The 72,089-nt window shown below is 41.6% G+C and overlaps 1 protein-coding gene across 1 annotated transcript; it reads left to right on the top strand.

Moving 5' to 3' along the window:
• The first annotated feature begins 14,072 nt into the window (after positions 1–14,072).
• CPPED1 (calcineurin like phosphoesterase domain containing 1) lies at positions 14,073–66,412 on the top strand. Its single transcript, XM_069985413.1, has 4 exons — positions 14,073–14,296; positions 22,725–22,943; positions 42,465–42,887; positions 64,318–66,412. The coding sequence occupies exons 1-4, from the start codon at positions 14,233–14,235 to the stop codon at positions 64,545–64,547; spliced, it is 936 nt and encodes a 311-aa protein (XP_069841514.1). The 5' UTR covers positions 14,073–14,232; the 3' UTR covers positions 64,548–66,412.
• Positions 66,413–72,089: the final 5,677 nt, after the last annotated feature.

Raw genomic sequence — 72,089 nt, 5'->3', positions numbered from 1 at the left:
CCTGCAGACTATTATGTTCTTTTGCTATGAAGTGCAACAGTGTTGCTCAGTTTGTAATAAAAATCTACTACTGGCCCATCCAATCTACAGAAGCAAGTAATGCCATGTACATTGGTGTTAAAGGGGTTATCCAGTGCTACAAAAACATGGCCACTTTCTTCCAGAGACAGCCCCACTCTTGTCTCCAGTTCAGGTGTGGTGTGCAATTAAACTCTATTCACTTAAATGGATCTGAGTTACAAAAACCTACACTCGAACTGAAGACAAGAGTGGGGCTGTCTCTGGAAGAAAGTGGCCATGTTTTTGTAGCACTGGATACCCTTTTTTTATGATTTTACTATCAGTTTAAGTCTGTGCATTGGTGTACAGTAGGATTTACCAAGCTAATGGAGTCTGTATCACATGTTTCCATTGACCATTGTAGCAACCATTAGACAGCTAAACAGATTTTTGAGGTTTCTGGTTATTCCTACTTAACCTAACGATTCATTAGCCTCTTGGAACGCACCAGTGGAACGCAGGGCGAGTTCCGGTCAGCCCGTCACTTCCGGTTGTAGGAGCGAGACTCATCGGAACACCATGTGCTGTAAGTGCTGTCTGTTATATAAAGATCATTATTACTAGTATATTGTTGGCTTGAGAAAGGTGGGAGAGTGCCCACCGAAACCCATTGCTGTATTATTCGACTGCATTGTCAATAAACTCTTGGTGGAAGAATTTAACATTTTGAGACTAGACCTGTATCGTTCCCAGCTTTCTATCCATGAAGCGACCAGGAGGAGGAAAGATTTGTTTATACAGCCCCCCCCCAGTGCAGCAAATTCACTTTATTGTAAAGCACCCCTATGTCCCATGTGTTACAGTCTCTGAGCGCTGATATTTTTTCCATTTGCATTTTTATATATCTTCCGGTGTGGGTTGCATGTTTAGATCACCCAGCAGCACTCCGTGAGGATGTTCTTAATAGACGGAGACCCACATAAATTTATTGTTGCGTATGTGGACCACAGGTGGAGTGGATAAGGGCCATGAGCTCTTTGATCCACATACGCCATTAAACTTATTATTATACTCCTTAGAACAGAGATATACACTGTAGAATGAATCAGTTCACAGCCAGACTCTATGAAAGGGATAGTGTCAGGCTGGGGAGACACGGACAAGACAGTGAGCCCTTAACTTGCCCCAACCAATGTCCCTGTCTTCTTGCCACGGACGACCCTAAACGGTCGCGGACAACCACGGAGTCGGTCCCTACACTGAGTAGGTGAACACACAAACGAAGACAGACAAACAAAACACAATGGAGGATAGTCAGCTAACAGAGTCAAAAACCAAACGGACAACGCAGTACAAAATCAGAAAGAGAGCGGATAGTCAGATGTCAAGCAAGAGGTCAGAACACGGGCAGAGCAATAGCAAGGGTATTGGGACAGGGAACGCTGGGAAAGGAGCAGGGGAGCTGAAACTAGTAACAACTAATAGCCAGCAGGGAACTGAGCAACTGGCTTCTTTTTAACCAGGATCAGAGCTTAGGTCCAGCAGCTGATTGGATCAGCCCTGATCCCAGCACCAAGTTCAGCTGGACAGGCCTAGCAGTGCAGTAACCCCTGCACTGCCAAAGTCTGACAAGCACGGCGGGTGTGGCTGGAAAGTAAGACACAATTCCTCGATCGCGCAGCACAGACCAAGGAACGCGAAGTCACATTCCTGACAGATAGCTTCCTTTTTTATGGGCTGAGAGTCAACTCAAAAACATACCATGTTAGTAACCCGAATTCTATTCTTTTAAGTGGTTTTCCAAGAAAATGTAAAAATTTTGTATTAAAGCCGGCATACTTACCTTCCCTCCCACTGCGTTCCTGATATTCCCGTTTTCAATGACATTCCAATCTCCACTGCGCCTTGTGATTGGCTGCGAAAGGGAGCAGGACATCAGCAGAAGGAGACAGAACAGGACTGCAGTGGGGAATAGAAGACCTGACAACGGCAGGGGAGCAGGAGAAATAAGTACTGTATGCTTGATTTTATTGTGTTATTGCACCTGGAGGCATATACTAAACTTTTATATTTCCCTGGAAAACAACTCTAAGCAAGTAAAGCTAGTGGGACCTATTTTTAAAGTGTTACCGTCATTTAAAAAAAAATATTTTGATCTATGATGCAGACAGATCAAAAATGTTGTGTCCCCACCAATCTCTAGATATAGGCAAGAGAAGAAAGCAGCTTGCTTCACTCACTGTCTCTGTGCTTGATCTGATTTATTGCAGGAGTCAGGCTCCATTATAAGGCTATGTTCACACAACGTATACTTCCGTAAAATCACAGCCGTTGTACAACGGACGTAATTATTAAGAAAATATACGTTATTGCTCTCTGTCTATGGGATCCCTAGCGGCGCCGCAAACAACTGACATGTCAGTCTTCTGCGGCCGCTATTCAGTAAATAGCGGCCGTAGAAAACCATTTCAGTGCACACTATGGAGCGAGCGGCTGCGGCCGCTCGCTCCATAGTGAGCTGTGGGGAGTTCTGATGCAAGTGCGCACGGATGCACCCGCTTCAGAACTCTGTTGCCGTAAAGATCACCTAGCCAGTACTTCTGGCTACAACAGGAGATCAGTGGGGTCTCAGCAGTGAGACCTTGGCCAATCAAACCTTTTGACATGTCTGACTGTAACGCCTGGAGTAGTGGATCCACTGGACCGTCACCAGCGATAGCACTGACCTTACCAGGGAGCGGAGTCTAAGGGGCCGCTGGTTCTCACCAGAGCCCGCCGCAAGGCGGGATGGACTTTCTGCGGCAGGCGACCCCCAGGTCGCTACCCCTGGCTTGGTTGCTAGTGACGGCAGGCGAGGCGTGACAGGAGCAGTAGGCAGGAGATAGTACAGGCGGAGGATAGTATATGCGCTAGCAGGTGGCGGACAGGACTCAGGAACAATGGGAAGGCAGCGGGCAAGGACTAGAGACTAGGACTGAGGACAGGAACAAGGGACAAGGACTAAGGTCAGGAACAACAGGGAGCTGGGCCAAACGCTATGGGAAGCATATAGAGGCTCCAACACAAGGGACAGGGCATGCTGGGATTTATAGGGAGTGATTGGGTGCAACTACCAATTAGGGACGGACTGGCCCTTTAAATCTGAGACAGCCGGCGCGCGCGCGCCCTAGGAGGCGGGGACGCGCGCGCCGGCCGGCACAGACGGAGACCGTAGCGGGACGAGGTGAGGCGCCCCCCGGGGCCGAACAGACCGCAGCACCGGGTCCCTGCACAGGGACCCCGGCAGTTGCGTGGGATAGAGGGCGGTCGCGGCGGCGGCCCGGAGCACGGGACGCCGCCGCGGCCATGACACTGACATGATACTTGACATGTCAACCGTAATACATTAAATGAGTGTCCAAGTGCACAGCTCATCCCTAGATATTTCCCTGATTCCTCTATTTACTTTTAGCCTATTGTATACAATCACACGGTTGGGGCACTGGTGTCATAATGGTCTTGGTTATACATTTATACTATACATATATACTATTGTAATGATTCCTGCAGTTTCACATTGCTGGCTTGTTTATTCCTGAAAGAGATTCTAAACTGATCTATACAATGGTATAGACATACAATACACAAACAGGTCAATGGGAATTATAAACCTTATAAGCCTGAGATGTGCACAATGAATGTTTCCCTGCTGGTTGCCATGGTGGCTATGCCAATATATATATATATATATATATATATATATATATATATATATATATACACATATAAAAAAAAAATAATAATATATATATATATATATATATATTTATATTATACAAGAGAACTTATTTATATAGACATATTTATTACCTTTTATCAAAGTTTTATCATAAAATAATACAATATACATAAAGAAAAGTCGTGTCTGAAGCAGCGTTCAGCACATATACTAGCAGTATGTTCTGGAAATAAAACAGAGAAATGGTAATCCATTGTCATTATTTGTTCAATTGTTCAGGATGAAGTAAATCCCAGAGTAATAAAACATAAAGCGTGTGTATTGTAGACTCGGAATTAGAGAGCACAGAAGTGTGTTGTCATACCAGAGGTCACAATTGGCGGGTGATCCAATATGTGTCCCATAATAAGGCCCAAGTCAAATTGATACATTTTATCATGTATTAGGACACTTCTTTGATTGTAGCGATTTTTTTTACATACATTGTCTTCATGAACTGTCCAGAGCAGGGGAGGTTTTCTATAGGGATTCCCATAGAAAGCCTCTCCTTCTCTAGACAGTTCCTGTCTCGGCCAGAGATGGCAGCAGAGAGCTCTATGTCAGACTGAAAAGAAGAAAAAAAATTCCTGTAGGACATACAGCAGCTCATAAATATGGGAAGATTTCAGATTTTTTAATAGAAGTAAATTACAAATCTAGAAAACTTTCTGACATCGCTGGACAACCCCTTTAACCAAAGGCAACACGTCATTAAAGAAAGCAGCACATGGGAAATTAGTGAGTCTATAGCTTTCAAACAATGCATTTTAAGATATGCTTGTACATTGTAAAAATGTTTTATTCAACATAATGCATGACCCTAGACTAGTTTTCTTTGAGACAAAAACCCTTCATAGAGGGTGTCCAGGCAAAATTAGCTTGTTCCCCTATCCACAGGATTTGGGACAAGCAAGATATTGCGGGGGTTTCCTCTGCCTTTCCACCTGCTGGAGCTTTCTTGGTAGATTGGCAGGGTGCTGATTTCTGGATCTTATTTCTATAGGTGACTAGGCTTATAATAATTTCCAATCAATCAATAATGGCTGCAAATAAAAAGGTAAAGTAAAAAAAGAACTCCGATCTTCTGCATGGATCGGGTCCTCCCGAATATCATTTCCTGTTACTGAGTAAAAATGCAAAGTCTGCTATAAATGTCTTTTGCTGAAAACAAATTATCTTGTCATTCTGCAAATTACCCATACTTAAATAATGCAGCGCTTATATACCAAACAATTTACTGGGAAATGTATTTAATAACATATTTACAAGGCTTTACATATTTTTTGTGTCGCTGTAATAATCAGCATACAGTGGGCAACAACATAGCAATTTCACTTATCTAAAGAATACATTAAGTTTCCAGCAATTGGCTTCAGCCTACTCCCAATGAATCATGTGGAAACACTGTACACGCGAATGTGAACTCACTACTCTAGCATTAGAAAAACATGGCCACTTTCTTTCAGAGACAGCACCACCTTTGTCTCCAGTTCAGGTGTGGTTTGCAATTAAGCTCCATTCATTTCAATGGAACAAAAAAAAAGGAGCAAGAGTGGTGCTGTCTCTGGATGAAAGTGGCTATTTTTTTCTAATGCTGGATAACCCCTTTAAATCATTAATCTTTACATAACAGCTGATGATTAATGCGCATTTTTGTATCAGTTTGTACTATAAAACATGTTTATCTCCATCCATTAACATATCTTACAGCTAATTACATTTGGTGAATCATGCGCCTTGTTAGGGTCCATCTCTTCCTATAGTTAAGAATAGCGCCTACATAGCAAGAATTTTTACAACTAACATGACTGTTTGTTTTAGAGAATCCACATAACAATACCTTTATATGTACCCTGTATTCAAAGAGGTGAGCCCCTCATTATTCACCATCATCCAGGGTGGCAGTAACCCTGGGGCACACTAAGGGTGGTATTACATGGGATGATTTTTCGGTGATTAACGATAAGCAATCCCAAACGACTGCTATGACAAACAATCTTAAATCGTTCACCCTACTACATAGGACGATGATCGTTACTCGCAGTCGTTCTATCCTGGCTGACCAGGGAACAACATTGAACGATGTTGGAACGTTTTGGGAACGATCAACGATGAAAATAAGTCAAGATTCTATCAAACGGTCAACGATTTCTCATTGGTTGTTTAGGGCCATATTCCACCGGACGATTATCAGTCAGATTATCGTTAAATCATTTAAATCTAAACGATAATCGTTCGGTTGAAATGCAGTTAACTATTAAAAACACCGAGCGAGAAATCGTTGATCGCTTTATAAGAACTGGACCTATTTTTATCGTTGCTCGTTCGCAAAACGTTCACACTGAATAAGACGTCGTTCGGTCGTTTGCAGTAGATCCGTACGCAATAGCGAAGAAAAAACTATTGCAAATGCGATCATAAGTAACGATTATCGTTCCATGGAAATGAGTGAACGTTTTCAGGTCTTTCGCAATAGCGGTCGTTTGAGATTGTTAATCGTTAACGAATATGCGAACGATAATCATCCGGTAGAATTGGGGCCTTACTCGTTGCCTGCTATTACACAAAACAATTATCGTTTTAATCTGAATGATCTAACAATTTTTCTAACAATAATCATCCCGTGTAATACGGTCTAAGCATCTGGTAAGGATATCCTGGAAGACCACCTCTCATGTGAGCCTCTGCACCACAGGGGCATTTATAAGCCCCGCCTTAATAAATGTCCCCCCAATATGTCAGGAATGGATTTGAGAAGAGGAGAAATCTCAGTCTTTCCTTTATGACCTGTTCTGTAGGGGAGATTTATCAAACATGGTGTAAAGTGAAACTGGCTCAGATTCCACCTTTCATTTTCCAAAGCGTCTGTGAGGAATGAAAGGTGGAATCTGATTGGTTGCTAGGGGCAACTGAGCCAGTTTCACTTTCCACCATGTTTGATAAATCTCCCCCTCCGTTTATAGTCTGTTCCTTGTTTTGGCTTCAAAAGCCTGTCAGACAAATTGGTCAGATATCTGTGTGGGTAAAAGGATCCTTAGCTGAGCACTTCTGGCTGTTCATTCTAGATAGGGATGATCCGAACCCTCCGAGGTTCAGGTTCGTATGAACCCAAACGCTCGGCAGCAGATTCCCGCTGTCTGTCCGCTCCGTGGAGCGGGTGGATACAGCGGGAGGACTGCCTGGAAAACTGGGAAACAGCCTATGGCTATGGCTGTATCCCAGTTTTCCAGGCGGTCCTCCCGCTGGATCCGCCCGCTGCACAGAGCGGGCAGACAGCGGGAATCATTACCGTGAGTTCGGGTTCGCACGAACCCAAACCAAACTCGGTTCGGACCATCCCTAATGCTAGACCAATCTAAACGTTTAAAATGTTTCTATGATATGTCAAGTTTTTAAATGACAAGATCAGTATAAGACTAGAGATGAGCGAACCTCGAGCATGCTCGAGTCGATCCGAACCCGAACTTTCAGCATTTGATTAGCGGTGGCTGCTGAACTTGGATAAAGCCCTAAGGCTATGTGGAAAATATGGATATAGTCATTGGCTGTATCCATGTTTTCCAGACAACCTTAGAGCTTTATCCAAGTTCAGCAGCCCCAGCTAATCAAATACCGAACGTTCGGGTTCGGATCGACTCGAACCCGAACCCAGTTCGCTCATCTCTATATAAGACCAGTTCTTGTAAGCATAATACCGGCCCATCTATGTGTATTATGGCTCCAAGTCCTGTCCAGTCTGCAGGTCTAATGATTCACACTAAAAGCATCATAGAGATCTATTATATATCATTTTTAAATAAAATAAAAAAATAAACTTTTGCACAAATAGCATACAGAAATTGCTGGGTTATTTACTGCTGCAGTGAACTTCTCGAAGGCAGGAACAAGAGAGGAGAAACTTCTGAGCCTCTATAATGAAAACGGGTAGGGTAGCGTAATCACAGATCATCCTAGACCGTTCTAAGGCCAAACATACAAACATGTAATCGGCAAGGAGGTAATACGGGTAATGTTTATAGCGTGTCATAAACTAACTGTTCACCCCATAATAGAATTTTTAAAAGCCTGAAAAAAGTGACGAGGCTCCATCTTACTAAAGATGGGAGAAGAGTGAATGAGTGAGTAATACATTCTCAGGCGTCTGTGTGGTAGAGAAGGTAAACCAAAGAAATGGTGTCCACCACAGGGGTATAGAAAGTGGTGGGCAATGCGAGGGGCATGTGGTGTATTCTTTCCAGTCTGACACAGTGCTCTCTTCTGCCACCTCTGTCCGAGACAGGAATTGTCCAGAGCAGCAGCAAATCCCCATAGAAAACCTCTCCTGCAATTTGCTTTTGTTTACAAAATTCTATTGAAAAAAATTCAATAAAATATATTGAAACAGAAAACCTCTCCTGCTCTGGACAGTTCCTGTCTCGGACAGAGATGTCAGCAGAGAGCACTGAGTCAGACTGAAAAGAATACACCACCTTCTGCAGGACATGCAGCAGCTGATAAGTATTGGGAAACTGAAGATTTTTAAATAGAAGTAAATTACAAATCTATATAACTTTCTGTAACCAATTGATTTGAAGGAAAAAGATTTTGCCGAAATACCCCTTTAAGTAGATGGATTTTCTACTATATTCACTGTTCTGGGATGGGCTATCTACTATATAATATTTCTGTGTATCCTCTTATTATTGCTAGCAGAAAAGATGGTTATAAAAGTGAACAAACATGAAACTATCATTTGTAGGACATTTCATTTTAAATCCTACCGCAAATGACTTTTTTCACTAGCAATACAATTTTCATCCGTTTGGCCAGAGCAATTATTTCCCATAGACCCAGCAATAGTGCCAGAAGCAATAAGATCTAATTCAGGTTATAAGTGCGATGTTTTTAGCATGAAGCGGCTCCCAGATATAGCAGACACCTCATTTTAATCAGCAATAAGAGCTATACAATCTACTTATTTTCAGGAAACATGTATTGTTAACCCTTTAAGTTTCTTGTTAAAGGGATTATTCCAGGAATTGAAAGGCTGATAATGCTAGTTTTAGGCAATTTGCTTTTTTTAAAAAAAAAAAAAAATGATTTTTTTAAATTTATTTCCATGTGCTCCCCTTGCTGCTCCCACTACTCTGCTATTAGCGGAATTACCCCCCCCCCCCCCGTCTGTTAGATGACAATATACAGTGGTCGCTGTATACATCTGCAGATGGATATTATTACACCCTTCCTTTAAAGCCAGGGAAATCTATTTCTTTTGGCTCCTTAGCCGTAGAAAGAGGAATGACTACACTAAAAGTTGGCAGCAGGGAAAGTGACTGGGCTGGGTGAGTCCACCAGCACTCGGCTAATAGGTGGTCGTGCACATTATACTGTATATATGATGTATTATCACCATACATACAATTGTACTGCTACTAACCAAATTCAGTATACTGTGACCGGTATTACCAGTTTATCATAGGCAAATATTACCGTCACACTAAGACCACTACAATTACCACCATACTGTTACTGACCTTATCCAGTGTGCCAAGACCAATGGTACCATGACATTCAGAGTGGGGAAGGAGGGCATTAAAGGGACATATTAGCTCTGGTACAAGCAGTATCACTATAGTATATGGAGACACAAATGGGGGCAACTGTAACCATTTACTAACTCTGTAATTGTGGGGCAGTTTTATTTGGAATAATGTTTACGAATGCATTGAAGGCAGCAGAGGACAGAGGATGGTAGTGTTGAAAGGGGAATAGAATTGAGTTTTGTATAATGCGTGTTGAATAAGTTAGGAGGGTACTAGTGGTTGTGGCTGGAGGTGGTCTTCCTCGCAATGTGGGATGGATAGAGAAGAAATAGAAAAGAGAGCGAATCCAATCAGAAAAGACATCATCTGTGGGTCAATGGATGTAACCGTGGATTCAGGTATATAGTCTGCAGAGCCTGGGTGGAACTAGTATTTACCACTATATGGTCCTTTTACAAGGGCTGAGAGAGACTGTAGGGAGCATGAAGGAATGAGCAGGACAGATGTGGGCACAGTATAGCAGCACTCTATGGAGAAAAAGGGGTTACAGCTATGAAGAGATTACCTCCACAGTCCTGTCCCCTGATGCAAGACCCAGCCTGAAGTGGATCTGCTATGATTTGGAAGGTGAAGAAGACTTTCTTGGTTAGAGTACAGTGCTGTAGACCCCGCTATGCAGACCATGCCCCTCCCCCACTCGCCCTCCCACCCAGTACAGGGAGCTCTTAAACCAAAGCAATGCTTTTAAACAAAAGCAAAACGCTCTGAATCCAAGTTACTCTTAAACCAAAGTACCACTGTATATGGTTAAGAAATTTAATAAAAAAAATGTTAAAAACAGTGTTCAAGTGCACAAAAAGGTTGTTATCAGTTATTGCCACTGATTTGTGTCTATAGTAGGTCTGGAGCTCTAGGAGTAGCAATTTAAAAGAAAAAACATAGCCCCTTCAACATGTTTCACTGCGTAACACAGCGTCTTCAGGAAGCATAGCTACCTACTGTTCTGTGTTTTATGTGTTGTGTTATTTAGTACAGTAACATGATGATGGTATTATCCAGTCACTGTATGGTAGGAAACATTGCTCCACCACACCTTAAAGGGGTACTCCAGCAGGGGGGGCACTTTTTCGCTGGGACCGGGGAGGAGGTGGCTGAGGGAAAAGACGTCCACTCACCTCCCCGGTTCCAGCTGCGGGTCCCGCATCGCGGCGCTCCGCTGCCTGGCCGCTTCCTGGAGTTTGACGCGGGCCCGAGACGCTGACACTCAGTGACAGAGGCGGGATCTGTTCAAGTCTGCTCAGATCCCGCCTCTGTCACTGACTGGCTGAGCGGACCTGAGACGTATCGTCTCGGGCCCGCGTAAGACACCAGGAAGTGGCCGGGAAGCGGGCATCGGAGCGTCGCGATGCGGGACTCGCCGCTGGAACCGGGGAGCTGAGTGGACGTCTTTTCCCTCAGCCACCTCCTCCCCGTTCCCAGCGAAAAAGTGCCCCCCCGCTGGAGTACCCCTTTAAGAAAATTCTGGTTACAAATTAACCAGTCTGATATAGACTGAACACCTGTCTGCTTCCCACGCATTCATGCAGAAAACGGCAAATAGTGCAAAAATCCCTTCTAAATATGCTGAACCTTATGTCAAATACTGTTTTATTGAATGAGTGATCTCTGGGTGACTTTCATCTGAACCTCCCTAGTTGCATTCTGCACTGGTATATATCTGTGCACCGGCTAATGAATCCAGGGGCATCCCCCTTTCACCTTTGGCCTTTCTTCTCTCTCCGCACTTTAGAAGTCTCGGCTGTCCTGTGCTGTGACTAGTACAAAAGGCAGCCAGAGATATATGAAAGGAATTCAAATATTGAACCAAGATTTTCTCACCAAGCGAGTCTTCAGCTTCCAGACCTGTAAATATTGTACAACAACAAATGGCTCTGCATACAGGATGATCCAATAGCCTAATAAAATTACCAGAGCTTTCGGCATGGATCAAAAAAAATTTACATAGCATCATGCCGCTATGTTTTTCATGTTCTCCTTGTGGCCAACTGTTTATAAATGTGGGATGTGGCTTAATCTGTCGTACGTATGGCCAACATTTTCTAGTTCAGACATCTGCGGGCAATTGTGCGCCAGGTCAGAACAGGCAGTCACTGTAGATGTGTCAATTGAATATTTTAAAGGGATAACAGCACATCTGACAACTTGTGTATTGTATGTATGTAATGTCTCACTTATTATGTACGTCTAAAGACCTTTGTTGAGGGTTTGACCTCACACACCAACCGACAGGTATCCACACAGTGAATGGAGCGGCAGCATGTTGTCCAGCCTCTGCTCTCATTTAGCTCAAATTCAAATACACGACTACTCCTGTTCCAGGTAGGGTGTGGTATTGCAATTCAGCCATGGCTAAGGAGTTGGACTCATGGAGTCGAAGCTAGGTTTACAAATTTAAAGATTTACCAACTCTAGCTTTAAAAAATCTTTTAAAAAAAATGTTTTACAAGTGAATTTTCATATGAATTTTATAAATGTTCCTCATTAATATAGTTTATGTTCTATCAATCTAAGGAGTTTATTTATTAAAACCAGAAAAACACTCTCTCACATATATTTAGTTTCCTCCATATATCAGTAATAAAGCACTGGCCCTATTAGATAAGGGTGTTCAGGGAAAAGTTGTCAGTCACTATTTGGCAGTTTGTTTCTGAGCTGGAAGAGTCCATTGTGTGTGTGTGTGTGTGTGGGGGGGGGGGGATGCTGGATGCTCTCCCTGGATGCTGGATGACTGTATATGAGCAGCAGTGTAATATGAAGATATCCTGTGTAATATAGAGGAGGAGGAGAAGACATAAGTAGTGTAGCAGTAACCTCTGTCCTCAGTGTGGTGTTTTCACTCAGTTTTCAGCAGTTTGTATGTGTGTGTGCACTATTGCTACAGCAGGCTGTGTGTGTGTGTGTGTGTGTGTGTCCTATCGCTGCAGCAGGCTGTCTGTGTATGTGCTATGGCTGCAGCGGGCCGTGTGTGTGTGTGTGTGAGAAAAAGGGCAACAGTGAAAAATCCAGGGGGGTTAGAAGGGGGTGGGATTATAATAAAGAAGTCCTATTTACCCATTCTCGTGCCCCTGCAGTGCAACATCACAGCTCATGGCCCCCTGCCAGGCTCCCGTGATGCCAGGCACCTGTGATGCCATGGTCTAACTTAAGGAAACAGTGAGTGAAATGGGACACAGCTGTAGCCACTGACTGGCTGAGCAAGTAGTACCTCTGGTACCGCGATGATTCATGAGTGTGGATGCTGACAGAGAGCTGATAAATCTGGGCCTACGGCTGATCCCTCTCTATCGCTATGGCTGACCTCTATATTACAGGTATCTGGCATGTTAGGCTGGGTTCACACTGCGTTCTCAGCATACATTTAACGCATCTGGTTTTTTTAACGGACAAAAAAAATAGTGTCAGCAACGTTTTTGTGTCCGTCAAAAACCAGATCCGTTTTGATCCGTTTTTTTTTATAATGGAAGTCAATGGAAAAACGGAACAAAACGGATGCACACAAATGCATCTTTTTTGCAATCCGTTTTTCATGAAAAAAACGGATTGCAAAAACGCAGTGTGAACCCAGCCTTAGCAGTGTTTCTTTCTGTATGGTGAATATTAGTTAGAAACATAAAGGACTGTCAGCAGAAAAGACCACCTGCTCCATCTAGTCTAGTAGTTCAGGACATGGAGGCTGGAGACTGTCTGCATCCACTGCACACACAGGAGAAGCTGCTTTATACTATATCTTTGTCTTATTCTCCCAGAAGTCTCCCCCCAGGATCATGTAGGACATTAGGAAGAAGCTGCTGAGTCAGTTCTACTTTACACCGGTGTGATATATAACTCCCCTGGTGTCTGATTGGCCATTTATGAAGGAGCTGGAGTCAGAGTTGGTTGCTGATAAAATTCAGCTGCGGCTTACCGACTCCACAGCCCTGAGTTTAGCTCCATTCACATATTGGCTTTCACAGTTTGACTTTTTTCCACTTGGGAACGTGTATATGCAAATTGATTGCTTTTAAAATTCAATGCAAAGTTATTCAACTGCATTGAGTTGTAAAATCTGCACTCTATTAGTACAGTCTGACTGTGACTACTAATCCACACTCCATGGTTGCATGGCAGGGTTGCCAACTGGACCCCTAAGCCCTCACTGCCATATACTGTACTTGTCTACATGCCATGATCACTATTTACCATGACAGTTAAATTACCAACATCTTTGTCATCCAATGTTGGTCTTTAGCAGTGTTAGCTGCAGATAGCATTAGTTGTCTACGTGATGGCTTCAGGAGTTGAGCCTATGCCGTACTTAAGAACATGAATTTTTAAGCGTGTAATTACGGTAATACAGTATATGTACAGTATGTATACCTTCTGTATGCACTAGGACCTGATGGAAGGGAATTCCAAATAAATTATTAAGTATTAAACCATAATTACATATGGCGTAAACCATAACTGAGGATATTCCCAGTGTCAGAATTAGTTTTTTTGGTCATCCTTAAAAAAAAAGTAACAAAAAGTGATTCAAAAAGGATCATCAAAAAGTTATCATTCTTAGAAGGCAAAGAGGAAAAAAGTAAAAAGAAGACAATAAAATTGGTTGCATTTCTATTGGTTATGACCTTATTACAATGTGCTTGTTGCTGTGTCCATCATATGAGTTCTCTATGGAGGCAGCAGTGAGGGGCTGCATCACACCGGGTAACGTGCAGACAGGACGGCCACATCCGGGATCACATCCCAGAGCTACTGCCAGGCTTATCAATCAATACACGGATGTGAAAGCGTCCTATGTCTCCCAGCGCCGCTCCTGCCAGGCAGTACGAGCCGATCGCCGAGTAGATCAGGAAGTCCCGTGGGGCCAGTGTGGAGCCGGGTCGCTGTGCGGGGCTGTGGTGCCGGACGATGTCGGAGGACCGGGAGGTGTTCCTGAGAGCTCAGGGCAGGACTTTCACTTCATTCCGAGAAGGTAGTGACCTTACCGGCCGGCGGAGGGAGACGCGGTCGGGTGTACAGAGAGGAGCCGCCGGGAGCTCGTGCACGACCAGCTGCTGGGAGACAACGACCCCCAGGGTCCTGCTGGCATTGCATGCTGGGAGTTGTAGTCTCACATGGTGCACTATGACAGCTCTGACAGGCACATTGATCAGCACTGTCATAGGGCTCAGTGGGTATTAGTATCACCTCCCAACTTTTTAGCCGGTCATAGAGGGAAACTTGTGGTTCATTTTACAGACATTTCTACACTTTAATTCCAGAATGCAATCACACATACAGGATCAGCTGCAGATATAATCACACATACAGGATCAGCTGCAGATATAATCACACATACAGGATCTGCTGCAGATATAATCACACATACAGGATCTGCTGCAGATGTAATCACACATCCAGGATCTGCTGCAGATATAATCACACATACAGGATCTGCTGCAGATGTAATCACACATCCAGGATCTGCTGCAGATATAATCACACATACAGGATCTGCTGCAGATGTAATCACACATACAGGATCTGCTGCAGATATAATCACACATACAGGATCTGCTGCAGATGTAATCACACATACAGGATCTGCTGCAGATATAATCACACATACAGGATGTGCTGCAGATATAATCACACATACAGGATCTGCTTCAGATATAATCACACACACAGGATCTGCTTCAGATATAATCACACATCCAGGATCTGCTGCAGATATAATCACACATCCAGGATCTGCTGCAAATATAATCACACACACAGGATCTGCTTCAGATATAATCACACATACAGGATCTGCTGCAGATATAATCACACATACAGGATCTGCTGCAGATATAATCACACATACAGGATCTGCTGCAGATATAATCACACATACAGGATCTGCTGCAGATAGATGCAATCACACATATAGGATCTGCTGCAGATATAATCACACATACAGGATCTGCTGCAGATAGATGCAATCACACATACAGGATCTGCTGCAGATATAATCACACACACAGGATCTGCTTCAGATATAATCACACATACAGGATCTGCTGCAGATATAATCACACATACAGGATCTGCTGCAGATAGATGCAATCACACATACAGGATCTGCTGCAGATATAATCACACATACAGGATCTGCTGCAGATATAATCACACATACAGGATCTGCTGCAGATATAATCACACATACAGGATCTGCTGCAGATATAATCACACATCCAGGATCTGCTGCAGATATAATCACACACACAGGATCTGCTTCAGATATAATCACACATACAGGATCTGCTGCAGATAGATGCAATCACACATACAGGATCTGCTGCAGATATAATCACACATACAGGATCTGCTGCAGATATAATCACACACACAGGATCTGCTTCAGATATAATCACACATACAGGATCTGCTGCAGATAGATGCAATCACACATACAGGATCTGCTGCAGATATAATCACACATACAGGATCTGCTGCAGATAGATGCAATCACACATACAGGATCTGCTGCAGATATAATCACACATCCAGGATCTGCTGCAGATATAATCACACATACAGGATCTGCTGCAGATATAATCACACATACATGATCTGCTGCAGATAGATGCAATCACACATACAGGATCTGCTGCAGATATAATCACACATACAGGATCTGCTGCAGATATAATCACACATACAGGATCTGCTGCAGATATAATCACACATACAGGATCTGCTGCAGATATAATCACACATACAGGATCTGCTGCAGATATAATCACACACACAGGATCTGCTTCAGATATAATCACACATACAGGATCTGCTGCAGATATAATCACACATACAGGATCTGCTGCAGATATAATCACACATACAGGATCTGCTGCAGATATAATCACACATACAGGATCTGCTGCAGATAGATGCAATCACGCATACAGGATCTGCTGCAGATATTATCACACATCCAGGATCGCTGCAGATAGATACCATCACACATACGGTTTCTGCTGCAGATAGATGCAATTACACATACAGGATCTGCTGTAGATATAATCACACATCCAGGATCTGCTGCAGATAGATGCAATCACACATCCAGGATCTGCTGCAGACTGATACAATCACACATACAGGATCTGCTGCAGAAAGATGTGATCACACATACAGGATCTGCTGCAGATAGGGGCATTTAGTTACATTGATATCTGCAAATCTGCAGCAGATCCTGTATGTGTGATGCATCCTTAGGTCCCAGTCACATATCAGTAACCCTGTATAATTACGGCCCTGCAGCTGCGGACAGGATTACAAATATGTTTCAGAAACTCTGCATTTGCAAAGACCCACTGTTATGTGACACGGATGCACAATGGCTTAATTTTTTTTTTTTTTTTTGTCACGGATCATGGTACCAAAAAGGATCGGTAACACCTACAGATGTGTGTATGGGGTCATGTGATCTGCATGTTTGAAATGATGTGTGACAGGGGCCATAATGTCACATGATTCATCTGAATATTACAATTTTTAAGTTCCATTGTGCAACTTAAAAAAATACATATCTAATTCCTAGGTCAAAAAGAGGGACATGTAAGGGGAAAAGAGGGACTTGGCTCAAAAATAGGGACTGTGCCTCCAAAAGAGGGACACTTGGGAGGTATGGTTATTGTGATGCAGATCTGGTGACAACTTCATATTACATTGCTAGAGTTAGAGAATAGGCCTGAGGGCCATCATACACCAGTAATAGGCCTGGGGGCCATCATACACCAGTAATAGGCCTGGTGGCCATCATACACCAGTAATAGGCCTGGGGGCCATCATACACCAGGAATAGGTCTTGGGGCCATCATACACCAGTAATAGGCCTGGGGACCATCATACACCAGTAATAGGCCTGGGGACCATCATACACCAGTAATAGGCCTGGGGGCCATCATACACCAGGAATAGGTCTGGGGGCCCATCATATACCAGTAATAGGCCTGGGGGCCATCATACACCAGTAATAGGCCTGGGGGCCATCATATACCAGTAATAGGCCTGGTGGCCATCATACACCAGTAATAGGCCTGCTGGCCATCATACACCAGTAATAGGCCTGGGGGACCATCATACACCAGTAATAGGCCTGGGGGCCATCATACACCAGAAATAGGCCTGGGGGCCATTATACACCAGGAATAGGTCTTGGGGCCATCATACACCAGTAATAGGCCTGGGGACCATCATACACCAGTAATAGGCCTAAGGGCCATCATATACCAGTAATAGGCCTGGGGGCCATCATACACCAGTAATAGGCCTGGAGGCCATCATACACCAGTAATAGGTCTGGGGCCATCATACACCAGTAATAGGCCTGGGGCGCATCATACACCAGTAATAGGTCTGGGGGCCATCATATACCAGTAATAGGCCTGGGAGCCATCATACACCAGTAATAGGTCTGGGGCGCATCATACACCAGTAATAGGTCTGGGGGCCATCATACACCAGTAATAGGCCTGGGGGCCATCATACACCAGTAATAGGCCTGGGGGCCATCATACACCAGTAATAGGTCTGGGGCGCATCATACACCAGTAATAGGTCTGGGGGCCATCATACACCAGTAATAGGCCTGGGGGCCATCATACACCAGTAATAGGCCTGGGGGCCATCATACACCAGTAATAGGCCTGGGGGCCATCATACACCAGTAATAGGTCTGGGGCACATCATACACCAGTAATAGGTCTGGGGGCCATCATACACCAGTAATAGGCCTGGGGGCCATCATACACCAGTAATAGGCCTGGGGGCCATCATACACCAGTAATAGGCCTTGGGGCCATCATACACCAGTAATAGGCCTGGGGGCCATCATACACCAGTAATAGGTCTGGGGCGCATCATACACCAGTAATAGGTCTGGGGGCCATCATACACCAGTAATAGGCCTGGGGACCATCATACACCAGTAATAGGCCTGGGGGCCATCATACACCAGTAATAGGCCTGGGGGCCATCATACACCAGTAATAGGTCTGGGGGCCATCATACACCAATAATAGGCCTGGGGGCCATCATACACCAGTAATAAGTAGACAGAGCCCTCCTACCCTGTCTACTCCCCTTTCCAGCACCCTCACCCCAAAGCTGTTCTGAACTGTAAACATACCGCACTCTCCCTAAATGTCCCAGTAAAGAACTATATAAACTGCATGCAATGTAGGCTCAGAGACCCGATCCAGCCCAACCTCCTGCGACATCACTGGATGATGCGTTGTCTACAAAGAGAAGGAGCAGCTTTAGACACTACACATTCTGGGAATGGAAAATTCTTCTATTTTCATTTCTAAGCAGGGGAGATTCACGTATATCCACGCTAAAGCCAGTACTATTAGTGACAGCACTATATTAGTAATATATCCTGGGGTGATAGTGGTCTGGCTGGTATAAAACTGCTTTTAGAGCAGAGTGGTGATCAGTAACCTAGACAGGCCGGTAAGGTCACCTATCAGTGATTAAGCTGACAGGATAATACACCGCATGATACTAGTAGTACAGTGTATTACATGAGCGATTGCATTTTGAAGTCCCCTTGTGGGACAAATAAAAAGTAAAAATTAAAGTTATGGAAAATATTTTATTATATTAAATATAAAAGTAATAGCCCACCCCCCCTCCCAAAAAATACTACTACACAGTTTTTTATAGGTAAAAACATACACATATTTGGTATCACCACATTTGTATAATATTATCTCATTATTTATCCCATGTGGTGAACGCTATAAAAATATAAAACGTACACCAGACTTGCTGTATTTTGTTAATTTGCCTCAGAAAAAAAGGAAAAGAAAGAAATCATGTACCTAAAGATGGTGCCAATAGAAAGTACAACTTATCCCGCAAAAAACAAGCCTTCAGGTAGACATGTCAACACAAAAAATGAAAAGGTTACGGCTCTTAGGGTCCTTTTACACGCAGAGATATCTGACAGATTTTTGAAGCCAAAGCCAGGAACACACTATAAACAGAGAACAGGCCTTAAAGGAAAGACTGAGATTTCTTCTCTTTTCAATTCCATTCCTGGCTTTGGATTTAAAAATCTGTCAGATAAATCTGTGTGTGTAATAGGCCCTAAGAGGGCAACATTGAAAAAACTGAATGAAGAAAATTGCTTGGCCATGAAGGGGTTAACTAGAACCCCACAAGTAGTACTGTATTAGTTAAGATTGGGAATATCCCTTTAACCTTGTGTCCTGTTTCTCCAATCAAAGTCTGGCGAGGGCAATAAAAAATGCTGTAGACTGGAGATTACTCCTTTAGGATATATTCACACTGAGCAAAAGTGGCGGAATTCTGCCTGCCTCAGTCTCTCACAGTGTCTCTATGGGAGGGTTGCGCGCCTCCGCTCCTGCCGCTCTCCGCACAAAGAATATATGTGTCAATTCTTTAATCACAGAGCAATGGAAGCGAAGGTGCGCAAGCCCTCCCATAGAGACACTGAGGCAGGCGGGATGCCACAGAATTCCCCTGCTTTTGCTCAGTGTGAACATATCCTTACGCTAAGAGCAGGAAATTACTATGATTCCCCTGTTATATCCCCTGACGCTAGTGCTGGCATTCATTCATATCATTGCCTGGCCTCAGCGGTGATGCTATGTGATCATTGAGGGCAGTAACTGGCATCTGCAGTCACCAGGATGTATGTGATGTCACCAATGCAGGAAGCATAAACCAGGACTGGTGAGGACATGCGAGCAGTGACTAATAGTTGTTTTATTTATTTATTTTATGACACTTTCCACTTTTCATTTCAAAGGCTGGGTTCACACCAAGTCTTTGCGGATGTGTGTGCATCCGCTTTGATTAGAGATGAGCGAACCGGGTTCGTGTTCGAGTCCATCCAAACCCGAACGTTCGGCATTTGATTAGCGGGGCTGCTGAACTTGGATAAAGCTCTAAGGTTGTCTGGAAAACATGGATACAGCCAATGACTATATCCATGATTTCCACATAGCCTTAGGGCTTTATCCAACTTCAGCAGCCAGCGCTAATCAAATGCCGAATGTTCGGGTTCGGATGGACTCGAGTATGCTCCAGGTTCGCTCATCTCTAGTTTTGATCCGTTTTTCCATTGAATTCCATTATTAAAAAAAAAAAAGGGATCAAAACAGATCCTTTTTTTTTAACGGGCACAAAAATTAGGTTGACTATGTTTTAGTGTACGTTAAAAAAAATAAATAAAGGATCCGTTTTCCAGCAACTTTTCCATTTTTTTTTTTCTGCCATTCACTCGTTGTGAAGGAAGAATCTGCATTATGTGACAGGCGGATTACATATAGGTTTTATATCATGTAACAAGTGGATTACATATAGGTTCTATATCATGTAACAGGTGGATTACATATAGGTTCTATATCATGTAACAAGTGGATTACATATAGGTTCTATATCATGTAACAGGTGGATTACATATAGGTTCTATATCATGTAACAGGCGGATTACATATAGGTTCTATATCATGTAACAGGCAGATTACATATAGGTTCTATATCATGTTACAGGTGGATTACATATAGGTTCTTTATTATGTAACAGGTGGATTACATATAGGTTCTTTATCATGTAACAGGTGGATTACATATAGGTTCTATATCATGTAACAGGCGGATTACATATAGGTTCTGTATGATGTAACAGGCGGATTACATATAAATTCTATATCATGTAACAGGCGGATTACATATAAATTCTATATCATGTAACAGGCGGATTACATATAGGTTCTATATCATGAAACAGGCAGATTACATATAGATTCTATATCATGTAACAGGCGGATTACATATAGGTTCTATATCATGTAACAGGCGGATTACATATAGGTTCTATATCATGTAACAGGCGGATTACATATAGGTTCTATATCATGTAACAGGCAGGTTACATATAGGTTCTACATCATGTAACAGGCGGATTACATATAGGTTCTATATCATGTAACAGGCGGATTACATATAGGTTCTACATCATGTAACAGGCGGATTACATATAGGTTCTAGATCATGTAACAGGCGGATTACATATAGGTTCTATATCATGTAACAGGCGGATTACATATAGGTTCTATATCATGTAACAGGCGGATTACATATAGGTTCTATATCATGTAACAGGCGGATTACATATAGGTTCTACATCATGTAACAGGTGGATTACATATAGGTTCTATATCATGTAACAGGTGGATTACATATAGGTTCTATATCATGTAACAGGCGGATTATATATAGGTTCTATATCATGTAACAGGCGGATTACATATAGGTTCTATATCATGTAACAGGCGGATTACATATAGGTTCTATATCATGTAACAGGTGGATTACATATAGGTTCTATATCATGTAACAGGCGGATTACATATAGGTTCTACATCATGTAACAGGTGGATTACATATAGGTTCTATATCATGTAACAGGTGGATTACATATAGGTTCTATATCATGTAACAGGTGGATTACATATAGGTTCTATATCATGTAACAGGCGGATTACATATAGGTTCTATATCATGTAACAGGCGGATTACATATAGGTTCTATATCATGTAACAGGCGGATTACATATAGGTTCTATATCATGTAACAGGCGGATTACATATAGGTTCTACATCATGTAACAGGTGGATTACATATAGGTTCTATATCATGTAACAGGCGGATTACATATAGGTTCTATATCATGTAACAGGCGGATTACATATAGGTTCTATATCATGTAACAGGCGGATTACATATAGGTTCTATATCATGTAACAGGTGGATTACATATAGGTTCTATATCATGTAACAGGTGTCTATATCATGTAACAGGTGGATTACATATAGGTTCTACATCTCTCATTCACAACAATAGTGCACAAATATCCTCATTTATGGTAATAAATGATTCCTGTATGCTTTCATCTGCCTCTATTAGCACAATAAGTAAAGGTGGATGAGATGGGTTAGTTGGGGGGGTCTTCAGTGGATGTGTCTTCCGTTTTTTTCCAGAATGCACTAAGCTCACCCTGCCGCAGGCTCCAATAATACACAGTTAGATTGGTTTCCCAGCATGTCGCTGCACCTCTTTCAGGGAATGGGTTATTTCCAAGGCAGAAAAGACACAAACAATTGACTGCCCCAGGAATTATTTCACTTTGTTTAATAGAAAGGTCAGCAGCTTGCAGATTTGTACCGTTCAGAGGAAAGTTCCTCTTTTAGACCGTGGTGTAGCCTTTCCCTAATTGGCTCTTTGTTAAAGGTCCTGGAGATGAATATTCAGCATCTTGTTATTACTATGTAATGTCATGGCTGTACGCCGCACCGCAATCTCCTAACATTTCTCTTCTTTTTCTTCTTTTTGGAGACGAGGAGAAGGAGTGGAAAGGCCCGTTCTATTTTATACAAGGAGCAGATCCCCAGTTTGGCCTCATAAAATCTTGGGCAATTGGAGAAAGTGACTTTGGAGGAGATGAATGGGATGAGGAGATCAGGCTAACAGATGAGGCTGTGGAAGCCATTAATAAGCTGTGCCCCAAGCCAAGGTTCTTTGTTCTGTGTGGAGACCTCGTGCATTCCATGCCAGGTAGGTATTATACACTATAAGTCACATAGAATACAGTGTCACAAAGACAACATGTTCTCTAAAAAAAAAAAATTCTAGAATCATTGCCAACAATTAGCTGAACCACAGGCATGAAAGATAGAGGGTAGGGATGGTCCGAACCTGCCGAGGTTCGGGCTCGTATGAACCCGAACGCTCGGCAGCAGATTCCCGCTGTCTGCCCGCTCCGTGGAGCGGGCGGATACAGCGTGAGGAACGCCTGGAAAACTGGGATACAGCCTATGGCTATGGCTGTATCCCAGTTTTCCAGGCGGTCCTCCTGCTTGATCCGCCCGCTCCACAGAGCGGGCAGACAGCGGGAATCATTACCGAGGGTTCGGGATCGTACGAACCCGAACCGAACTCTGTTCGGACCATCCCTAATAGAGGGGTTTTCCTAGGTTTTCCTAGGCCTTAGGGTGGGTTCACACTGAGGAATTCTCGCAGATTTTCAGGCGGATTCCGTGTCAAAATGCGCGCGGAATCCGCACGGAATTCCGCCCGTAAAGAATGAACTTTGTTAATGCACATTGGCTTTAATGGGCTTTCTGCTTATTTGCTCACACAGCAGAATTTCTGCGCTGAAAATTGTGCCGCGGAACCGCTTTCTGCCTGAAGAATTGACATGTCAATTCTTTGGGCGGATTCCGCTAGAGGAATCCTATAGGAGTCAATGGGGCTTTAATTCTGCTTGAAATTCTGCTCGAATTCCGCTTACATTCCACTCGAATTCCGCTCAAATTCCGCTCAAATTCTGCTCCTAATTTGCCAGAGCTTAATAGGCGAGGAATTTCAAGCAGAAAACTTTCCTCTACAATTCCTCGAGAATTCCTCAGTGTGAACCCACCCTCAGAGTACATTAAAGGGGAACTCTGCCAGTTTCCCGTTGCTGATCACACCAGCAATGCATATATAGCTTCACTGCTGCTGTGTGAGATGCTAAAAAACGTTTTTTTTTTTATCTTCGGACTGACAGTGTTACATGGGTCACTTTCCGCACCGTCCGCTGCTATGTCTTCATTCTTCATGCTGAAAATACAGCAGTGGCCTGAGATAGGGGTGGGAGCTTACAGTGTCACCAGGAAACTGGTCAGTATGAATATATGCATATGCGTGCTGTCAGTTTCCCTTTAATACGAATGTACCATCAGTGTAGCATATCAATAGAATGGCGCTGGTGAGAGGAAGTTGATCACACAGTCCTTTTTTTTTTTTTAAACTGTGGTTCCTGTGCACGGCTCAGGTCTATCACTGGGCACAGGCCCGGGATGAAGCACTGGATGGAAATCCCTGCCCCTCTGTGATTCGGCTCCATTGATTCTAATGGAGCCGCGTCACCGAGGGACAGGGACTTCCTCCCATTGGGGGTGGGCCAGTCAGCCTCCAGTGCTTCAGGCCGGGCCAGGCATTGATATGCTACACTTAAAGCGAATGTACCTTATGGTACATTCGCTTTAAAAAAATGTAGTAATTTAAACTTACCTGCCTGATCTGTCCACAATCTGAGCTGGTAGAAAACCCAATACCCCTTCCTTCTGTTAGCTCTATCACTGAGAGAGCAGAAAGTCCATCTTATGGACTCTCTGAGTAGTGGCTACGTGGTGCAATGAAGACTATTTAGAAAGTTGCTTCGCTTTGCAGACAGAAAACAAATAGTAAAAACTAATTATTGAAAATCTGTTCATAGCCTTGAACCCTTTATACATCATGCTCTAGCTTTGATCCAGCCTGAGAGAGACCCCCTTAAAGGGTTGTTTAAAGTGACACATTTTAGTGGCCAGCTCTTTTTTAGGACCTCTGTCACAGACTGGTTTGAAGCTGGAACCACAATCCTGGTTATAAAGCCAAAAATCTGAACTTGTTAACAAGTCTGAGATGTACAGGATTAAAGTAAAAGTACAAGATGGAACATTACCGCAGTAATGGTCTCTAATGCAGTTCATGTTTTGTGAGAGCAGTAACCGCCCAGATTTTGCTGGCCTGATAGCAGACTTACATTGTGGTGCCTTTACACAGAGAGATTTATCTGACAGATTTGGGAAGCCAAAGCCAGGAATGGGTGAATGGATTTGAAAAGAGGAGAAATCTCAGTCTTTCCTTTATGACCTCTTTCCTGTTTATAGTCTGTTCCTGGCTTTGGTTTCAATGATCTGTCAGGTAAATCTCTCCTTAGGTTTAGAAATTATACCAATTTAGTGGCCAATTTAATTTGCATTTGATTTGGTTGTCATATTACTGAGATTTTAGCTGCTTCTTTTTTTTTTTTTTTTTTTAAATATGTACCCACCTACGAAGCTACAAACTCCTCACATCTTAGTTTTTTCCACATTACATTTTTCTGCATAAGGCGTCTGCTTGAAAACACATTTTTGCAGCATATTTTTGTGCAATTTTACCTATAATCCCTGTTTGCTGCAATACTGTGTGACAATGCTGGAGTGTAGTAATACGTCAGTTGTATCTTTATACATTGTATTCGATGCATTCTCAACAAGTGTAGCATATCTTGTTAAACACATTTGTGGCTGACGGCTATATATGTTCCCCTCTGAGAAAAGGCAGCAATAGCAGTGACCCCTAACCTGAGTGGTAGTTTCACAACTGCTGGAGAATGTTGTTCTATGGTATGTAAACACTAGATATAGCCTCCGCTTCCCCTATGTATACAGCACCATGGCTGGGCTATGTATATACTGACCCCTCTCCTCTGTTATCTTCAGTTTGACTCGCCCGTATGGGTGTGGTTTGAAAAAGAGGTGTGGCTTATAAAAGGGACATGGCCTAACAGTTGTTAAATAATTGTTCAATAATCATAATCGAGGTCACATCTTCAATTAATCGTGATGTTGTTTAGGCCATAATCACCCAGCGCTGATAGATAGAACTAGTCGGTCCTTTTTTTGAACCGTAGCCCGATTTCCGTGCACAACGCCAGTCTATTACTAAGCAGCGGCCCAGGCTGAAATCCCTGCCCACCCCCCACTGGGGGCCGGCTAGCCAGCCGTCCCACCTTTAGTGCGTCAGTCGGGCTGGTGCTTGGCAGTAGACCAACCCTGTGCGTGGGAACCAATGGTTCACAAAAAGGACCACGCCACCGGACATGCCCTCAGACTGATCGCACCAGAAACCCATTGCACTCCTGCGATCTAGCCAGGGGGAGTGTGCGGCACAGTCAGGGACATCTGTGTTGTTTACCATAGGCTCTAATGAAGCGAACAAGTTAGATTTGATTGCCAGCCAGGCAGTGAAACACGCTGCCACACACTTTCCTAGTGTATCTCAGGATTGCAGTGAGTGTCAGGAGTGGGATGCAGTGTGAGCAGTAACTTATGACAATGTCTGAGGACATGACAACAGTTTCTGAGAAATGACAGTAACACTTTAAATTTACACTATTAATTACACTTCTAATGTAATAAAGTTGTGACAGCTTCCTGAATGTTTCCTCCCTCTGTGATTTATAATTTCCCGTCAGAGGAACAGTGTAAGACATTTATACTGAAATTATGGAAAACCACTGCTCTTGTTTCAGGTGTATTTTATTTTATTTTCCTCCCAACCTTTTACCTTTCATCCAGAATATCTACATTTTTTTCTAGTTCAGCAATCTCCCCAGCTCTCTGGTTCAAGCTGTTCTTAAGCATTTTGGTGCCTTACATTTACATAGTGATTAAGCATAATATGTATAAAACCATAAAAACCCCTTTAGGTTATGACTCGAACAATATTGGCCCTCCAGGTAATGATTTTTGCTGGAGAAAAAAAATCTTATTGACCTTCTGTACAAACTAAACAGTGAAAATAATGCACAGGATTCTTCTTAAAACCCATAAGCGGTATATAAGAAACAGCTTAAGGCTATGTTCACACTACGTATCTTTCCGGCCGTAGTGCGAACCGCGAATATACGCACGTAGTTTTGAGGTTGATGCGTTCGCTTGAAAGTATACGATATACGGCCGCACAATGCACATAGGTATATAATGGAAGTCAGTGTAGACTGATCCTAACTGATGGCACACAAATGCATCAAATTTTTCCCATAAAACAGATGCATTGAGTGGACAGCAAAGACGCAGTGTGTCCCCAGCCTTAGCCAGCTGTTACAATGTCTGTCATGTTATACTACATTCCTCTCTGGGAGAGTATGTGAACAGATGTGACAATAACAGCTGATCACTGGGCGATGGTCATGCCAGACCACAGCAATAAACTAATCATTGGGTCAGGTTTTTTTTTTTCCAGATGCCGTCTTCATGCGTCAATCCTTAAAGGGTGGTTTCACCCACAGCTAAATGTGGCAGTTTTTGATTCTGCCTTTTGAGCCAAATCCAGAAAGGGATTCAAAAAGGAAAAGGAAATATAAAGGAAGTACTAAAACTTTCCCTTCCTATTGGATCCACCTCTGACTTTGGCTGAAAAACTACCACAAATAGCTGTGTGTGAAACTACTTTTAAAGGAGAACTCCTAAATAAAGTGCCCTTTAATGTTAAATAAAATAATAAAAAGAAATGTTTAAAGCGAATGTACCAGCAGGTACATAGATTTTAAATCTTTACCTCTTTTTGAGCCGTTGTTCGGTTCCCGTGCCACGGCACCCCCAGTGACTCACCTTTAGTGCTTCAGGCCGGGCCAGTGACTGGGGATAGATCGACGCTATGCTCGTGAACCAGGTCACAGCTCAAAAAAAGGACCATGGCAGCAGCATCCCTGTGCCAGTGCCATTCTATTTCTGTAAAGACCTTAAAGCTTTAACCATCTTAGTCTAAATACTGGTATAAAGTATAAGTGTGATGTATGCAGCTTGTGTGCTCCTTAAATGGAATTTGTAAAAGCCCTAATGTTTAAACAGGGTTTTTGTATTAAACATATCTTTTCAAGAATTTTAGTTTTTTTCTTTGAATTTTCCATTTTACTCTGTAATAATCCGGAAATCTTGCAGTTTTTATCTTAACCACTAGGCGTACAACTAAGCTAAGACTTCTTGTCCTAGCATTCTGCTGGAAAGTGATCTGCACAGCATTACAGCAAAAGGTGACGTCAACAAATAGCAAAAACAATCTGTTTCCTCCACGCCTTTTGTGCCATTCAAGGTACTTTTGTAGCAGGAGAAACCCAATACATGAACTACTAATAATTGGAATAAAACAGAAATCTCCAGTTCGTAGCTGACATAGGTTGTGTTGCAGGGACAGCGGTCAATGGGCCAAGTCTATTAACAGGTGTACGTCTCCTTAAAGCATCTTACACCAACATATTTCAATTATAGTGTAGGTTTTTGTATGTAATATGAGTGCTGCAGATTCACAGGTGGTCACAGGTAGAAATGCACCATCCACCCTTGCCTGCCCGGTGTAAGAAGGCTTTGGACAGATTAGAGGTTGTTCCCGAAACACAAGTGCTCTTCAGTTCTGTGAATGGACGCCCAAGGGGATGAGAAGTTGCCATTTTGAACTTCTCTGTTGACCCCACATTGAACGGGAGGGATTTATTGTTATATCTTAAGGAGTTAACTCTAACTGCAGATGATGAGCCGCTTTGGACTAGTCAGCTTAGCTGTTGGGTTGTTGGTTTTAGGGTCAGCACTTAATGCTCATGTTGACAACTTGTCTGATCTTATGTCCCATCTGTCCTGAGGCAGCCTGGTTTCGCTTCTTGTCTGGTATGAAGCTGATGAGTAGCTGTAAAGAATGAGTAAAAGACAAAATGAGAAATGAAGGATTTTTTTATGTTTTTTTTTCCATTTAAGACGCGTGAGAAGACGTACATAAGGAAGTTCACAATGGTTGTTCATTCTTCTATTATGTCTTATACTGTACATCCTCTATAGATCAGTACTATAACCCCCAGCTAGCAGCTCTACTATATAAAGTAATGTTTTTCTATTAATTCTTCCTTAAAGGGATTATCCAGGATTATAAAAACTTAATTACTTTCTTGCAAAGGCACACTTGTCCTCAGGTTGTGTGATATTACTCAATTCACTTCAATGGAACTGAGCGGCAATGCCACATACACGAGCTGAGGACAGGAGTGGTGCTGTTTCTACAAGAAAGTAGGTTTTCTAATCCTGAATAACCCTTTAAGTCTAGTCAAAAGTATCCTCTGTGAGCCGAATACAGTAACAGCACAAGTGTCTGCGCTGCCCTTCACGCTTAAAGATTTTATATGTTTGTTTATTTTTACCAGTTTCCATTTGTACCAGATATCAAAGAGAATTATGTGGATGGAAGCAGTGAGTGCTCAGTATTGCCAATATATTGTGCAGAGTGGCTGCAGGGGATGGGAAGAACAGGAAGTCTGGGGGATAAAGCTGCAGCCAATAGATGAAGAGCAGGAAGTGATGTCAAGAGGGGAGAATATTTTTTTCTTCTACAGCCCTGTAATAGTATTTTGTTCTTTACTAAAACTTACATATGGGTGGATCCCAGTGATAGAACTGAATTGTCTTGTGATTATTTTTTTTAACTTTTAATACTGACCAGGGCTGAAAAAAAAACAGTACTCACCCACCTGTTCCCCTCTGCCATTCTTATGGTTCCGGTCTGTGCAGTTCAGCATTTACTCAGCCAATCATTGACCTTAGCGGTGACCTATATTAGCCAGTGATTGGTTGAGTGGGCCTTTACTTGTCTCGAGAGTAGACATTTGAGGGAGAAGTTAGTATTGGGATAAGCAAACTTGCCAAAAGTTCAGGTTTGCACGCCTGGAGAAGGTGAAGTACTGCTTGAAAAACATGAGTACCAGGCAGTCCAGGTGCTTCATCCACCTTCTTCAGGCGAACCCAAATGTTTAACAAGTTCGCTCATCCCTAGTTAGTATATGCAGAGACGGTAGGCAACGCTGATGTAAACTTAATAAGCAGTGTTATTGCTTAGACACTAGCCTTTGTGGCTGGTCTGGTTGATAGACAAGGGCGCAAAACAGGGGCTTCCTTTTGTAAAGTCACAATTCCTGAATAGGGTTTATAAACCAGCCGTAGTCCAGAGTATTGTACATCTGATACGGCATGCTTGGAGTTACGGAGCTGATGTGCTTGGATTCGTGCCTTACAAGTAAAATGTTGATGTCTCATTTCTCGGTGTCTTCAGTTTGTGAAGATTTCACGGCTCATTAGCACACAGATCTCAGCCTGTCTTCAAGAACTTGTTTAAAAATTAAGCTCATGTTTGCCATCACCAGCGAACTAGATCTGAACTTATTGAGGTCAATATGATAATAGTAACTGGGAGATTGTGTAACCGGCATGAAGCTGATTCATCGCTAAACGCTGTACTGCTGCATAATTCTAAGACAAAGACTAGAAGCTAGATGAATTTATGTATAAGGAGCGTTCCTTAGAAAAGATGCAAACTGGCCAGGAAGAGTTACTTCCCTGTTTTTTTAGGAGTAGGAGTACATCTGTACAATAGTGGCACAGAGATTGCTTACAGTTGCATGGACTCTTCCTGCCCTAGCCTTCAGCACACACAGTCCATTCGTGTTCATGTGACCTTAGACTGTATCTACATGGATTTTTTTTTTTTTTTTGTATAAAAAAAAAAATACATGCCCGTTCTACCATCAAATCAAAGAAGTGTTATAATGCTTTGAAGGCTTGTAACGCGGGTGGGCCTTAAGATAGATGTTGCCCTGCACAGGATTTGCTCTTGGGGCCCCCTCTCGAACGCAACGCTATGAGAAACTCAGAATCAGCAGGACATGAGACCTGAATGTATAAAGGGAGTGCACACAAATCATTTGTATTGCCCACGTAAACCCCTTAAAAGGGTACCTATGATCTAATCAAACTTCTGACATGTCATAGCGACACATCAAAGATTTGTATTGGTGGGGGTCCACACGCTCAGACCCCCGCCAATCGCTAGAATGAGTTTGTTTAAATGATAGGACACACCCTGTAAGTCTTCCCACAGAGCATAGTGCCTCCTTTAGTTTTTCACACACAGTATAATGCCCTCAAAATGCCCCTACACTGTATCAAGTGTTCCAATTCATACATAGTTATCTTATACCATTGTTGCTGATAAATATTATGGGGAATACAGTGATTACACATTGCCTCCATGCTGCTACTGAGCAAAACAGAAAAATATTACCAGTCATACTACTACATAATACTGCCACATCATAACCACTACCATTAAAGACCTTATAAGAGTGCAGTTACATTCAGAGACTCACAGGAGCCATCTCTGAGAAAAGTCATTCACTACTTCTTTTTCTCTCCATCCAGCCGAGGCCATCTTGAAGTCTTCTCCTTTATTAATATATTTTATATTGTTGTCATATAAGATACATGTCATAGCATGTATAGAGATTTCAGTAGTATGTCTTATATGCCCTTGGCAGGAAAGCACCAAGTGCCATAGGCAGTACCTTGCATCTTCTGATATGTGATCGATGTGAGGTGTTGTCTTTTCAAGATCAAATTTAATTTTAGGTCCTGCCAAGATTCTCCAGGTTACGCTTACTCCACTCCCGTTGAAATTGACATGGCGGCAAACAACATGTTTAGTATAACAGAGATACAGAAATATTCATGGTAATCACAATGGCCACATCCCCTTCATTGCAGGAAACTGTTGAGAGAACCAGATAATGATAGACTATGCCAAGGCTCCACATGGTAGCTCCTGTAAATGCATATTAGTCATATTGATTTGTCTTTTTTTTTTTTTCTCCTTAAGATAGTGCTTGCATCTTGTACTGTGTGCACTCACAAACATGTAATGCTGTTGCTCTGTACATCTTGTTCTACGGCAGTGCCAAGCCTTCTTGGATAGTCAGCTGTCATTTCTTCCATAAGTGTTAACAGCATTGTTACACAGATAGAGGCTTGTTATTTTTTTTGCTCTTAAAGGCAGTGTGTCATCAGAAAATGACCAATGTTTAGATCAAATTTTTATGTGTAACATATTTTTAGAACATTTAGGGTAATTTTTTTTCTCATTTTCCATTCTACTATTTATATTATAAGAAAATCCAAAAAACTTGCAGTTTACATTCCAACCACTAAGCCTAAAACTAAGCTGAGACTTCCTGTTCTGTACACATCATTTTAAGCAGTCTTCCCCACATCTTCACAGATAGGAATACAGTTAAAAATGACATAAGTGTTTAGATAAGATATCTTTTCTCAATAGGTGATATCCAGAGCGCAGCCTCCCACAACTTCCCAATGGAGTAACCTATACACTGGTCACAGAGCATGCCTAATAAACTATCCCAATCAACATCCTTTAAAGTTGGACAGATGATTGGCTAAAAGCAATCACATCTGTTATCTTGAGGGGCAAGTGATGGTCCAATATACTACCCCTTACCCTGTTGGTGGCTAATAATTGACACAGGCCGAGGCCTATATCACAGATTAAAGGGGTTATCCAGCGAAAATCTTTTTCTTTCAAATCGACTGGTTTCAGAAAGTTACTGGATTTCAGCTGTGACAGGTGCTGCCATAGTGCTTCATTATTGCAGTATAATGCACGCGCATCTATGGTCGTTTCACGTGTAGCTAGGTTTTGCCCAGACGCTTCCTATGTCACTCAACTTTTTGGGGATGTTGCAAAGCTGACCATTCCTATGTGCTTTACATTCATTCTAGCTTTCATTTATATTATGTATTGTGTTATGGCAGCAATTTAAGATATTTCTCGGTTGTGAGAAATTTTAATATTTAAATTTTATGAAATTTTAAACTGAATCCAGATTGTGTGGAGTAACCCAAGAAGAGTGAGCCTAAACATCTGTAGCTCAATAATGCATGACGTCTTTATGGCACTGTGTAAGATTCTCTCTTCGGAATGGAAAGTCTTCTGCATTATTTAAGCCGGATCATAAGGCGTATTGCAGGGGCTATTGTAGGGAGTGAGCACATTAGTCGGGCACAATATGATAATCTCATGACAATGACTGTAGAAATAACCTACATTTATGTGGAATACATAATGTCCCCATTATCTATTTAGTGGCATATTGAGGACTGCACACATTAGCACATACTGTATACATAAAATGCTTGGCAAATCATCTAGTATGGGGATTTCTAATGCTGCTTAGATTTAAAGCTTTACCATCACTGGAAATTCTAAGCAGTGCCATTTACTTGTTAGAATGGAAGTGATTGCAGCCTTAGAGGATTAGTATTACAGGAGCTCCATGTCTCTGGTAGGTACCCCAACTCTGTGTAATGGGTGGGCTATTCTCAATTATTCACTGCTTAGCTCACCATCCTAAGGAAACTACTGACTGGTTAGTGTGACTAGGTGAGTTACCCGAGGCTTCATCTGTCGCTTGCCTGAACACATTGAACCAGTCCATCTCCACTGGCTGTCTTGTCAGCAGGCTCTAAATAATAAAACACCTATTTATAAAAAATTGCCACACTACTACAAATGTTATTAAACTAGTAATCTTTATTATTTAAAAAAATATATTTAAACAAAGAAGGAGAAGCAGCAATAAGAAGTGGCATTAGGATTTAAGATCATGATTATAGGCAACTGATGTGTAAACAATTTACATAAGAATAAATGCAAGTAATAATCAGTTGCAAACAAACAATTTGCATGTGAAATGGAATATACAGATCCTTATGGGGCCGATGCTACATACTGTACATGCAAACGCTATCTAAATTATCATTACCCGTTATGGATCCCAATAGCCATAGTTTGTTTATGGCTACCTGTATCCATAAAAATGTCAATGGCTGTGGACTGAAGCCATCTACGTGAGAGCAGTTAATGCTTCCCGACTCTGGCTTATATAGAGTGGAGGACCCCCACTAACATGCATATTGTGACTGGCAGTGTGTGTGAGCCTGCTATGCTACCAACCAGATTGGCTTTGGGCCATGCTCTGGAGCAGGGTCTAAGGCTCCTATTAAGCAAAGCAATTATTCGTTTCCACCTATAAACTATTGCAAACAAGCGCTTTTGGGGACGACCAGAAATCATTTAGCATAATACACGAACGATGGTTGTTATTTACAATCCCAATTACGATTCCTTTGAATACTCTAGTATACAAACGATCATAATTACAAACAAACCATACACCGAAAGATTTGCGAACTGTTAATGATCTTATGGTCAGCTCAAAAGATACGATCAGCGACAAAGGAACAAATTTTCTTTACTCGTTTGATCGTTGCCTGCATACACATGGAAAAATTATCTCTTAAATTCGAAAGATAAAACAATTTTTCGCACAATAACCTTTCCATGTGTTAGGGTCTTCTGGGTTTTCATCCTTTCTCCTGCTCCTGGATGCAGAGGCTGGTCTGACCACTCTTTGTAAGCAAGTACGTACTTTTGCGACCAGATAGTACCATTGTGTGGCCCAGAAGATCAGGCAGGTAAGTGTAGTCATCAGGCTGGTTTGTATGTGCGAGAGTCAGGATGGTACCCAGGGAGGAGGCAGAGGGATAGCCCAAAACCAGCAGATGGTCCCGGCAGGTGACACAGGTTCAGGTCAGCAATCTGGCTGGGAAGTAGGATAGAGAATACAGTACAGAAAAGGTAAAGCAGATACAGGGTCCGAGGAGCATGCAGAGGTCAGGGTGCACAGCACAATTTCACATTATGTAAACCATTATTAATTAACCCCTTTTAGAATTTGTGAGGTTTTCATGTTTTTAATTTGACTACATTTATCCATTTGACTCATTTTCAGCTTTAGCACTTAAACCCCTTACACTTGAATTCCTCTTATATCTCAGCATATTGAGGGGCAGTACATAGATCTTTATTACCCATGACTAATGCACACGATGGAAATAAATACACGGAAGGACAGGTTTGGCTTATTCATTGATAGTCTAAACTTATACATCAGAATGAATCAGACTCTCCTTACATACATTCATAGGCAGCTGCCCTGATTCCGCAGCATTATCTTACTGTTACAGGATTAAACATTCATGGAGCCGGTCAGTAAAGTGCATGTATGTCACATCTCCAGCCATGGAAGTAAGCAGAAGTGTAGTAAATTACCTCCTTAAAGCCATCTTATAGCCTTGGCCCTAATAAGCTTAAATACACCAAGGAAATCCTATTATGTGTCATAAAGGCTCGTTTGGTGTCTCTTGTTTTGCACTGTCTAGAATTGCTTGTGTTGTCCATCGTGAAATAGAGATGATGGAAAATAAGGTAGCTGGCCACAAGTCAGGTAACCAGATGAATAAATTACTCCTTAGACCAGATGCCGGTTATTTTATTTTATTATTCACAGCTTTATATTCACATATTTGTGTCATTTAACCTGTCATTGCAGTTGTTATGTATGTACAGCAGCCTTAAAGTGAATGTACCATCAGTACATTTGCTTTAAGTTTTACACATGAATAGAATGGTAGCGGTGCGGGTATGCCGGTACTATTGACCCCTGTGTGCCCATCAGAACTTGACAGACCCTATGCTGGGACAGTATATTCAGAAGCACTTGCCTATAAATCACGTGACCCTTGGCTCCTGCATTACTCTAATATGAATATGAGCACTATACGTTTTGTCTTCCTACATAGACATGAACTACCAAAAAGTCAACTTAAAGGACAACTCCGGCCAAAACTATTTTTTAATATGTTATTACTTATGGAAAGTTAGGCAAATTTCAAATGTACATTAATTATGGGAAATGCACATATAGGGCTATTTACCCTAATTTAGTAGATCAGGGAGACTTCAGATTCTCTAAAAAAAAAAGTGACGTTATGAAGCGGGGATGTAATTACAATGGAGTGTCCAGCAGGGGCAGGAGTACCATTGACTTCTATATGTAGTGCGCCCCTGCTGGACACTCCATTGGAATTACAATGGATGTGTATGTAAATGTAATATACAGTGTTTTTGATTGAATACATTTATGAAATACTTTGGGGAGCAAGTGTCCTTGCTCCCCAAAGTATTCTATAAATGTAATCAATCAGTACATTTGGGTACTGTAAGCCCGCCAAACTGCCGCCGCTCTGGACTACAGTGAACTACTACTCCCATCACCATAGCATGAGCAGGTGATGGGAGGTGTAGTAGCTTTGTTATCGCTATGATATCGCCGCCGATGCTGCCAGGCGCCGCTCATCACTGCAGCCACCACCCCCCTCCGCTCCCCCTCCTGCTTCTTCCGGGATCCGGCAACTTTACACTATCTGATGGCTGACTCCCTGCCCAGCCGCCGCTCTCCAAAGTCCTTGCTCCCCAAAGTATTCAATAAATGTAATCAATCAGTACATTTGGATACTGCCGCCGCTCTGGACTACACTGAACTACTACTCCCATCACCTGCTCATAGCATGAGCAGGTGATGGGAGGTGTAGTAGCTTTATCGCTATGATATCGCAGCTGCTGATGCTGCCGGGCGCCGCTCATCACTGCAGCCATCAACCCCCTCCGCTCCCCCTCCTGCTTCTTCGGGGATCCGGCAACTTTACACTATCTGATGGCTGACTCCCTGCCCAGCCGCTGCTCTCCAATCACGCCGCTCTCCAATCACACCGCTCCCGGTGCTTCCTGGTGTCCCCGGCCGGCACGTGTGATTGGAGAGCGGCGGCTGGGCAGGGAGTCAGCCATCAGATAGTGTAAAGTTGCCGGATCCCGGAAGAAGCAGGAGGGGGAGTGGAGGGGGGTGGTGGCTGCAGTGATGAGCGGCGCCTGGCAGCATCGGCGGCGGCAATATCATAGCGATAACAAAGCTACTACACCTCCCATCACCTGCTCATGCTATGGTGATGGGAGTAGTAGTTCACTGTAGTCCAGAGCGGCGGCGGTTTGGCGGGTTTACAGTACCCAAATGTACTGATTGATTACATTTATAGAATACTTTGGGGAGCAAGGACACTTGCTCCCCAAAGTATTTCATAAATGTATTCCTTCAAAAACACTGTATATTACATTTACATACACATCCTTTGTAATTCCAATGGAGTGTCCAGCAGGGGCGCACTCTATATAGAAGTCAATGGTACTCATTGACTTCTATATATAGTGCGCCCCTGCTGGACACTTCATTGTAATTACACCCCCGGTTCGTGACGTCACGGTATTTCAGAGAATCTGAAATCTCCCTGATCTACTAAATTAAGGGAAATAGCCCTATGTGCATTTCCCATAATTAATGTACATTAGAAATCTGTCTAACTTTCTGTAAGTAGTAACATATTAAAAAATAGTTTTGGACGGACTTCTCCTTTAATAAAAAAATTCAGCCTTTCTATGACAGTTCAAGTTCCATTTTCTTCATACAGTATTCACTCTCTGTATAATCTAATTTACATGGAGTTCTAATTTTGTATGTTCTTATATATCTACCATGCACAGCTATAATGGGAGCTTATATTACCCCCAACGTCTCTTTGATAGTTACTGATACATTTTATAATAAAAGAAGTATTGATGGAATTACCCTTTATGCCATTCCCCGATACTTTATTGCTGGCTTGTGGACACAACAATGTTGTTTGCCTAGTGATCAGCGATTACTGATAACTCTCCAATCTCTACGGTATTTCGAGTGGTTCTTTATCATATTGGCCACAAGTCCTCTTTCTGCTTGACTTCCTGCAGCTTGTTGAAAACATGCCTGTTCTCAAAGGGGCTTTAACATTATCTGCTAAACCAAATGCTCACATCCCTTTCTTGGCTTATGCCGTCTTTCAATTTATTGCATGAATAGGTTGCATGATGGGTCAGTAGTGAAGAATTCCTTGGGTAGGCATAACGCACAGATAGTAAACTTTGAACTGATGTGTAGTGTTACTCCAGGTCTTTTCTTATATAGCATAACATGTCATCTCTCCATATAATATGTGTAGTCGACTAAGATAATACTCAATTACTGCTGAATCATTGACCATCAATGATATTTAAGGCAGCAGTTTTAGAAAATGTTCAGCGAGCAGCTGTAAGAGTGGAGGCTCCTGCCCATGCAGTCCTTATTATCCAAAGGCAATTGGAGATTGTAGGCATGCTTCATAATAGCATTGCTGATGGTCCGTTGCTTTTCCATTTTTTAATATTTGTCCATGGCTGTAGTTGAAGATTTGAGTATTTCAGTGAGAGAAGAGTCCAACAAACCAATTTCCTTCCAAATTAACAAATCCTGGCTTCATACAACTGAGCATGGCCACTTATCTTTCATATTTTGTTGAAAAAAAATTAGCTGTTCCCACAGCAATATATAGACAAAGGGAATCTTCATTTTATTACTGTCGCAGCTCCATTCAGTCTCTGTGGTGCCACCGGAAAAAGCCAAGTGGTGTACTTGACTGTGTCCAGCATTCACCAACCTGCGGCTTAATTCGTAACAAAGGAGCCGGGTTGCCAATAGGTGGGTTCCTATGGGGTCACAGAGGTTGGACCCCTCGCAATCTTATATTTGTCCCCTATTTTGTGGGTGGGTGACAAATATTTATAAATTGCCGAACCCCTTTAATAGCTGCTTGTTCTTACTTCAGCATGAACCATTGTTACCCCCTGCTTTCTTTATATTAAAGGTAAACTTTCATTGGCACATATAGAATGCAGCAACATGTTGTGGATCATATCATATAATTCTGCATGACCACAGTCCCCCAAATAGTCGTTTAGGCAGGTACCTGGGTGAAGTAGTCACTGTGTCTTGGTCTGCAATAATGCCTGCAGACACTGGCTGGCAATATTGCCATCTTACCCAAATCTTTTGCCTACCTGAGAGAATATAAAAATTCGCAAAACAACAAAAAGTGCCCAGCTGGGCACACAGCAGTTGGGCCTGATGCCCCCTAAAGTCTCACCCTCCAATTGCTATCCGTTCAGGTAAAGGGGTTGGGATAAAATGTATAGCTTAGGGAGGCTGTCTCTGTTAAGGGAATGTGCTGCCTATGCCTAGGCAGAGTAGTCACTCTTAAACGGGCAGCCCCGCCCTAGAACCTATCCAATCCTGTTGTACCTTAACCCTTAGGGGACACAGCCAGTTTTTATATAAGGCCATAGCGCCTGCATTTTTCCACCTAGAGACCCAAATGAGCCCTTATTTTTTGCGCAACTAATTGTACTTTGCTATGGCAGATGTAATTTTTGCCTAAAATGTGCCGGGAAACCAGAAAAAAATTATATGTGTGGTGAAATTGAAAAAAAAAATGTTTTTTTTTTATTTGGGGGGGGGGGGGGGTTGTTTTTACTATGTTCGCCCTGGGGTAAAACTGACTCGTTATATATGTTCCTTAAGTTGTTACGATTACAACAATATGTAACATGTATAACTTTTATTTGATTTGATGGCTTGTAAAAAATTAAAACCTTTTAAAGAAAATATACGTTCCTTAAAATCGCTCCATTCCCAGGCTTATAGCGCTTTTATCCTTTGGTCTATGGGGCTGTGTCAGGTGTCATTTTTTGCGCCATGATGTGTTCTTTCTATCGGTACCTTGATTGCACATATACGACTTTTTGATCGCTTTTTATTACAATTATTCTGGATTTGATGCGACCAAAAATGCGCAATTTTGCACTTTGGGATTTTTTTGCGCTGACGCCGTTTACCGTGCGAGATCAGGAATGTGATTAATTAATAGTTCGGGCGATTACGCACGCGGCGATAGCAAACATGTTTGTTTATTAATTTATTTATTTATTTTTATTTATAAAATGGGGAAAGGGGGGTGATTCAGACTTTTATTAGGGGAGGGGATTTTGTGTTATTAAAAATACTTTTTTCTTTTACTTTACACATATACTAGAAGCCCCCCTGGGGGACTTCTAGTATATGCACTCTGATCTCTCATAGAGATCCATGCAGTATAGTTATACTGCATGAATCCATGAGATCGGTGTTCTATTACTTTTGGCTGCTGCAGCCAAAAGCAATAGAATGCCGAGCCGGGATCAGCGCCATTACGGAGCAGACCCCGGCCCGGTATGGATGCAGGGATCGCCCCCCCGCAATCGCGCCGCAGGGGGGCGATCCCCCCACTAGACCACCAGGGATGCATATCAGTAAGTATTTAGAAGCAGCTGTCAACTTTGACAGCTGCTTCTAAGTACTTAATTAGCGGGCACGGCGATCGGACCGTGCCCGCTAATAGCCGCGAGCCCGGGCTACACGCGGCACCCGGGATCGCGGCAGTTCAGAGGGGGGTCGCCGCGCGACCCCCCTCTGAACTCCCATAGCGGCACGAGGACGTTCAATAACGTCCTGGTGCAGCTATGGGTTAATATCCAGACAGGTATGACCACTAGGTGTTATACACCTGTTGGATGAGCAAGGCAGTGGGACTAATAACAGCTAGAGTCTAAGGGCTGTACTACACAGCCTGATCACCAATTTAAACGAGTGCGTTTATTGAGCCTATTACACTGCTTGACTATCGTGCAGCAAGGGCTGTATGTATAACGTTAGCGATGTCCTGCAGCTCTTGCCTTTAGTGTAAAATAATAAAGTATATACATACCTCTCCATGCTTCCTGGTGCTTCTGCCTGCTCCCCCGGTCTTTCTGGATTCTGCCCGTAGCTTCCGTAAGTACTGCATGGCCAGTCTCTGAAGTGACAGCCCATTCACGGGCGGACCTGTCCTCTCTTGGTCAGTGATTGGCTGAGCAGCCTGTCACTGGCTCTGACGTTCCACGGGCAGCAGCGGGCGGAAACACCGAGGAGCGTGTACAGGTATGTATAAACTTTTATTTTTTCCTTTACACATTCACCAGTTGTTGGCCGTGCATCACTATTACACGTAGCAGTGCACAGTCGGCAGGTGATGATTTTTTGGCAGGACCCGGAGACGCGATCAGCTGATGATCGGCCTAATTCATCAAATTATCAATCGGTGTACTAGGGCCCTAATCCTGGAAAGGAATATATGCAGCCTTATAGATGCTTATGCCATAAAATGAGGTAAAACAGATGGGCAAATGTGACTACAATGCTATCCTGGACATAAACCAGATGCCACGCTATTAACCAATAAGGCGGTATACATCAGCAAATAGTATTTCAGTTTATTAAATACTTAGCCATCCCTATGCAGCTTTTCAGCCCTATATGGGTCTCCTTAGGGGATAGATGCAGCCATATCCCCTGGTTCCAGGTACCAGTTTTGTAAATGTCACTATACACCATCTACAGATTTTCCACAGTAGAACGGCAGATCCACAGCATTTTCTCAGGTAAGTCCACTGTGGAAATTCAGCACCAAATCTTGCAGATTTTGGTGTGGTCAGGGGGTGAAAGTTACACTTTAAAATATGGATGTTGCCACAGATCCAGATCTAGAGAAGGCATACAGCATCTTGTAAAAAAGGAAAAAGTATTATAAAGTAGCAGTGATGTATTGCCAGTGAAGTATAGTTTTTATCCATCTCCTCATAGAATGTAGACGTCTAAAGTTTCTTCAAACTTTTCCCCCTATCATCCCTAGTTAATATAGAAGTGTTAAGTGATAGTGGGAGTGATAAATGAAGCAATACTTTTTTGAGGAGCATGAGTGGATTCTGTGGCGAGGATCTGCTGAAATGAAGCATGGAGGTTATTTTCACAGTGCAAGGTGAACCAATAATCTGCACATACAGGCGGCTAAATGGACACTTGTGTATTTCCAAACGTAGAAAAATGCTTCAAGAATGCTGGTTTAATAACACATAAACTTGAGGCATAGCACGGCAGGAAAAATAAGACCCAAGATTTCAGAGCAATTTTCCTGGTAACAATGGCATTTCTTTTCTTATCGAGTAAAATGAATTATTCTTGGAAATTTCCTTTGTTTTTCCTTTTATTTGTTTTTGTTCCATTTTCTCATTGTCTTGCAATATATTTCTTTCTGCACCTAAATAGCTTATAGTTTGGAGCAATATAAAGTCTTCTTAAAAGAAAAAAAAAACCTTTATGCTGAAAAACACTACATTTTAATACATTTGAGATACGTTTTGGAAGAACTTTTTTTTTTTAGAAAAATCAGGCAAATGGTAAAATAACCGTGAAAACAACCAGCACCTTACTAGCAATGGTGTGTACCGCTAAAGTAGTGCTGCATCCCTCACCTTCTGTCTGGAAAATGAGGAGGCCGCAATGCTGGAGTAGTACTTCCAAATTTAACCTGCACTTTGATGCTTCCAGTCACCCAATTGCAGGGATGAGCAAATTTACAGTAGGAACGAAGCAAAGTGCTTCGTTCCGATCTGTATTATGCTCATTGGGCTGTGGGGCTTTGAAGTCTGTTCCGCTCCATGCTGCTTCTCTCAGGATGCTGGAAAAAAGATTGATCCAGTCCTGGGAAACTGGGAGAAGATTCCCAGGACAGGATCCATCTTTTCCCAGCACCTGGGGAAGAACGGCATGGAAGGGAAACACAGCAAAGCCAAGTTGATTTAGCCTGGCACCGCTGCATCCCAGCACCCCCACCCCCGCCGACAGGTGGAACACTCCTTTAATTACATTTTTCTGAGGTTGACCCAGTCGGGAATGTTTGATTGCGATTGTATCAGTTACTTCCTGTCACATGTGAGACTATTTCTTGTTTATTTTCTCAGGAATTGAATGGAAAGAAGCTCAAGAACGTGATCTGAAAACTTCTCTTTGCAAGATCAACCCTGACATCCCAATGGTGTTTGTCAGCGGAAACCATGACATAGGCAACTCTCCAACCCCTGAGACTATACAGACCTTCTGCAACAACTGGGGTGATGACTACTTCTCCTTCTGGGTCGGTGGAGTTTTCTTTCTTGTCTTAAATACACAGTTGTTCTTTGACGCATCGAAATGCCCAGAACAGAAGGAAAACCAAGACCGGTGGCTCGCTGAACAGCTGGCCATAGCCAAACAGCGACAGTGCCAGCAAGTCATCGTTTTTCAGCACATCCCTGTGTTCCTCCACAATCCTGACGAAGATAATGATTATTTCAACCTAGAAAAATCCCTTCGACAAGAGCTATTAGAGATGTTTCATAAAGCAGGTACTGTGCTTTATTATAGATAAATAATTCATGTTGATGTGTCCTAGTCTGCTTTGTTGTAGAAGAAATACTAGATTCTCATATCCCCAGTATGTTTTGTGTGAGATTTACAGAAACATATTACTGGTATCTGATCTGCCCTCCAATGCGGAGAAACACGTTTTGCCTGAAGAGTTTTGATGTGGCCTTAATCCCTATTTATTGAATCTGCCAAAAGGCATAATATATTACTACTTCTGAGATAGGGCTTGAGATTTTCAGTTGCAGTAGCTTCTAGTAAAAAAAAAAGTCACTTTAATGTGTCTTTCCTTATGTTTTAATATAAAATGCACAAACTGGATGTGAAACTTTTCATACAATTCATATAGCTTGTAGGATATGTGTTTCTATATTGATCACATTGGGCAAATGATCAATAAGTGCAATTTTATTAATAGTATTATTAGAACTTAAAATGAATAATGCCCATAAAAGCGTACACTGTTCTGATCTTGTATTGGGTCATAGAGCTATTGTACTCTACAACTAATAACGTAAGGGCATTTCACTAGAATATGCTTAATATTATGATTGATAGGGGTCTGACCTTGAGACCCACACAGATTATTCTAAGATATACCATCGCTTACTGATCTTTGAGGGTCTGACTGCAGGGTGATTCCTACTGATCGTAAAAATTAAAAAAGCATTTTTTTTCTAGTTTTTAACCAGCACTACTGCTCTTTTTATTTTTAACATTATAAAAAAAATTAAAACACCATCATTTGAAAAAACTTTGCATAAATGATAAGTATATCTTAGTAGAGAAAAAAAGGAGCTCAATAAAAAGATAAATTACTTGTTGCCCTTACAAGTCTATGTAGAGGGGAGGGGCTAAGTTGGGAGGGGTGGACACTTAGAGAGCAGAGGTAGACTGAAAAGAGATTACAGAAGTATGAGATCTCACCCTAGGACTTGACTCGCAACTTATCTCTTCACTACTACTCCATAATGCCCTCCATGCTGCTGCTGCTTCTGCTTCTTAGGGTGCGTATCTTGACCTAAGCTAGTTGGAAACCCTCTTCTGTGAGTGTGCAGTGTATAGGAGACATAATAGCAGTCTCCACCTTTTTCCACCTAGTTTATGGACAGTTAAAATTTAAAGAAGAGACCTGCAGAGAAGAAATCTGATTCATAATGCCATTTACAAGTTATATGATGTCCAGAAATACTGCTACTCCTCTTGTAAACAAACATCAACCTATCCAGAAAGGTTACCAGTAACGACAAATAAACGTTAGTTTACTTCTATGGCTGTGGTCACACATTTTTTTTACAAAATCGGGAGTGGAACCAAAAGGAAGAAATTATAATGGAAAGATTATAGCCGCTTTCCCCTCACCTCTGGATTTCTTTTTACTGTATTACTCTTGGTAGATTTTAATTTGGTCTCTAAAAATTTACAGAGAGTAATTCAGATAATGTTCATCTGATCCTTTTCTTATCTGTGGCTGTAGCAGACATATGGGAGAAACAAAGTGGCATCATTTATATCAGATGTCAGGTACCTACATTGATTCCATGTGTCTAGCGTGTTTGCGCTGGCAAGAGCCGTCTCTGTCCTTCTCCTTTCCTCTTGTTAGTTAAAGCAAGCAGCTTCCTGACAGGAAAAGTCTACTTTTTGCTAAGCACCTTTGATACGCTGACTGTCTTGATCTGAGCGGTTGGCAGGTTTTTAAGCCATCACACCTGTCAGAGCATTTTTACGGAGAACAAATGACACCTCCTTGGATCTTCATAGTGTTTTTATTATAGACCAAGATGGACAAGTTTTACAAGCTCTCCTGTAAGTGCATGTGTTCAAGCAGCAGATATACAAGAGGTACAGTCTGATTCTAGCTTACGGCTAGTTTCTTACAAACACAGAAACACAATGTTCTGCACTTTTGCGAGATATGAAGAATTGGCTTATTTTATCAGAGGTAACAGAGTTAGGCCTTATTTACAAGTTCGGTAATCTGCAGATCCGTATTCGAAATGACAAGGATGCAAAACAATGCTGAAAAAATGGACATTTCTTAGTGTGAACCTAGATTTTTTTTTCGGATCCTCTCATAGAAATCAAATGGATTCGCTATTTTTTACGGATTGTAACCTATTTGGCATCCGTATTTCCGTAAGAGTTATAAAAAAACACGATTCACAGAAATACGGATGCACTACATATGCCCATTCCGTAATTTTTAGCAGATTGTAAGGGTGGATAGCAGGAGGACTCTACGGACTGGAAAAAAAATACTGAACGTGTGCATAAAGCCTTATTTGACCCGCTTCCCCACCATTGCCATTGGCCGGAGCACCTGGTCCCCGCCATGGTCCACTACTAGGTCTACTGACAGCGGCTGATCTCTCTGTTGTTAATCTTCATTAGCCGCTAAGCTGACATTTCCTGTGCACATGGAATGACATTGGAACTAGTAAAGATGGGGGACTAGATGCTTGCAAAAGCGGTAGCAGTGGGGGAGCAGGCTATGTAAGTATGCCCTTATATTATTTTTCATGCCTAGGCTACATATTGAATAACCTTTTCTTTTTCTGGACAACCCCTTGAAGTAATCACAGTTAGGCAAGATTCACACGAACCAGATCTGTAGCTGATTTCACGCTGCAAATTCGCAGCGAAATCTGCTGTGGATTGCCCTTCAGGAAGTATGGGAATAGTTTGGACTTTGACAACCAAGGCTTGCAGAGTTCTAGTACATTAGAGTACTAAATTAGCCCAATGCATCCCTATTAGAACTCTCTTATATTTTTCATGTTATGCATCATTTTCATACTCTTTATTTGCATGGCTTTATTGAGCCCAAACTTCTACATTGTTGACACTGTCTGTTTATAACATTCAGTGCACTCCGTAGCTGCATTACAGTCTATGAAAGGTACTGAAACATGTGGAAGTATACTTGTGAGACCAGACTACACTATTCGCTTGCATTGTGCATTAGGATACACATAAAGCCTATTGTTTTTAATAAGAATATGTCCCATACTTTACACTGAACCATGGCATCCATTTTCCACAGTAAATTTGAAATACTTGCCAATTATTCCATGCTGGTTCTACAGAGAAAACATGCTGGAAAACCAGAACATGGTTTAACCCCATGCGATTGAATTGGATAGAGTGAAATAAACCAACAGAAATCTGAATGTGTACCTGGGATTTTACAGCATGTTTTTCTGATGGAAAATGAATGCTAGCATGCAATATGTTGCAGTTAGAAAGGGCTGGTATGAACTTTATTCTTACTGTAGGTAAGTGATGACAATATGTAACAGTATATTTAGTCAACTTGAAGGGAATCTGTCAGGCCTACCTAAGATGCTAATATTGTTCTATAACTGGCAGTCCCCTAGTGAGCATGGTGCCTTTTGGTAATTTGTCCATGCAGTGGATTATGCACAATGCTACTGTAGAGAAATGTCAAAGAGGAGTTGTTTGTGCCAAACTTTGGCACGCCTCACCACACCTTTCTCCTCCCTCTTCTTCATGAATAATCAGCGCTGCACGGCCTTTTGCTTGCTTAGCTGTCAGACAGTGTCTCTGATTGCAGATCAGTCCTCTGTAGGCAATTTATGTCTAAGAGAAACACTCCAGGTATAGTTAAATCTCTGAACCAAATTTTTTTTATTCTGAATAACATGTAAAGCAATGGAAACAAACATTTAGAAACATCTGAATATGTCCTATTACAGGTTACTGTACAGTATAGCAATCAGCATGTGGAATATAATGTATGGTAAGTGCATAAACCTGAAAAAACACCAGCAGTTTGTAGATACAGGATGGAGCTGCAGATCCCCATAATGCAGTAGTGTAGTACAACAGGCTAGAATAGAGAAGCAGCACTGCTGTTAGAGGTCTGTGTGGTCACATGACAGCAATGGGGAAGGGGTGTGTGTTCAGCCTGGACCAATCAGAAAGTGAGAATCACCGAGCTGTGCAGGAGGACAGAGACAAGGGGAGACTTCCAGGGTCAGAGTACAGTGCTGTAGACTACGCTATGTAGGTCATGTCCCTCCCCCACTCCTCCTCCCACCCAGTACAGAGAGCTCTTAAACCAAAGCAATGCTCTTAAACCAAATTACAATTTTGAAAAAACTGTGAGCTCTTTTTGCAAAATTCTCTCAATTCAAGTTACTCTTAAACCAAGTTACCGATGTACTTGGGATGCTTTCTTTTATTTCAGTAATGCAGTGTGTTATATTACAGGCAGCATGATGACATGTAGGGTATTAATTGACCCTTTAGTCACGGAGAGGCATCTCTCTTTGTCAAGGTATCAAATCTTTCAAGATGGCTGCCTCTCCTGTAAATGGTTGTCTGGCACCAAAATAATATAAACACCTACATTAAAGACATATATTCACTAGATTTAAGTGCAACTTGAGCATGCCCAAGTCCAATCATTCAGCATTTGAATACCGGTGGAAGAATTTAAATGTAGCCCTAGGGATTCCTGAATGCATCCAACTTCGTCAGCCAGCAGTGTTTATATGCTGAGCAATCTGACTCAATCATGCTCATTAACACCTCAGAACTAGGGTCCTGGGGTGGCTGCCATGTGACCTGTTCAAGAGATAACAGAGCTTAGGTTCAAAAGAAAATATCATTTATCAAAGCAAACCACATCATGACTAATATTTGGAGTAACCCAGCTAGGTTCTTATGATTGGAGAAAATAGCTTGTATACATACATCAAAATCAGGGCTATAGACCCACAGGAACCATATGATATTAGCGATTGACCGACAGCATGAACCGAACAGAGTTTGATCTCAAATGGTTAATTAGGATATGCCCAGATGATTGCAGGTTATCTCTAGGAGGTCCCTATGCCAAAAACTGGTTATTTTTCTGGGGTTTGTCCATAAAAAGAGGAGTGTCCTTTATTACCATGTGACCGGCCTCCTCTTGGTGATATCACCAGCCAGGAAATTGGAGAAAAATTAGCCTTATAATCCCAGGACAAGTATAAACCTTTGTCAGTCTTTGGGGGATCCATATTTCACTTGCACCCATATTTTTCTGCATGCACGCGAAACAGCTGCTACCTGTAAACCTGCATCCAGCGTCCTCGCCTGCTCAGCGATACTGTGAGTTTATGCTGCACTTTGTTAAATAAAGCATCACTTCTAAAGATCTGGTGAGTACCCTCCGCTATTTCTATCGGAAGTGTCGTAGCAACTCTTTGCTATTAGAAATGGTTGCTCCACCTATGTAATTTGAAGCTTACTCTGCCATTCATACAGGAGACTATCTGACTGCTGAGAGTGAGGGGAGTGGTGCTGTGTCTCGTGTACCTCATCTGACTATTATTTTTATTTTATTGCACTGCGCTATAGTGTATTAAATAAAAAAAAATTAAGTTGCTTCCTTGTAGTCTTATAGAACTTATGTTTCTAACAGGAACGTTACCTGTATATAGGGAGACTAGTTGGTGCTAAGTCTCCATTGAGATATCAAATGTTTGAGAACTTTTCTATGGAAAAAGAAAGTCATGACCTAGTAAAACTTTTCTGTCACGTCTCAAGTTTAAAAAAAAAAAAGTTGAAGCAGACCTACAGACTCGGAGATATGTGCCCATTTATGACCATCCTTAGGAAAGAAAAAAAGACTAGATTGAAGTTGGGACTTAGAAAGCTACAGTAAATCAAGGTTTCTTTGTATTCTCCATATTACTGCAGGTTGCCATAGAAACAGATACAGCTTGGTCTACTTTTTTATCATCTTTTTTTCTGTCCACTTTTATAAGTGTATGTTTTGCATGGTACAAAATATTGTGAAAATGTACAAATAGGCAGTTATCACGGCAGGACAGATACGCAGATGTGCATTGACACCAGTTATTTTCCCTTTTAGCGTCTTGCCCAGTGATAATCAATTTTCAGCACTTCCTTGCTTATGAAATTGCCTTTTTTTCCTTAAATCAAGCCCTGCATACTTGGAGGGCTACGAGACAGACAGTAGATAATGAAATCCATCTCATATTTTTCTTCAGGTTTTTTTTTTCTCCACTTTGCATTTTTTTTCTTTCTTTTTTATAGATGTAAGGAGCTTAACCTCCTGAACATTTAATATTTATTCCAATTTTCCCGAACCTAATGAATATAGAGCAAAATTATTCTGTCGCTTTGATGAAAGTTATTCCTGCCTTTCCACGATCTGTTGCTCTCTTGACTACCCATAGACTTATTGGACGTGTGTAAGATAAGTAATAACTAGGTCAACTGGTAATTATGGAACCTAAAAAAGTAGAAAAGATTACATTTGTAGACAGTGTTCCAGAAATGGAAGGAGGACAGTTCTGAAAGATGCCTGGCTGATTCAAGTATCTGTTTACATGGCACAAGGCACTCAAGAAGGCATTAATGTTTTAATTTCCCTTCTTTTCCATCAAGTTACCACTAAGGATATGGGGATTACTTTAGATTTCAGAAGATTTTGTCAAATAGCTTAGAGAAGTTTGCCGAAGTTTAAAATGGATACAGTAGTATAGCCAAAGGTTTATCAGTAAGTAATTCCTATACTCCTATCAGCAGTTGGTTAGGATTATATTAATAGTATCTTCTTTCCACTTTTATGTAGCCTAGGTTATATCATGAAAACAGATGCTATTTGGAATACAGCTCTTACTAAGATATTGCTCTAGATTTTAAGTATGCCTTAGTTGAAAGAGATTCTATTTTCTGAAGGATTGCTCATTTGTAAATGCTAGCACACTTAAAGGGGCACTGCCATTTCCATTAACTTTCCTCTATATAATAGTGCTTGTGTATTTTCATATTGGTCTCTAGCAGCAGAGAGACCAAGACGGAACACAGGAAGTAGAGGCAGGGCTTAAGTAGTGCTTTTCAAGGGTGAGAGCCTTGATTGTATACATGCAAGCTGCCTCTTCTATAGCCATGCTTCGGCGGACCAACTGTACCTATAATAAAAAGTCAGTGTATTACCCCACAGATGCCATCTTAAGGGCTGTTCTGTAGAACTCTTTTCTCCAGCACAGTGCCAGTCCAGTGCACTTTCTCTAACACTATGTCATGGCATCACTTTGTCTTGAATGTGAAGGGTTAAAGGGAACCAATCAGCTACTGTACAGCTCGCAGGACATACCTACTTTTCCAAGGAGAAAAAGATGTTCAATCAAGGGAAAGGGGCGGCAACTAGTCATCAGGCTAGTCACCGCTCTCCCCCTGTCAGCCCGCAGTGCGGGGATGATTGATAGGCAGAGAGGCCTGTTAGTGTCCAAAGAACAGCATATTTACTTTCAGTATGGGATCCCAGGAGGTCTGGTTCCCAGGACATCCACCAGTCAGCAGAACAAGGAGCCTTTAATACAGCTACTTAACTGTGTCCAGAATGAATCTTGGAAGTGGCATGAAATCCTTCCTGAACCCTGTGATTTTCCCTCACTTTTTTGTTTCAATAGTTTTTCAATAATTTTACAATTTTACAACAAAAGGAACAGTATGCATCATAAAAGGTTATACATCCATTCACAAACAACACTAAGGCACATTAAAGATATGTATGCAGTTCAAGTCATCAGAGAACAGGAGAAAAGTAATTACATGGAAAAACATAACACAACACTACCCTATGTAGGTGCAGACATTGTACAGATAGAAATGGTAAGTATTATATACTCACACTGGAGAACTAAACCCATCAAACTCTGTCAGTGTATTTAAAGGTGTACCAATTCCTGGAAACACCTACCAACAGTGAGAGGAAAAAAGGTAAGAAGAAAGAAGGCAATGCCTTTACTTTTGACCAAGGGTGTCTGAGATTCCCACTGATCATGAGAATGAAGGGGACATAGTGCTGATGTATCCCTATGTCCCCTTCTGAGCATTTCCCTGCACCCCGTCAGGTGGTTGAAAAAAAATCTAAAGGGGGTGCAGCTTTATACCAGCCCTGGCTCCCATACATTATTTCCAATGCTGCTGCAGTGCCCAAAGGCATAAAAACTTCCCTGCCTGTCGCCTGCTTTATCGGTGCAAAATGCTCAGTAAATTATGTTCCTGGTGGAGAGGGTTAGGGCATCTTTACTGCAAAAGTTGTCCCATAAGCTAAGAGAATGTACAGAATTTACTTCAAAGTGTCAACATGAGAGTGACTGTGCCTTTCCAGTCTTTTGAAGGACCAAAATCATAGGAAAATAATAGAGATGTACGAGTGTGCAGCATTTGGTTCCCAGTGGTTGAAGAAGTTGGATGCAGCCCTAAGGCTGCATGGAATATATGGATACAGCCTATGGCTGCATCCAACTTCTCCAGCCACCGGGAGTCAAATGTCGTTTGGAAAAACCCGAGCGCGCTTGAAATTTGCTCATTTCTAGAAAGTAAGTTATAAGCAGCTGAAAATATTGGGACATCTGGGAGAAGTTACAGCCGTTTCACCTGCCTGCGTATAATTGAACCAGATTGTGGTCTGATGATGCATCCAAAGACACAAAAGAGCTGAAACTTTCCCTGATAAGATATCATTCGCTTTTAAGTGGCCATGTAACATTTTTGTTTCATCCATCTACCTTTGTAAGGTCAGGTTCACACTATGTAAAAATTACGTCTTTCGTAATAACAGGCGTCATTGCTTAAATTATGTCCATTATTTCAAAAACAGCGAATGTTAATTGCACAATGACGACTGTTATTAGGAGAGATGGCCGTCATTTTTACATAGTGTGAACCTAGCGTAAAAGTAATACAGCATACAGTCAATTCCATTTTCCATTGCTGTATTGTACTCAACGGTGTACTTGACAATTCACTATGTTTTTCTATACAGCAAAATTAAACATACAGAAACGAGACTAAGTGTGAACCCAGGCTAATAGTAACCTAGTCTGTACTGTGTATAACCCATCCTTTCCATTAGTGGAGACAGATGGCTTATGAAATATGAGCTCTCGCCCGTGTGGCTTCTAGAGACTAATAAATGGATTTGTGTTGATGCTATGGAAAGAAGATTGGTTACAAGGGGGTGTTTTATCAAATAATGAAATATTCCTCCCTGTGAACATAGAACTTTCATTATAGCTACTATTAAAGGATTTTTCCCTTTATAGATGGTTACAGCGTATCCTCAGGATATGCTATAAATGTTTATTAGGTACGAGTGCAGTGTCAGCTTCACCAAGCAGAATGGGGATTAGCAAACCTCTATTCTTGTCCAGGTCCCAAAGTTCTTTGTGCAGAATAATCCTTTAAACCCTTGGTTCTGGAGATTTAGACCAAGCGATGCTCTTGGTTATTTACATAAAGCCAAAAGATTGTCAAAGGTCAGTCATTTGTATGTGCTGTAGGTGAGATCCACAAAGTCATGCCGCTAATTTCCAAGCTTAGCCTACAGCAGCGGCTTCTGAATAATGAAAAGGGACACGCAATATAAGATGGATAATTTTTCTGCAAACTAGAAAACGTTCACACCCTTGTTTTAAGGTTATCGTTTAAAGAGAATCTGTTACTACCTGAATGGCTAGAACTTGAAGACTCACCTACCTGCCAGTGCCTCCTGATTTTTAGCAATGCTTATCCAATGGTTCCCCATTCCCAAGATCAGGCCACCACATACGGTATGCAGGTTAATAGCTGGCTACCTATTAGGACATGCATACCAGCAATTGACATAAAATAGTTTGTAACATCAGATGACCGGTTTTAGCACCATTGCTTTGTAAGAGAAACAGAAAGACGAGACACGGAGCAGTGGTAAAAACATTGCCTGCTTTGATGGATCAAAATTTCGAATTTGGCAAGTGTCCACAGGTCAGACTAGTGAAGGTGGCATTATGGCGTGGAAAATTATTTATTAGCACCCCCTTAGTCCTCTGATGGATGGACGTATACACATCGGAGCTTATCCAAACATTGTCAACCAGGTTCATCAGTTCCTGGCAGCCCTATTGTAGAAGGACACTTTTGGTAGGGCAGTGCATCATGCAACAAGAACCATATAGTCATGTATTTGCCTCAGGTACAGGACAGCAAATTTCCCTTGCCTCTCTGGATCAGTCCACAGATCTTGATCCTCCAGAACACATCTTTTGAACAAGAGCCTATTAATATCACTATCTAATTTGCGGCAGCTTGACATGACAAACGATAGTTCTGAATACCAAAGGAGGTCCAACACACTACTAGAAGGGGTTCTAGTAAATAAAAAATAAATAATTAATAAAAAAAATCATCTCCCCTAATAAAAATGTATAAATAAGTAAACATATTTGGTATCACCACGTGCGTATTCACCCAAACTATTAAATTATGACACTCCTGATCTTGCACGGTAAACGGCGTAAGCCCAAAAACCTGCCAAAGTGCAAAGTTGCAGATTTTTTTTTTTTTGTCACATCAAATCCAGAAAAATTGTGATAAAAAGTGATCAAAAAGTTGCATATACGCAATCTAGGTACCGATAAAAAGTACAGATCATGGTGCAAAAAATGACCTTGCATAGCCCCATAGACAAAAGGATAAAATCATTATAAGAATGGTAATAGAGCAATTTTAAGTAACATTTAGAAATTAAAAGTTAAACATTTTTTTAAAAGCCATCAGTTAAAATAAAAGTGACACAAGTTACATATCGCTGTAATCGTACTGACTTAGATAACATAGAAAAAATGGCAGTTTTTCCAAAGGGTGAACGGTTTAAAGACAATTCACCCCCCCCCCCCCCCCCCAACAGCAAAAAAAAGTGTTTTATTTTCAAAATCACAGTACAATTTTTTCCCGGTTTCGCAGCATATTTTATGGAAAAATTAAGTCTGTCTTTGCAAAGTACAAATATTGGTGCAAGGTTCTTGCATCTCTATGGACTCCCTTCCCATCCCAACCTCTAGGCCATATAATCTAAAGTTATGCCTGTGTCTTGTGGTTGACCATAATGTATTGCATTGGAAGGTGAAGAGTGTTTCACATGCTTAGCGAACTGCTGACTGTATTTACATGTGTTGGCCACACTTAGGAAAAAGAATTCACAGTCCTTTAAATAAAACAAGCGGTGATGAAATCATTTCCAGTCTACTTTTGAATTTCCAATTTTTCTTCAATCAGATTTATAGGTGCAATTGAAACCTTTTCTGATATTGCTGTGCTGAAGCGGCACTATATAAATAGTGTTTGATCTGATTAGTAGCACTTGTGTTCAGAGAATTTACCCGGCTCTCCTTAATCAGCCTAATGATGCAGAGATAAAATATCTAGTTATGCTTGCTAAAAAAAAATACATTTAAAATCTGTTGGTGCTACCTCACAATAAAAGCCATTTTTCCTTAGCCTACTGCTTTCCTAATGTGATGGCATTCATCATTAGCCCAGATAAAAGGCCGACTGCAGAAACTACATCTGCTGCTCAGTAATGAAACCCATTTCTCATAGTTGAGGTACATTTAACACTCAAGTTAATTAAACAGAAAATAACATCTTTATGATAAATATTATTAAATAGAAAACGCCAATAACCCCTCCTAATCATAAGTATTTGGTAATTTACCACTCCGGGATATCTAGCCGAAGTTGAATCCTCACCACTAGAGTACAAAGGCTTTGAGGAACTACTCTAGTTTTCCAAGTTGTTCCAAAATTTCCTCACCACTAGAGATAATTGAACAGCGCTGGTGTTCAGGTATTTGACTCCCGCAGTCTTCCCGTTCCGTGGGAAAGGTGGAGACAGCCCCGCCTGGAAAACAGGAATACAACCGATGGCCCAGGCTGTACTCGGGCTGTCTCCACCTTCCCCATGGAACGGGAAGACTGTGGGAGTCTAATACCGATGGTTCGAGTTCGTACAAACCTGATCATCAGCGCTGTTCAATCATCTCTACTCACCACTAGAACAACCTCCTTCACACAACCGTGTTTAAGGTCCACATACTGTCCACAATTGCTGATGGGATACGTTGATTTATTTTGGCTCTCTGCATATGCCCGTGTTTTTCCCTGTTGGGGCTATAACCAGTTCCACAAGAAAAAAAAAATGGAAGCGGAACTTTTAGGCTGGGTTCGCACTACGTTTTTGCAGTCAATGGAAAAATGGATCAAAACAGAATCACACAAATACATCCGTTTTTGTTTCATCCTTTTTTTTTTTTTTTTTTTAAACGGATTGCATATACGTAGTCTGAGCCCAGCCTTACTGTCCATACTTGCGACAGAGATGGGCCCATGTAACTTGTATAATGGGTATGTGAAAAATACAGACAGCATACGGAGTACCATCTGTATGCCACCTGTATGTGCATATGTTTTGCCTGCAACCTCTGTCCAGGCCCCTTCTGACAACCATTTTTTTTTTCTGGCTGTCGCACAGATGCACTACGGACGTTTTTTTTTTTTTTCAACACTGGATCTGGTTTTGCAGTCTGCAAACACAATAAGGTGGTGTGAATGAGGCCAAATTCTAGCAAAGTTGGAGTTATAGTCTACGTCGTATCCAATGCTGGTTCCAGGGCTGCCAGTCTAGTTCACCCTGCCAGCTTATTTTTTTACCTGACTACAGCAGTGACCTGTGTATACTCACATCACTGCTCTGATGCACACCATGTTTACTATATTTATTTTTTACGAATCCCGGTACCTAATTCTTTAAGATTTTTGACACTGCCGTGTCTTAGTTTTCTTTTGGACAGCTCTGGAAACCCAGTGCCCAACTATTGTGATCTAGTGGTTTATTAGCCAGAACCAACAATGTAGTAATTATCTCTTTGTTACTGTATCTTTACTGAAGCTGAACAGGGGAAATTAAAGTATATTTGTCTCTAGTGCCAGAAATCCCATTACACACAAGAGGCACATACCTGCCAGGAAGAGTGATTGCTTCTTGGGGTCAGGGCTGCGGGCCATGTTACAGTTCATGCACTAGGAGTTGGTGCAGCAGTCTTTGTAAAGAACTTAATTACATGTAAGGTTAGGGCTACATGGTGAAATTTGATTGCTAGCAAGTCATGCTACAAGCAAGTGTGCATTTACAGTGATATCATTGGTTTCCCATGTGGAATTCAGATAGTCTGCTACCTACAATTGCGAAAAGTCCAAGTAGGTCTGTTTTTCTCATAGGGAAATGTTGATGTTGCAGTAATGCAACCTACTGGTGACTAAATGTTGCTGTGTTACCCTACTCCAATATATCAATATATAATCAATATATCTGTGCTGTAATGTAGGCAATCATGAGTCACTTTCTTTAGGAACATTATTTCTTTTTGACCTAAGAGCTATCAAGCAGTGGTTTGGAAGGGGATTTGCTGCTGACAGATTTCCTTTAAGGGTACGTTCACATGTACCGTATGGCAGTGGACTACTTTTGCAATGAAATCCACTGCCATTCCGTTTGACACTCTAGTCTCGCTGGAGATTTTATTTCCATGCTTACCTGACCGTGCTCCTGCATGAGTCTTCTGGTCCCCCGCTCACTGACAGCCTACTGGCTGAAAGAGGACAGTTCCAGCTGATTGGCTGAGCGGGCTGTCAGTGAGTTGGGGACCAGGAGATGCAAGCAGTAGGCCACAGCAAGAGCACAGACAGGTAAGCATGGCTTCTTAAATTATTTTTAACATCATAACAGCACTATAAATTCACTTTTACAATGCTATGGACTCCATTCTCGCAGCAAAATGAAAATCTGCGGCAAGAACGAAGTGCCATAGACTTTAATGCTAATTAGAATAACTGCAGATTTCACAGCAAGAAAATAGCATCAATACGTGTGAACATACTCTAACCAAGATAGTCTTGGCTTTTGTAAGAAGTAACCAAGGAAAGAAAGGCCTAGAATCTTTACCCAGCTTAGAACACCGATTGTCCCGATCTCTGATTTTGTCTCTGGAGCAAAAAGTTTTTGAATTTGTGTGCACAGTACTGTCAATTCTTACTCGGTTAAATAGTTTGCTTCTTTCAGGCTCCACAGATCTGAATACAAATTCATAAGCTATTTAATGAAAAATGCAACAATCCATGAAGATATTTTCTAGTCATTATGAACATCAAGGGAGTTGATAAAGATATGTTTTCTCCTAAGTTTTTACTAGCAGATTGATGAAGCAATTCATTAAGCTTTGTAGAGTTTTTATTAAAACTGCAAAGTTTCTATCGCTTGATATCTGGTAGACAAGTAATTAAATTTGGAAGAGCTTTAAGCAATGATGTGTAATGTATATGAAATGCATGATGTGATTGACTCTTCTGATTACTCAAAGCTATAACATTCATTCAGGTGGAGAACAAAAAAAAGAAGGTACTTTGTATTTGAGGTAACTGAGGACAGGCAAAAGCTACTTAATAACTTACCATACAAGTCATATTAATCCACTAAATTTAGGGGGCTGGGGGTGCACATGTAGTTTCTCAAAAAGGAAACATGTCCTGTGTTTTTGTGGGCCAGTTGTATACTGTATCTGTGCTTGGTACTGTACCCTTTACACTATTCAACTGGTTTTGTAGAAGCTTTCACACATTTTAAGTAATATTGTCAAGGCGCTCCAAGCAGTGAATTGAGTTCGCTATCATGCTATCTATTGGATTATAACTTAGTTTGGTATTTTCCAGGAGAATGTCTTATGTCCAGTAATGGTTTGAGCCAGCATTTCTGGGTTTGAGTTAGGCTCAAGAAATCTTAAAAGGATTTTCCCACCAATAACACAAGTGATGAGTGTCTGACAGCTGGATGTACCACCACTGGGCTTAAGGAAAATTACAGCCAAGTACAGTGCTCTCCTATGTCTGTCTGTTCCATAGTGTTGAATGTATCTTGACACTCCTCACTGATCCAGTGAAAAGGGCATGATCATAGATTTTAAAAATTAACTAAAAACACACTTCACTTAAAGGAAACCAATTAAGCCAAAAACGGCAATAAAGCTAAGGAAACGTGCTGGTACATCACCCAGCACCCTTCCCAAACATACTCCTGTAACTTGCGTACCCTGTTTATAAAAGTAAGGTTCCAGATTAATTAAAGTCATGCGCTGTATTCTAATTCCATCCAAGTAGTCATCTGGGCTGTGGCTTCTCCATGTAGTCACGGTCCTGGGCGGGTTGTAGCACTCTTAATTACGCCCCTCTGGGTGTGATGGAATGCAGTGTACACTGTGACATCACCCGGGGGCCGGCATTGCACATCCGCAGTACGCTGACGTCTTTATACGCCGCACATGCGCAGTACACCAGGAGAAGCCGCTGCTGTACTACTGTGAACAGGCGCAGTACAGCAGTGTCTTCACCCACTATACTGCACATAATGCGATATAGTAAAGACGTCGACGCGCTGCTGAATTGCAATGCCGGCCCCCGGGTGACGTCACAGTGTACACTGCATTCCATCACACCCAGAGGGGCGTGATTACAGCTCCAGCCACAGCCCAGATGACTACTTGAATAGAATTAGCATGACTTTATAAAAGTAAGTACTTATAAGTTTAATTGATATGCTAATGATGCGGTTAGGGGCACTGTAAGCAGGACTTTGGAACCACCCTGGCCAACTTGTTCCTTCTAATGATTACCGGGGCAGCACTCTGCAGTGGTGTAACTCCGGGGCTCATCACCGAGGAGCACCACATGAATATTCGTTAGAAGAGGCAGATCCATGAGGGCAGTAGTCCCACTCCCAGTGCACCAAACTGCCTCATTAGAACATGGATTAGACTACAAAGAAAGTTGCCCTCATCCTCAGTGCCCCGAGCATTAAAGCACATATTAGTAGGTTGGATGTTTCTGATAAATGCCTTGATAAATCCTTCCTTCTATGGTGCTGTTATTGGAGCAGTATGATGACGGGATTCTACTCCATTTCTCTTCCAAGACATTTTCAGGGAAACCCAAATGCTTAAGCCTCAAATACTCCATGCCAGGTCTCCTAGATTCCTGTGACTAGTTGCATATATATCAGTCGTCAATAAAATGTAAATTTGAAGTGCAGAGAATTATATGGTGATGCTCATGCTTTAAGGTAGTATATAGAGGTAATAGAATGTTGATGTATTCCAGTTTAATAATCTGTGTTGCCTGCAACAGCATTTAAAGAAATCATTACTGAAAGATTTATCCACAAATTGATTTTCTGCTGGTGTTGACGGAGTTGGGTATATCTGTATTCCTCCTCACTAGAGACCTTTCAATGTAAATAGAAAACCGCCCTGCAGAATAGGAAATAGACAGCTTATAGCAGATTGTTTTCTGGAGAACGCTTCTTACTGGGTATAATACAACAAACAAAACTGGACAAAGAATAGGTGGTTTGAGAGCTGCAAACAATTCACCTGACAGGAAAATGTACAAATGAGACTTTGATGATCTCTCAGTCCTGCCCTTAGAGGGTCCACATGTGCTATGGGGGGCACAGCAGTCAGGTTCTGTAACACCCTGTGCAAATCCACTGCACGTCCGCTAAAAAGAGCAGGTTGGTTTTTCTGCTAGGTATAGATTGGGTTTTGAAAATCCCACCCACATGTATTACTATGCACAAGGGCAAAAACTGCCCCCTTTTCACACCATTGCCACACGTCCTATTGGTCACAGTTTTGTGCAGCCATATTGCTGTTAACCTTTAGTGTAAAAAGACAGCATTAAAAAACAAATGATTCTAACTTTCTAGAACATATAACTGGGCATGCTCAACACTAATGCTATGCAGGTATGCTGTATGATATAATGCCACAGGTAAGTGGTGTTTCTTAGTCCCGAAGTAAATTCTTACATGTAAGATGTATGAAAAGACATTTTCATCTCCTAATTTGATAGCATATAATCAATGGAGGTACAACCTCAAAATATTTGTGTGATTAGTGGGCATTGACACCCCCCTCTTTTCCCCCATAGTTACACACAACATGGCCTGCTCCTTCCCACTGCAATACAGTTTAAGGCTGGGTTCACACTATGTATATTTGAGGCAGTATTTGGTCCTCATGTCAGGTCCTCATAGCAACCAAAACCAGGAGTGGATTGAAAACACAGAAAGGCTCTGTCCACACAATGTTGAAATTGAGTGGATGGCCGCCATATAACGGTAAATAACGGCCATTATTTCAATACCACAGCCGTTGTTTTAAAATAACAGCAAATATTTGCCATTAAATGACGGCCATCCACTCAATTACAACATTATGTGAACAGAGCCTTTCTGTGTTTTCAATCCACTCCTTGTTTTGGTTGCTATACAGCCTCAAACATACAGCCTCAAATATACGTAGTGTGAACATAGCCTAAAGGGGTACTCTGACAGGTTAAAAATAAACATGCCGCAGAAGCACACAAATTTGCTTACCTTTTTGCCACAGTTCTGAAACCACCAAAAATCCTGTTTTGTTTTGTTTTGTTTTTGGTTGGTTTATTTATTTTTTTTGTTTGTTTTTTTGGGGGGTGGGGGAGGGTTGGTACAGTGCCTGATTGAGCAGTTTCTCTTCACCATAATTGTCAGAGTGCATTACTTGCCATCTGCTGTCAATCATGGTCCTGTCTCCTCCCCACAGAACTCCAGCCAGTTCCCTGTCTAAAGCTGTTGCAGAACACGTAATTTCACAGATTATTGCCCAATCAGTGAGGCTGCAGCACATGCTGCACTAATTCCATGTCTGCTCTTTTTGTAGCATCATTCACCACAAGCCAGCATGCTTTAAACATACCTCGTTCTCCCTAAATAAAGATATATATGTATATGACAGGGAGATGGTGATGTGGACTGAAGGGGCTGGTGAAAGATTATGCAAAAGAACACTGCAGCGTCTCAATGTCAGTGAACTAGCCAGACCGTCCTCCGGGAAGGAACAACCAAGCCAAGGAATGTCTCCAATTAAGGAAACCACCCAAGCGAGGTATCCATCCACAGACAGCTATTTCAAGGTTTTTGCCCCTCATCAGTGTGGAGTAGGTTTCTGGCTAGTGGGAGCAATGACTAGTAAGTGCATGCAAAAGGACGCTGGTTGACCTTAGGGAGATCAACCAAAACACCGCAGAGACACCATCATGTGTCTCAACGTCAGTGTATTCTAGAACATTGCCCTCTGGAAAATCAAATATGCAAAAGAACACTGCAGAGACACCATCAACGTGTCTCGACGTCAGTGAACTAGCCAGACCTTCCTCCGGGAAGGAACAACCAAGCCAAGGAGATTGAAAGGAGGTGAAAGATTATGACATCACTCGGGGTAGGGCTAGAGCTCAGAGACAAAATACAGCCAAGCCTACTGTAACATCATAAGAATTGTTTTCTACAGTGAAAGGGGGGAGCTGAAGACAAAACACATTTTGTAGTTTTTCTCCATTTTTAACTTCCTTTCAGAGAGGAATCACGCAAAAGCACACTGAAGCAAATACTATTAGTGATAACACTATAGTAGTAGATTATATATCTTAGGGTGGTAGTTTTATTTAAATACTTTTCTGATACCAGGTAACCCCTTTAAGGGATAGTCTGCTGAATAAGCAGCTCTCTATGTAATTCTGCCTTAGTGAGGGCAGCATAACCAACATGACAGGTTCCCTTTAAGCTATTAGGAAGGAATACTGCGTACTTGCACCAAGGCTTAGTCAAAAGATCTGTCCAGGTCTTAGTTGAGTTCAGTGAAAATGCCTTTCTGCAGAAAATATGAAACATTATTTGAAGTGCCCTGTGAAAATCCACCAGTAACCATGGCATCTTCCACTTTCTGTACAGGTATTTGTCATCAATATTTCATATTTGTGAAGGGTGTCATAATTACCTATCATAACCTATGAATCCGCGTTTGTCATTTCTAAAGCTGTCAGGTGCCGCTAGGCGAATACTAATGCCAGCTTCACACTCTCTATATATTGTGGCCATCACCTCTCTCTGCGCTCAATTTCTCCTTTAATTCTGGCAACATGAAAAAGTTTTACTAAGACTTTTTATTTTTTATTTTTTTTTATTCAATTACTTTGTTGGAAGTCTCCAGCTCTGCCAGGAAAAAACGACTTTTGAAGTTTAATGCACTGAATTATAGATGTAACTGGTACCCTAGGTGGATATTCATGGCTTGTACAGAATAAAGAAAACCTGATCAGCAAATGAAAGTGGTGTATCACATTGAACTGACAGAGGACCTGCTTTTGAACCAATCAAGTTCATATTTTACTTATTGTTTTACACTAAGGATTTCTCCTAAGAAGGGACTGAAGATGTTTCAGGAAAATAAACAAATCTTAGACCTTTATTATTTAATTACTGTGTATTGAAGCCCAAGAGCTCGGGATGACTTAGAGCAGCAGCTGCCTGTTTGACTGCTAAAGTACCGGTGGATGCTAGTGAAAATAGTGTCTTTTCACCATACACCTTTTCTATGTTCCTTTTTATATAGGAAAAATCTTACATATATAACATATATTATTGAGGAGCTGCAAATCCATAGGATTGTAACTTATTGGGCCATGGATTTTTCACAGTCAGTGTACTGTATGAGTAGTTATGAAGCACATGGCCACTGATAATCTTGGATAGAAACAATCTGAATGTTAATCTTCCCGATTTTTTTTTTTTTTTTTTTTTTTTTTTTTTTATTACTATTCCTAAAATACATTTCTTTTTATTATATATATATATATATATATAAATATATATATATATATATATATATATATATATATATATGGTCAGGCATGGTTCTGTGCAAAGAAAAAGGTAAGGGGGCCGAGTACCTTTTTTTTTTCTATGGAGACTTGTGGTGGGCCAATATCTACCATTATAGGAAATCACTTACCATGATAGGAACCATTGCAGCTTTCCAAAATGGTCAAGATAAATGGACATAACATTAGGTTTACATTTTTATTGGACAGTATCTCTCAGGAAACGTATTTTCCATCATTTAAGCACGCACTGTAGCGCTTTAAGTGTACACATATATTTTTGGCGTATTTTTACTATTAGGAGGGACCACGGAATCCCTTGTTACACTTTAGCAGCATAACAGTGGGCTTTTTTCTAAGTACAGCGCTGTGTATATGTTTGTTTTTTAGAAATTACTTTTTTAAAACAACATTTTATCTATACGATTATTTAATATATACCCTATACAGCAGTGAAGCTTTAGGGGTTGCAGATGGTAGCAGGCACATAAATCAGTGGGGCCGAGAAGCCCTCTGAATTTTTTTAAGGGTGTCTGCCCATGGCCAAATCACAGAGGAATTGCAAGCAGGTGTAAGGATTGAGTGGTTGGACTTAAAATATACATTGAATTGTGTCAAAGTTACATTCTGTTTACAGACAAAAAGTGCAACAGCAAGGTGCAGGAGCTTGCTGTACATACGCCCCCGGTGTACACACAATAAAAACCTGCTCTATAGATATTAAAAAACTTGAGGATCTTGGCAGACCTTTTGATCAAACAGAGTGTACCATGTCACCACATTAAGGTGTCCTCAGAGACATGGTCCTACTCTAGCATTTCCACACTAGCAGTGGGCTCTCCCCGGCTAATATTAAGCCTACAACTGGCCAGATAGGATCCAAATAATCTCTATTTTAGGCACCCACAGGACATGGGTGAAGTGCAAGCCAATGGGAGGTAGCCATACCCCCCCCCCCCATACAACAGAAAAAAACAGAAATTGCCAGCACTCCAATGCCTCTATTCACACTGTAGTTTGCACGCTGCATGCATTGATGTGCTGCCAATTTCTGAGGGTTTTTTAACATTCTGGTAATGATTATAGGGATCTAGTATTTTGTGAGGTCATTACAGCAATGCTATCATAATGTAACCAATGATAAAAATGTTTTATAATTAAAAAAAAAGTATATTTACAGTATTAATAGAGAGAAGTGTTTAAATGAAAAAAATCACATGTCAAAAAGTTGTGAACAAAAGGTCTGAACACTCAGATTCCAACCGATCAGGAGAACAAGCGGGGAGAAGTCTCTGGGTCTTTTTCTGACCTGATCGGCCTCATAGACTTATATTATGCGGCTGCCTAGGTCACATAACACTGAACACTCAGACCCCGAGCGATCAAAATTTTTGACATGTCAGATGTCATTTTTTCTTTCATAACGTACTCTTTATTACTGTATATAATTCTTTATCAACTTTATGATCTGTTGGGTAAGTAAAATCAACTTGACTCTTAAGCCAGACTGTACTTTGTTCATTTGTCATCTGTCATTGTCTGTGCTAAGCAAATCGCACTCACTGTAAGCCGGGTTGCAGCTCTTCTGCAGTAATATTAGCACCTCCTGTCCCTCCACAGCAGTATGTATGCGATTTGTAGAAAATGGATTGGACCTCTTACTGAGGAAATTACTGAATATAATGAATGTAAAGGTGATGCATGCTTTAAGTTAACATGTCAATTTCCTTAGCATTTCACATCTGTCTGTAGCCAAGCATTGAATATGACACAAAATTCGCATGTCCTGTTTATCTCCTGCAGGAGTAAAAGCCATATTCTCCGGACACTACCATAGGAATGCTGGAGGAAGATACAAAGATATAGACATGGTAGTGACATCGGCTATTGGGTGCCAGCTTGGGGACGACCAACATGGCCTTCGTGTGGTGGTGGTGACCGAAGATAAGATTGTGCATAGATATTATAGCCTGGACAAACTCAAAACCCAAGGCCTTGATAAGGACCTCATGGACTTAATCAGGAAGGAATAGTGCATATAACTCACTTTTTCACTTTTTTCTTTTTTTTAAATCTCAAATTATTTTAGGAACTTGTTCCTATGTTTTCTTATGGCAGTTTAGTTATTTGATTATTATTGACAACTAGAATTTTTCTAGAAAATTGGTTAGAATAAATGGAGCCGCATCATAGAGGGGCAGGGGATTCCTCCCACTGGGGGGCAGCCCGGCCCACCTCCAGTGCTTCAGCCCCGTTGATAGAACGGTGCCGTACATGGAAACCGGGCCACGGCACCGGCTTCCCTGCCCTGGCGGTAATCTATCCTTTGGTCATATTAAAGCGAATGTACCTAATGGTACATTCGCTTTAAGCACGATTATCCTGAATATAAATTTTCTTTTCAAAATTTTGTTTGGTTCTAATTGTCACTCAGCTTTCCTAGACACCTAAAAGACACATGCACCTAGTTTCTCTGATAGCTATAGCAGATCCTCTCACTTGCAGACTACCTCTTGTTTATGCACAGTATACTCTCAGGTCAAGGTTTCAGCTCTCTAATGCAGTAGATTACAGCAATAATAATTAGGTTTGAAAAAGCAAAATGTGATTTCCTCTTTTGGTGAACACTAAGATTATAGATTTCAGTTATACTGGGTATAAATGACCTTAGAGACTCATTAAACTGTGACGCGTTGATTCACCCAGTGTAAAGTAATGGCATGGCTTTAATAGCTTTTGCCTCAAATACATTTGATATTGCATTACATGTGTGTCTTTGTGTTGCTGAATATTTACACATAAGTGATATAGTCTATGGCTGAGAATAGAACTGTGGACATATTTTGAAAAGGATTTTTTTACAAAAACACTATCTATGATTATTTTATAAATTTTGCTTAGTTTCTATTCTCCAGCCTCTACAGTTTGCTTTGCGAGTTGTGCTTTCTCTTTACACTTATATACAGCACATGGAATTCTCACCTGAAAACTGCCTTTTGTGTGCTTTTCTCTTGGTCTACAGCCTATGTGAGCTGCTCTCCATGGACTTTACTTTTCTATACAATCTAGGCTAGTGTGTAACTCCCTCCTTGTTATCTCTAAATTGTAGAACAGAAAACCAATCTAACAGATTTATTTTTCTCTGAGCTGTAGCTAAATGGTAGGACATTTCTAAGCAAGACTTTATAGAGAGTTGTTTCAGTTTGCATTCAGGAAACAAATGAAAAATATAAAAAAAAGATGAAATGATGGTCTAACCTGTCCATGTATTACATAGACATGTCACTCTTCTGACATGTGTATACTACATTTCCCTTGCAGTGACAATCATCACCAAGGGTTTCAGGAGATAGACCCTTCAGGATACATAAAATGTCTGATCACTGGGGCCTCCATCATTCACAAATATGAGGGTGCCGTGTCCCTCGTTTGATTGGAGCAGCAGTCAGCATGCATGTCGCTGCTTCATTCGTCTTTATCAGACTGACAGAGAGAAAAAGTGGAGTACAACGTTTAAAGGGGTTATCCAGCGCTACAAAAACATGGCCACTTTACCCCCTACTGTTGTCTCCAGTTCAGGTGCAGTTTGCAATTAAGTTCCATTTACTTCAATTGAACTGAGTTTCAAAACACCAACCAAACTGGAGACAGTAGCGGGAAAGTGGCCATGTTTTTGTAGTGCTGGATAACCCCTTTAACTGTCTTCATCAGACCTATAAAGTTGAATCCAGAATGTGTGTTTATGGGGAAAACCTCTTTACTACCACTACCAAGATTGATGTTGATTTATTATAATATAATAATATAATTATAACAGATGATTATTTCTAGATTATTTTAATAAGTATTAGGGTATATTCACACGAACGGGCTCGCAGCGAGATTCTCGCTGCGAGCCCGGCAGGTCCTGGCAGTTCCCATACACTACATACTTGCTGCGGCCTAAACGACCGCAGCGAGTATGTAATTCTGCCGCCCTTAACCCCTTCTGCTCCCGGCCGGCTCCCCCGCTGTAAGCATACTTTACCTGTCCTTGCTGCACGGGTCCGGAGTCCTGCTCTCCCGTCCGGCCAATCAGTGTGTTGCCCAGCTGCAGCCACTGATTGGCCGGACGGGAGAGCAGGACACCGGACCCGTGCAGCAAGGACAGGTAAAGTATGCTTACAGCGGGGGAGCCGGCCGGGAGCAGAAGGGGTTAAGGGCGGCAGAATTACATAATCACTGCGGTCGTTTAGACCTCAGCAAGTATGTAGTGTATGGGAACTGCCAGAATCTCGCTGCGAGCCCGTTCGTGTGAATATACCCTTAAGGAGTTTATTTTATATTCTTTGTATGAATAGATTCAGCTTAATATGTGCTATATGGGTGGCGATACAATAGGGATGGATGCTGTGATGCAGTAGAACAGAGAACATAAAGTCTCTGGGGGAGATTTGTCAAACTGGTGTAAAGTAAAACTGTCTCAGTTGCCCCTAGCAACCAATCAGATTCCACTTTTCTTTTCTCACAAATTCTTTGAAAAATGAAAGGTGGAATCTGATTGGTTGCTAGGGGCAACTAAGACAATTCTACTTTACACCAGTTTGATAAATCTCCCCCTTGGACCTTACTTTAAAGGAAATGGATATGTCTTTTTGTATTTCATAACTAGGATTTATCATGTAAGAAATGACTTATAGCGGATGTGTTACCAGTAGAAAGAAGCGAACCGGGTTCAGGTTCGAGTCGATCCGAACTCGAACTTTCGCCATTTGATTAGTAGGGGCTGCTGAACTTGGATAAAGCTCTAAGGTTGTCTGGAAAACATGGATACAGCCAATGACTATATCTATGATTTCCACATAGCCTTAGGGCTTTATCCAACTTCAGCAGCCCCGCTAATCAAATGCCGAAAGTTCGGGTTCGGATCGACTCAAGCATGCTCAAGGTTCACTCATCTCTAGTTACCAGTTATTTAAGCTGTATTTAACTCAGGAGTGTAGATGGGTCTCAACCCAATAATAAGGACTACTGCCGCTTCTATTAATGTTTTAGTGGAGGAACCAGCTGTTAGGCCCCCTACAATGTTATCTCATGGCGTGTCTCAATCATATTTGGCACAATTATTTTTAGTCTATGACCAATGTCAATGTCAGTGCTCTTGTAAAAATCTGTTATGCAAAGAATTAAAATATATGCAAAATAAAACATATGGCTTTTTATGTGTCTTGTCTTTGTTACTTATTTTTTTATCACCTATTATTTAGACACTCATTAGTTTTTAAGCATATCTCCAGTAAGATTCCCCAAACAAAAATCTGTTAATAAATTTAAGTTTTTTGCGAACTGATAGGCTATGTTCACACGTCTTATCAGACCGGCCGCTCCGTGACCCCGTCCCGGTTCACTTAAGTACCGGCCGGATGATCCGTCCGGCCGCAGAGCTCTGAGCTTCCCATAGCCCACAGTGAAGCAAGTGGCCGGGGCCGCTTGCTTCACTGTGTGAACTGACAGGTCTTTCTGCGGCCGGAATTCACTGAATTCCGGCCACAGAAAACTGACATGTCAGTTTTTCCGGCACCGTATGGGATCCCGGCCGGAGCGCTTACGATGTGTGTACGCTCCGGCCGGGATCCCATTGCACATAAGACTATGTTCAACTCCGCAAAACTACGGCCGTAGTTCTGCAGCGAGGACTACGGCCATAGTTTTACGTAGTGTGAACATAGCCATAAAATGGGAATCCTTAATGTATTTTTTCCTTTTGTAATCCACAAAAAAAAACATTGTTATAGACTCCATATTGCATCTATATTTGTGGATGCTTGTAGTCAATAAATTGGAACCTTGAAAGTTTAATTGAAACAATGGAAACCCATTCACTAGTGTCCAGTTCCTGCTGTGGCTCTCTCCTTACTACCGTAATATACCATGCATGTTGGATCTGCCCGCTCAGCAAAGGGATTGGGTGGAGCAGGCAGTTATGAACCAGCCATTCTCCCCCCCCCCCCCCCCCCCCCGGGATGTCGCAGGAAGAAGGGGACTGTATTGGGCAATGGAAATTCGGGTAAATGGCAGCACCAGGAGAATATATATAATATCAATATATGTATATAATCTCCCTGTCCGATGAAACCCTTTAATCGACACTATCAGCAGGTTTGGGCCAGTAATTCATGGCATCTTTGTTTGTAGTGTCTTTAAAGAGACATTATCAGCAGGTTCAGGCCAGTGAACCTGCTGATATGCACCAGCCGCTAATAACCGTAGGACCTGTGCCATTCTTTATACTCCTGTGGGGTCCAGTACTTGGCAGATTTATGATAATTCCTGATAAGCTAATTAGCAGGTTCCGAGCATTTGGGGCGTTCCCTGTCTGCCCGGAGCACCCGCTTCGCCCACCTAGCCTGTCCTCCTGACCCGCCTAATATTCATATATGCATAGTTAGGCTGCTTGTTACAGGCTGCTCCCTGCACATGCGTGGTAACAAGTGGCCTAACTATGCATATGTAAGTATGCATAGTAGGCGGTCCGGGAGGGCAGGTTAGGCAGGCCAAGCAGGAGGGGAACTCTCCAGATCCTCGGAACACCCTAATGAGCATATTGGGAATTATCAAATATCTGCCCAGTGCCGGACCCCACAGGAGTATGAAGAATGGCACTAAGGTCCGACAGTTATTAGCGGCTGGCGCATATCAGCAGGTTCACTGGCCCGAACGTACTGATAGTGCCGCTTTAAAGACACTACAAACAAAGATGCTATGAATTTCTTAAGGAATTGATGCAACAAATTTTAGGAAGTTACTGAAAGACACTGTGATACCTATTTAGTCCGGAAAGGGATCACCAGGATTGTGCATGTTATCTTAGCAGCCAAAATAAAGAGCCAGAACACAGATTCCTTATTTGCAATAAAATCTACAGGAAACAGCAGTGTCCGCAGAGCACGTGTGAGAACATGGACGTATCTGCAGAATGAACCCAGAGAAGACCAAGCTGTTCACATCAGGTTGGTGAGGCTAAAACTATACAAATCTATAAGGAGTTTGAAAACTGTATGGATCTTATCATACTCAATCATATTAGTTATTGACACGGGAAAGATACTGATGTTGCATTTTCTCTAATCTATTGATCAATGGGGATCTAAGTGCTCAGACATCTACAAATGTAATGGCACACACCATTATAACCTTCAGAACATGTTTTTTTCTGCACATTCACTTTTAGTTTATCTTTACAACATCATTTTCAGTGCAGATGAAAGTTAACTATGGTTCCCTATTATCTACATCTTCAGACTGACTGTAATGCGCTTCAATAGTTTGTACCTAACAAGTCCAGAAAAATGTACGCCCCCATGATCACTGGCTCCCGTCTCTTCAGATCCTCCTGAAACATTTACATACATATGTGTGAATGATATTCACAGCTCCTCGTACAACACTGCTGACTTTAGCTTCACTGCTGCTTTCTGAATTCGATTAGATTCCTCAGAAAACAGAAGCCAGCAGATAAGTACAAATAATACCGACTGTCAGCAAAATGACCACCAGAAACAATGTCAGAAGTTGGCAATTGCTGAAGTGGTGTAAAAGTAATATCATTGTTTCCACAGAGAATGATGTGCAATCTAATAGAAAAATCCGGCAGCTCTGTACATGATCAGCGCTCTCGCTTCATTCACACAAACCATACTTGTCAGGTATTATTGAGACGTTCAGCTTCCCTGTTTACTTATTCATAAATACATATCACAGTATTCAGCAGCCGAAACAGTAATTCTATTCCTACTCCTTACAAGGTTTTCCTAGTTCACATCATATGATTTTGTTGACTCTGAATATTAAGTTATTGTTTTTGTTGTTTCTTTTGCTTATATACACAGTTTTCCTACTTTAAACATTTATAGCATATCTGAAATGATATGCTGTAAATTTCTAATGAGGAGGGGTCTCATTCTTGGGACTTCTATTTTTTCAGTGGGTCGCTGCTTCCATAATAACTATAGACTTAAATAGAGAAAATTGTGTACATTTCCATCTGGTTCCCTCGTATAGAATGTATTGTGACTAGAGATGAGCGATCCGGGTTCGGGTTCGAGTCCATCCGAACCCGAACGATCGACATTTGATTACCGGGGGCTGCTGAACTTGGATAAAGCTCTAAGGTTGCCTGGAAAACATGGATACAGCCAATGACTATATCCATGATTTCCACATAGCCTTAGGGCTTTATCCAACTTCAGCAGCCACCGCTAATCAAATGCCGAAAGTTCGGGTTCGGATGGGCTCGAGCATGCTCCAGGTTCGCTCATCTCTAATTGTGATGTTTGGGATCCCACATTATCTAGATAGTTGGGGGTCCTAGAAATGAGAGCCACTTATCAGACATCTTTGATGTACAGTATAAGTCACCTAAGAGCCAGTGGGCCTCTGTACAGTGGTGATATGTAAGTGTTCATAGGGTGGGTAACCATATCAGCCCTGAAAAACAATATAAAAAATTTGCCCAACACTCGCTGAGGACTGTTGCAGATTTAATAGAATGTTAAAGATCTCTTCATTGATAATAGAAAGATCCAGGTATACATTATCCATTATATTTAATTCCATTTGAAACTGACTTCTAGCAAATAATATGTGTTTGTCCTCCACTTGCTGGAAATACATGGCACAATACAACAACTTTATTATATAATAAAATATTAAAAACACAATAAAGGAATTCCATGCAAAAAAGCTGAGGTCTTACAGCCCATAAAATATACATAGGAAAAGTACAAGTACATCAGTATAGCGGCAGACCTTAGTATGCTGCAATAGTAGGGCCAGAAAAAATGTACGCCCCCCACCCACCTCATGATCGCTGTGTCACGGATGTTCAGTTCTGAGAGCCTCTGAAACATTTACATACATATGTGTGAATGATATTCACAGCTCCTTTCCACTGCAGGCTTTAGGTTCAGAGCTGCTTCCAGAAGTAGGTCAGCAAATCAAAGGGGTATATCAATGCAAACCAAATCAAGAACATTTCAAATAAAACAGAATTACTATTAAAATAATATCATAGCCACCATTAGCTGTTCATCGATATGTGCTGCAGTAGGTCCTGAGTCGGATCAGACAAGAAAGGCTAGCCTTTAGTGACGAGAAAACTTACTGAACATTCGGGTTGGTCTTAACTAGAGATGAGCGAACCTCGAGCATGCCCGAGTCCATCTGAACCCGAACTTTCAGCGTTTGATTAGCTGTGGCTGCTGAACTTGGATAAAGCCATAAGCCATAACAACCTTAGAGCTTTATCCAAATTCAGCAGCCCCAGCTAATCAAATGCCGAAAGTTTGGGTTCGCTCATCTCTAGTCTTAACCCAAACGCTTGCCATTTGACTCCCAATATTCTGAAAAGTTGGATGCAGCCTTAGGACTGCCAGGAAAACATGGATACTACCTATGGCCATGTTCACATTGCGTATAACACTGGCTGTTCTGTGACCCGCTGTGTAAACTGACACCATTGTGTGAACTGACATGTTCTCTGCGGCCGCTATTCAGTAAATAGCGTCCGCAGAAAACTGACATGTCAGTTTTTTGTG

Source organism: Dendropsophus ebraccatus, chromosome 9 (assembly GCF_027789765.1).
Source record: "Dendropsophus ebraccatus isolate aDenEbr1 chromosome 9, aDenEbr1.pat, whole genome shotgun sequence".
In the NCBI taxonomy this organism is placed as follows: domain Eukaryota; kingdom Metazoa; phylum Chordata; class Amphibia; order Anura; family Hylidae; genus Dendropsophus; species Dendropsophus ebraccatus.
Note: the sequence above shows the minus strand (reverse complement) of the source record. Positions and strands in the feature narration are given on the sequence as shown.

Excerpts from the sequence above, each read along its gene's own strand:
- CPPED1 (XM_069985413.1), top strand. The coding sequence starts at position 14,233 with ATGTCGGAGGACCGGGAGGTGTTCCTGAGAGCTCAGGGCAGGACTTTC. Across the intron at positions 22,944-42,464 it reads CCTCGTGCATTCCATGCCAG|GAATTGAATGGAAAGAAGCT; the intron begins GTAGGTATTATA and ends TTATTTTCTCAG. Across the intron at positions 42,888-64,317 it reads AGAGATGTTTCATAAAGCAG|GAGTAAAAGCCATATTCTCC; the intron begins GTACTGTGCTTT and ends TATCTCCTGCAG.